This window comes from Hakea prostrata, chromosome 9, assembly GCF_041222555.1.
Source record: "Hakea prostrata isolate BN-2017 chromosome 9, UWA_Hpros_2, whole genome shotgun sequence".
NCBI classification, from domain to species: Eukaryota; Viridiplantae; Streptophyta; class Magnoliopsida; order Proteales; family Proteaceae; genus Hakea; species Hakea prostrata.
In genome coordinates this window covers 48470066-48542154 of record NC_142608.1, presented here as the reverse complement: position 1 = coordinate 48542154, position 72089 = coordinate 48470066, and the positions used below count along the sequence as shown (strand labels likewise).

The following is a 72089-nucleotide window of genomic DNA, read 5'->3' as shown; positions in this document are numbered from 1 at the left end:
ATCAATCAATACTCTATGCACTTCCCGCCGTGCAATCTCTACCTTGATGACTATAGCATCATCATGAGGTAAACAAACGTCTCTTTCGTCTTCTTCGCTAAAGGTGATAGAATCTTCACCATTCAGCTTCTTCCGCTCTGCGCCTCTCCGGCTCCAACAAATTTGGATTTGGTTTTTAAACTCCGGAATGATTCGGGCTCTGGACCCCCGAAGATGGTAAGAATCGGTGACCGAGTAGCAGCTTCAATCACCTCCTTGCCTTTTTTAGACTTCGGGGCCTCCCTCGATCGTTCCGAACTAACCGAACGATCCCTTTTAGGGGCAGCCGCACGTGGGCCCACGTGGCTCCTCCCTTCTCCTGCTAACAAAATTGGACAGATGTCCCCGAGATATCAATCTCTCAATATCCGCCTTGGGATGACGACGATTATTAGTGTAATGACCATAGTCCTTGTGGAATCGGCAATACTTTTCCCGATCCTGCTGCTCTCCGGGTTTCAAAAGAATTTTAGGCGGCCACTTCAAAATATTTTTTCTTTTGAGGATATTCAAAATATCGGCCGAGGAGCATTCAATGGAGTGTACTCACTTTTACCGGGGGATCTTTGGCGCCAAGGTTGGGATCTTCCAACCCGATCGCGAACATTTTTCTTTGGCTTACGCACGCTCAGGAGCCTTTTGTTCCTTATTGGAGACTTTATTATCTCCTTGGCGCGCATCTAGAATCTCCATGACTTCAGCTCGCTACGGCATCTCTGTACCAACTCGGCATAAGTCGTGGGTATATCCTGTAGTAATAACTCCGGGAGTTTCCGATTTGTGAGTCCTGTGAATAGAGCTGTTACGGCTACTTGTTCATCCAAGTTTTCTATCTCCATCGTCACTTTGTTGAATCTTTTCGAAACTCTCGATCGATTCGTTCTTTCCTTGTTTGACGATAAACAAGGTTTCTTCCGTTTTCTTGACCTGTATCCCACTCTGGAATCGCCCTATGAATTGGCGCGCCAATTCGTCAAAGTTTACGATCCTTCCCGAGGGGAGGTTAGAAAACCACTTTTGTGCCGCTCCGATTAGAGATGAACCGAAAACCACAGCATAAAATTTCATCGAAATTACCCGAAACCGCCATGGTCTCATTGGTAATAGCCGATGTGAGCTGTTGGATCTCCGGAGCCATCGAATGTTAAGAAGGTAGGCAAACGGAAGTTATGGGAAACCGATATCCCGCAATTGGCTCAGCAAAAGGAGTCTTCCGAATGACCGAGTAAATATCCTCGGTTATTCTTCCCTTAGCCAACTGCCCTAACTTCTCATTGATGTTGGCCAATTCTTGACCAATGCGGTCGGGTGATCTTCAGCAATACGATCACGACCTCGATTAACACGATCATCACGTGCTACTCGATCATCACGAACAGCCCGTCCTTCACGAACGTTTCTCTCGTCACGAATCGCTCGATCATCACGAACGGTTCTTCGACGGTGGGTGAGTGAGTTCTTACCCCCGTATCCAACCTTGTATTTGAATCGCTTGTACTCTCTTGCGATCTGTCGAACCGATCGCCTCGCCTTGGTTGATCATCAATCCTCCGAAGTCCTCGGTCTCCTTCACGGAAATTCTGATCAACATTCCGATCTTCAGCCATTCTTTGGTCACGTGGTATTTGGTCACGTGGCAATGCACGTCTCCCTGAATCGTGTTGATCGGGTTCTTGTGGTAAAACCACTCGTCCTGGTGAGCACGCGGAGTGCTTGGCTCACCTCCAAGAGTTGAATCTTTACCCGATCCAATTGATCTTGGATTGTATCGGGAGGGAAGATTACGTCCTCCCTGGCCATCATCCACCTCGATAGGATTTTGGCTTTCTGGGAATATCTGGATTATTCACCCCGGTATCCCGAACACCGGAATTGCGTTGTGCGGCGGCTGCTGCGGCTGCTGATCTAGTCACCATGGCTTTTTCAAGTCTTTCCCACGAGACGGCGCCAAATGATGCGTCCAAAATCTGCTCAGCCCTTGGATCTCCACGTGATGTCTGCAAAAACGAAAGCATCGGATGTGGCCCGACCGCTGGGTCGGGAGTCCACCTCCGAAGGCTAAGTCGGTTGATGAACTTAATCACAAACGGCTCTGCTAGAAGCACGAGCTAATGAATGAAGAAACGAAAAAGGTGATCTAGATAGCAGACGCCCGATAGTTTGGATCTATCGCTATGTATCCGAACCCGAGTCTCGGATAGTATTCTTTTTGATCGATTGATCCGTCCCTCACCTTGTATGGTAGTGAGGTTTATATAGAGTGTACCTTCGAATCTCCTTCGTTGGATGCACTCGAGCCTTCTTCGGGTAGTCGTTGGATCTTATCAATGAGATCCGTTGAGCGATAGACTTCTACTAGTTTGGGCTAGTAGAGGACTCCTGAGATAACCGTTAGGTTATGCGATAGTTATCCCTTTGATGATGATTATCCGCAGCCGTCGGTTTGAGTCTCTTTGTCATCGGGGTGATTACCCTAATCCATAAGTAAGATTAGGGCACGCTTGCAGCCGAATAATCTTTCTTCTTCAGCAAGCCATCTTCTGGATCCGGTTCGCTCGGGAGCGATTCGGTTTTCTCCGTCTCGACCGGGGTCGAGGGTCGGACCAGGTATGAACCCGGTCTGATCATAAACTCTCCATATCACTCATAATCCTTAAAATCTCTCCATATTTATTCCCTTTTCCATTCTAATTTATTTTCCCCACTCTCCTTTTTATTCACACGTGGCTGAGGGAAAACTTAGAAAAGCTAAAGGTAAGGAGTTTATTCCTAAATCTTCTCCACAATCAAGTATTCTCTTACTCTTTGTTCATTTTTATTCTCTCTCTTACTTGATTATTTTTTGTTATTCTTTTTATTTGATTTTTATATTGTGAACAAAAGATTTCTAATTTGTAACCAACTACCATGATTCATTTGGTTTGTATCTAGTTTTCTACAGTTGAAATCATGTGTTTCACCCCCCCCCCCACCTTAATGTTGATTTTGTAAGATTTTGAAAGAAAATTAATTAAAACTATAAAGTATTTTGTACGATATTAATTTGTTTGCTTCTTTTTTTTTTTTTTGAAAAAGAATTTATGCATTAATAGGGGATTTTTCATCTAAAATTATCATACAACAAAATCTTGGATAAGAACAAGGGAGGGGAATCAACATAGAAGAATCAGTCATGGGATTTAGCTATAGTTTTAGGGATAACATCTAACAAAATTAGCCTCACGAAGGATAAAATGAAAGTGACATTCTATGAAAGTAGAGGCAAGTTGAAGAATATTTGTTACAAAAGTAGTGACTTTCCAAGAAGAATGAGTCTGTGATGTGAGAAATGTCGCCAAGGCTTGGCTATTTGTTTATAGAATAAAGTGTGAAATTTGAAGCTATTGTGCACACTGTAGAGTCTTAGGATTGCAAGTGCCTCGATGACCATGGAATCCTGTGCACCGGTACCTTGTCCAAAAGAAAAAAAGAACTTGATAATCCTAATTTCGGGCTAAACCTCCTATACTTAAGAGGCGGAGACCAACATAAGAAGAGCTATCAACATTGATTTTAACCCATCTTGAATGGGGGGCTTCTCAGCAAATCAACATTAATATGTGTGGGCCCATGTTTGAACATGATAATATAATTCAAAGGTAGGGCCCTTAGTGGGTCCCACATGGGACTATACAATATGTATGTTGAAAAAGTATTAGTACTCCCCCGACGGGGAGGTGATCCAGACTTTCATTATTCGGCCCTCCAATGTTGAATCCTGGCTCTGCCTCTAATTTCGTATGTACTTTGAACCCCAATACATTACTCGCAATCGAAGTAAACATGCTAGTAATAAAACATTCTTAAAAAAGGTCTAAAGGATAAGCTACATAAGCAATAAATTGATTTTCTTCTCCAGCAACTAGCTCAATGTGGTAGCATCGTCCTTTGTAATGATCAAGGCTAGTAAGTCCATCAGTCCACACAGTTGTCCATATAGTAGTCGAAGATTCAGCAGCTACCGCTGCCCCCACTTCCTCAGACGGAACTCCAGGTTGAAAAGTTACCCGAAATGCTGCCAAGGTATATCCATTTAACCTCAACCCTTAGGTATAATTATTGTTGTTTAAATACTTATTTTTTGTATCTTGATAATTACTCAAATAAAAATATTTCAAAATCATATTGCTCTTCACCCTTCATTTTTCTTTTTTCTTTCTCTCTTTTTCTTTCTTTCCCCCTCTCCTCTTGAGAATCAAAATCATTTTGAAGGTAAAAGAGGGTGAATTTCCAAAATACAACAGATATTGGGTCATCACTTAGCTCTATTATTCTAATGGTGAGAATGTGATTGGCATATAATCTGAAACATATAAGGGTGTAAGTTTCAAAAAGGATCCAAACACACTCAAATTCAAATTTTAAAATCAAACCTAATGAAGTACAAACTCTAGCCTAGACTTAGTCAAACCATAAAAGAAGAGGAGAGTTTGTAGTGTACCTGAACTCCAACACTTGCACATTGGATGAGAATGAGACTCGCATTTATTTGAATTGTGAAAGGTTGTGGTAAATTATATATGCATAAACACTTCCACAATAAACTATGTGTGGGAAGAAGGCATCCTCTCTAAATCTACTATTTTGAATCTTGACTTTTTGCTTGGTAACATTCACCCATGACCACCGTTAACTAATTCTCAACCATAAGCGACCCCAATTCCTCTGTTGCAACCACCGATTCTTTTTCTTCTTAGGGTGCGTTTGGTAACGGTTCAAATAACAGTTTTTGGCATTCTTCCATTCACAGAATGTAGAGGAATGCCAAAAAACATTTAGTAAAATGAGTCTTTATTTCATTTTCAGGAAATGAACATGTCCAATTTTTGTGTTTAAGAAAACTTTTTGCAAAACAACTTTGACTTGTATCATCATTCTTGAAAACAAAAAGGACGTCTCAAAATTAAGTCAAAGAGGGACACTCGATCCAAATTTCACTCACAGACAACTTAAAACTCCTTCCCGCCTTCATAAGAATTTTTATTTTTTTATTATTATTTAAAAAGTTTCCATCATCTCCAGCGTTCTCAGCAAAAATTTTACTGAACGGTCAAAAACTCAAAATTGTGCTCAAACCGCTATTCTTTGATAAAAATGCTAGAAAACGATTCTAAAAAAAAAACTTTGTTTTTAGAAAAGAACGTTACCAAACACACATTTAGTTTCTCTATCCAACATCATCTCCTTCATGTTGGTCAAGCTTGAAAAATCTAACTACATTCTGGACTTTCTCGGTTCCTTCATCTTCTTCATGCCCATGACCTAAATGGCTTTGTTGATGGTAGCAATAGTTCTCCATCCCCAAGACTTTCCGAACTTGAGATGCTGGTTGGGAGCTGTATGAGCGGTAACGTCCACGTACGGCGGAGTGTAGAGCCACAGCTACATCTGGATCTTTCTCAAATCACAACACCAAATTCAATATATTTAACATGAAGATAGCCAAGATCAAATAATCCTCTTTTGGAATATCTCCTCTCTACCCCATAAGCCTTGACACAAGTCGTAGGAGTAGCGACTTCTTTTTCTACGTGGACAACATTAGAAAAGACATATACCTCTCAATTTCAGGTAAGGGTTATGTAGCTTAACTATCAACTATCAAATCTAGAAAGGAAGCTCATCCATGGCCAATTTACCTACAATGTGTGAATTCCCTTGTAGACCAAATCGGCATAGCAACACACCTTGTTGCTAAAGCCAATGTCATCCTGTCCATTCTCAAATGCCTTGGAGCAGAATATGATGCCTTCACCTCTTCAATCACAGCTCGAATTGACCTAATTCCATTCAGTGAATTTATTGGCCTTCTCTTAAGTCAAGAGATCCTCCAAAGTCAGAGAAATGCACATCTGCAAATTCCCACGATCGAAACCAATGTTGCTACTAAAATGCAGCAAAGTTCTCATACTGGAGGTCATAATTATTACTTAGGTTGTTGACGTGGATGAAAAATGTAAAATAGGAACCTCAAATCCAATTGGTTTGTTTCCTATACTAGTAATTATATGTCAAATACGTAATCAAACCAATCACTCTATTGCTACATGCTATATTTGATATAACAACCTTGCACCTCCTAGCTTCAACACAAGTGCAACAAATGCTGAAGCCTTCCCACTCCAACAATATCTTTTGATGCCAATTAGTATCCAAACTTTATTTTAACACACCATATCATTTATAATTTAGCTAATTTGCAACTGATTACACCTTACAATTGTAACAACCCCCTTAATTCTAACCCGGGATTCATATTGCAGGTCTGAGTACCCAAAGTTTTAGCTGAAATAAGTTGTGGACTATCCGGATCAAGACCCATGATCCGTATCTTGAGCCCATGGATCTGGATTCTGCCGATGAAGAACCTGGCCTACTGTGAACCCGAAAGAGATCAAATGGAAACCCTGATAGATTGAAAAAGTGGATGTAGTTGGAGTCAAGTTGAGTTTGAAGATGTTTGGAATCAAAGTAAGAACACCCCTCACATGTTGATTAGGTTTTGGTCAGGGTTGGGGATCAACCGGATGAGCAAAGCATCCAAGTACTGAAAAGTACTAAGTGGTGGTTGTTTAAGGCTGTTGATTGACCCGACCAATAGCCCCAAGCAACCGGCCAGGTCTGGTCACGGGAATAAAGCCCTATTTTGCTCCAGACCTCTATAAATAATAGCCAACCACGTCTTATTTTCGTATTATTATGTTCATGGAGGTTGTTGTGGATGGTTAAGAAGTATAGTGCACATTTTCCAAGGTGGAAGGATGCTTGATTTGTGAGGAAGATTCGATTCTTTGTCCGTTTAGCAAGTCAATCGGAGGTAAGTTGATCTCACACGTTCTATACCTATTCATGTTCTCTTAAATGGTGTTAATCGGTCCTCCTTAATTCTGTGGGTAGTTATTTGTGATAATTCTATCATTCCATCAGTGATCTTGATTGGATCATGTCTGAAAATGGATCCTTACGTCCGAATAAAAGATTGATCTGATTGAAGGAGATGATGTGATTACTAAACCATTAAATTTTTAGGATTTTGGATTGTGCTAGTATTGTTAGCTTCTTATAGACAAAATTTGGATTTAGATCACCCCAAAATCGGATTGAAATTGGGAGATCAAAAGCCAGAATTTAGTACTTGGGTTGTTGTCTAAAATAGGGGCAGCCATTCAAGGCGGTTGATTGGCCCAACCAACAGCCATAAGCAACCAGCTGGGGGTCACGAAGCCAGTCAAGTTGAATGTTGCTCTATTTGACTTTTGTTCTTAATATGACTTTGTCACCCTAAGTTAGGTGATCTTTGAAGCTCTCTGGAATTGTTGTGGGTGAGGTCTAACTGCACTTGAGTAATCTTTTACACTTGTACAAGTAAGGTCACATCTTTGCATGTATGTAGTGATATGATCCATGATGAATTGTTTGTTACTTTGCATGCATCATTGTTCTTATAACTTGTTGTACCTTTATGCTTCAATGATTCATGGTTAGCTATATGTTGTGAATAATGGTTTAATGTACTTCAATTACTATATGATGTTGAATGACTGATTATGTGATAAAGAGTGATGATGTGTTGTAACTATAATGGAGGGTATCTTGATGGGTATCCATTGCTTGGGATATCAGGGGTTGTGGTATGAGACACTGCTTCCTGATGCCCTCAACACTATCATGGTTGCTAGATGACATACCTAGGAAGTCAAGAATGCATAATTAGGTATTCGTACATGCTACTACCCTTTCGATAGGAGAATTGAAGCCGAATGACTCGTGATAGCAGTGACATGACTCTATTTCATCCTACAGCGGTAGCCAGTCCGTGCAGAGACTTAGTGGTCCATTGTGATCATGCATTGGTAGGGTTGTATATGTTAGTGTTAGGCTCATGGACATCCAAAGAGTGGCCAAGAGTTGTGAGGGGACATGAAAGCATATCGCCCCAACAATATGTGAATGATCAGAGGGTTAGGAAATGAAATCCAATAGAGGTAGCAAGTCCGTGAGGATTCTCATTCCTAGGTAGGAAAGGATACTGAAATATGAGTAGGTTGGTGCCATAGGGGGATGTATCTGGACTACATGTAGTATGTTACTGTATGACTTTGCATTGGATTAATCCAACATGCACCAACACTCATAACAATGGTCGTGGTGAGAGAGTGTGGACCTAAACCCCAGTAATGGTTGATTGACAAGGACTGAACCCCTTGCCCGAGATCCCAATAAAGGAAACCAACCGTGAGGAATTAGAGTGACTAGACCCACCCAGAGGAGGGCTGGTGTTATATTTTAAAGCATGTCCACCATATTAGAGACTTGCATAGTTAGATCTTAGCTACACATACATTGCATACTATTCTTTAATTATATGGTTTATCATGATATGATGATGATCTATGTTATATGAGATGTGTTTCCTTACTGAGTTCGTCAGAACTCATTCCTTTTTGTGAAATGTGTTGTACTATACATATGGGTATTTTGGACCAAGAGAAGTTTTGCATGACTGGAGCAACTTCGTAAAAGAAACTGTGGAGACGCCAATGGGAAGTGGCGATGTATTACACGAAACCACCTGCAGGTGCGTGGAATGTGCTTATGGTGCCGATTGATGGCAGGAGGGTCCAGGTGGCTCATCAATTTGACAATATGATGGAGGGTTGGATGACCCCTTTTATTGAAAGACTAGAAGAGAAGACTGCCTCCAATGAGAGATCCCAGAGAAATAACCAGACTTGGTTTATTTTGCTTCCGCTGAAACTCTATCATTTTTTAAACATAATTATTTTATTCTTTTTCTCCTTTGAGTATTTGGACTCATGTAATTCCCTTTATTTAATATTTAGATTACTTTTGTTCTTGATAATTGTTGTGTGTTAATTTTCATTGATGGGTAAACCGTGGATCTTATGACTATGGATCGCACAACGGGTTGTCGGGCCAGACTGATACCGGCGGGTGGGGTGTGACAATAATGGGGTTGATCGGTTCTATGCTGGTAATGGGACATGTTTGGAAGTCAAGCATGTTGGAGAAACTACTATCCCTTCCAATCAAATTGCTTCTAAATGATTTGTTGCATGTTTTTAAGATCCTTAAAATTTACTAATGACAGTATGTTATTGTGGAATTTAACTCACTTGTTTTATGTGAAGGATCCTCAAATAGGGAAGGTAGTACTTCAAGGAAACATTGATAAAAGAATATATTCTCTCAACAATGCTCCCATCCCTCCCTCCGTCTAAGCGAAAGAGCATCCAAAGATCTGTGGCATGACAAACTTGGACATCTTTCCATCAAAAGTTTGAATTTTATACTCCTTGGTTCGCATCTCCTTAGATCTACCTCTTGTTTATCTTCAATTTACATTGCTTATCAGATGGCCTATTCTCATAAACTACCTTTTGCATTAAATTCATCTAGATCACTATGTCCTTTTCAAATAATTCATTCAGACATATGGGGTCATTTTCACTCACCCTCATTCATTTGTATCTTCATCATATTTCTTTTATAGATGATTTTAATAGAATGTTTGGGTTTTTCCAGTTTTTTTTTAGAAAGTTTATTTACATATGGTGAACAATTTTGTTAGGTTTTTCATTAAAATCTATATTATCTATATATTAAGTTTCAAATTAGTTTTTGCATTTCTTTTATTTAATTGTTTTGTTTGTGTGTGGGACCCTTGAGGTAAGGGTGGTAATGAGGCACCATGAGTAAAGGAGGCCCTTCATGACCTTGGTTAAAGGAGGCCCTTCATGACTTTGGTTATGAGGCTCTTCATGACATTGGTCATGGGTCTTAAAGGTCTTGATCATGGTGATGAGGTGGGCTAACTTGAATGGTGGAATTACTCAAATTCTAACTCTTGACCTTTATTTCTCATTTCAACTTCATGACCATTCATGGCCATTACCATGAGTGGGGGTTAAGGTCTTTGAATGGGTTAAAGCCTATTCATCCCAAAGAAGTGAATATGAGAGTTACTTCCCCAAGTAGTGGGGAGGTTAGGTCAAGGGGGTTTATTCACATTAGTGGAGGAGGGACAAACCATTGATTCTCCATTAGTGGAGAATTGATTCTCCCCTTGAGGGGAGGTGTGGTTTGGGCCTATATAAACCCAACCCTTCCTTGCATATTGTGTGCTATTGTGACTCTCTTCACTCACATTATTTGTTTTACAAAGTTCATTTCTTTTTTGAGTTGTCTAAGTGTTGTGCTCTAGCTTTTGGCTCCTTTAAGGGACTAGAAGAACTACCTCATCTTCTAGTTGGAGGTTGCTTTATCTTGGAGGTGGTGGTGCGAAGAACCCTTGGTAGTAGGGTGCATCAATTACCTTGTTTACTTGGTAGATAAGGATCCTCTTAATTATAAAGAGGCTATCACATCATTAGATGCCATCTTTTGGAAGGAGGCAATCAAGAGTGAACTTGATTCAATCTTGGCGAATAATACTTGGGAATTGGTAGATTTACCAATTGGCTCTAAAACTTTGGAGACCAAGTGGATATTTCGAAAGAAGTTAAAAAGTGATGGGTCCCTTGATCGTTTCAAGGCTAGACTTGTTGTCAAGGGATTTAGGCAAAAACCAAACATCGATTATTTTGACACATTTGCCCCTGTGTCAAGAATTGCCTCAATAAGAGTTATGTTGGCAATTGCGTCAATACATAACTTGGTCATCCATCAAATGGATGTAAAAACTGCTTTTCTAAATGGTGATTTAGAAGAGGAAATTTACATAAAACAACCAGAAGGTCGTATTGTAAAAGGACAAGAGCAAAATGTTTGCAAGCTTAGAAAATCCTTATATGGATTGAAGCAAGCGCCTAAGCAATGGCATGAAAAATTAGACAAGGCTCTAATTTCAAATGGCTTTATCATCAACAATGCCGAAAGGTGCTTATATAGCAAGTTTCACGGTGGTAAAGGCGTATTTATTCTATTATACGTAGATGATATGTTGATAATGGGGACGAGCTTGGCAGATAGTGAATCAAACTAAGCATATTTTGATGTCTAATTTTGACACAAAAGACTTAGGGGAAGCTGATATGATTCTTGGGATCAAGATCATCAAGCAAGGGAATTGTATTTCACTATCTCAATCTCGTTATGTGGAAAACATACTTACAAAGTATGGCTACCATGAACTTTCAGCAGTCAAAACACCTTTTGAGGTGGGATGTCATTTGAAAAGGAACTTGGGTGAACCAGTGAACCAGAAAAGGTATGCACAAATCATTGGTTCGGTTTCATATCTCATGAATTGTACACGTCCGGATATTGCTCTTGCGGTAGGAAAGTTGAGTCAACATACTCAAAATCCAAGTAAAGAGCATTGGAGTGCAATTGATAGATTACTAAGGTACCTAAAAGGTACTATAGACTATAGTTTACACTATAGTGGTAAGCCAACAGTTTTAGAAGGGTATTGCGATGCTAATTGGATTTCGGATACAAACGAATCCTTAGCCACTAGTGGGTATGTGTTTACACTAGCAGGTGGTGCAATCTCTTGGAAGTCCACAAAGCAATCATGTGGAACAGGTTCTACCATGGAAGCTCGAGTTCATAGCTTTAGAGAAGGCGAGAACGATGTGTCGAATGGCTTCGAAGTTTAATGGCGGATATACCATTGTGGGAAAAACCGACGCCATCGGTATCACTACATTGTGATAACCAAGCGGCTATTCACTTAGCCAAGAATAAGGTGTACAATGGTAAAAGGAGGCATATACGCCTTAGACACAATCTTGTGCGACAAGACATAGATGAAGGAATGATAGCTATCGATTATGTGAAGTCGAAAAGGAATCAAGTGGACATGTTCACAAAGGCTATGTCTCATCAAAAACTTGTGTATTGCATCTACAGGGAATGGGGTTAATGCCTAATCCTCGGGTCACATGATGGATACCCTACCTATGTAAAGAGGCTAAATACCTGAATTAGGTTCAAGGGGTACAAACGAAGTCATGGGAAGACCAGTTCAGTACTACTATTTATAATTATTCCATTCTAGGGTGTAGATGAAGGTAATAGTACTACCACAGGGTAAGGTTGAGCGAAGCTCTTAATTAGTCTAATCCCAAGGAATGTGGGGATGTGTTAGTTGTGGTGCACATCAGAGACTAACCTAAGTGGATGTAGGTGGTTTGGCCGCCACTAATGAGAACTTATAGGCGAGTGCTCTAAACATTCATGAATCCAAGATAAGGGACATGGCCGGTTCAAAAGTCCAATATGTAGTGTAAAAGGTAGCTCCAAAAGTCGACCTTTATGACATGGATGATGGAGCGGTCAGCTACACTAATGAGGAAAGGTTCAAGGAGTCTGACTCTACCCGTACTTTGTAGCGCGACTCATTAGACCTAGTGTAGGTTCAAGTCCGAAAGACACCTACAACGATGTGTCCTTTAGTGTCTAATAAAGTCACAACACGAGTCCTTTTTTGCAATTTTGAAACTTGTGGGGGATTGTTAGGTTTTTTATTAAAATCTATATTATCTATATATTAAGTTTCAAATTAGTTTTTGCATTTCTTTTATTTAATTGTTTTGTTTGTGTGTGGGACCCTTGAGGTAAGGGTGGTAATGAGGCACCATGAGGTAAGGGTGGTAATGAGGCACCATGAGTAAAGGAGGCCCTTCATGACCTTGGTTAAAGGAGGCCCTTCATGACTTTGGTTATGAGGCTCTTCATGACATTGGTCATGGGTCTTAAAGGTCTTGATCATGGTGATGAGGTGGGCTAACTTGAATGGTGGAATTACTCAAATTCTAACTCTTGACCTTTATTTCTCATTTCAACTTCATGACCATTCATGGCCATTACCATGAGTGGGGGTTAAGGTCTTTGAATGGGTTAAAGCCTATTCATTCCAAAGAAGTGAATATGAGAGTTACTTCCCCAAGTAGTGGGGAGGTTAGGTCAAGGGGGTTTATTCACATTAGTGGAGGAGGGACAAACCATTGATTCTCCATTAGTGAAGAATTGATTCTCCATTAGTGGAGAATTGATTCTCCCCTTGAGGGGAGGTGTGGTTTGGGCCTATATAAACCCAACCCTTCCTTGCATATTGTGTGCTATTGTGACTCTCTTCACTCACATTATTTGTTTTACAAAGTTCATTTCTTTTTTGAGTTGTCTAAGTGTTGTGCTCTAGCTTTTGGCTCCTTTAAGGGACTAGAAGAACTACCTCATCTTCTAGTTGGAGGTTGCTTTATCTTGGAGGTGGTGGTGCGAAGAACCCTTGGTAGTAGGGTGCATCAATTACCTTAAAGACAGCATCAAGGTGTGACTCAACCTCATCAATCAGTGGTTCGTTCGGTTGCTACTTCAAGCTCTCCGGATTTGCTAAAGACGATCTTCATCTCTCAATTGTATTGCGATTTCATCTTTGTATGTTTGAAGAATTTGTAATACGATTACTCCAACAAATTTTTATGCAAAAGTTTAAATTTTTTTAATGTGATGGACAAGAGTACAAAGAAATTGATGTATTTTTTCAAGCTAAAAGTATTTTACATCAATATTCATTTCCACACACATCTAAACAAAATGGGAGGGTGGAGAGAAAGCACCCGCATATGGTTGAATAGGTCTTCTTTTACTTTCATGAGCTGTGATCCAATAAAAACTTTAGCTAGAGGTCTATGAGATGGCAACATATATCATTAACTAGCTCGCTACACTAGTTCTAAAAACAGAAACCCATTTTTGTTTCAAAAGGAACCATATTATATATTCCTCAAAACTTTTGGATGTGCACATTACCCAAGGCTTCATCTCTACAGCAAGCACAAAATGCAGTACGGGTCTACTCATGTATTGTCTTAGGGTGGATCAAGTTCAGTATTGTGCATTTAATGTGTACCACTGAGCTGCGTATGGCCACGATCTCCTTGAGTGGTCAAGGTCGAAATCTTGACCTTTCTTTTTTTCTTTTAATTTTTTTATTAGTGTTATAGGTAGGTATGGCTAAAAAAGTTTATTTTTAAAAAAATGCAATTCGGATGATCAAGATTTCACCCTCGACCATCCATTCCATCTGGACCTTATGCAACCCAGTGCTGCACAACACTGAAGCTCCATTCGTCTTAGGCTACAACAACTTTAATATAGGCTACAAGTCCTTTGATTCTACCTTAGGTCTTACCTACCTCTCTCCAGGCATGTTACCTCTGATGAAATAAATTTTCCCTTTTCCTTCTCAAAACAAAACCAAATGAGCCCTTCACCACCTTCCCAATTTGTTTGCATTACTTTTAAAAATTTATGCGACTCATGTATTTCAAATTCACCACCTCCACCATCTTTTGAGTGTAATAATAACACCCCACCTCTACCAAACCCTAATTCCCCACCCAATCCAATTCTCATCATCTCCCCACCTTTGGAGAACTAACCCATTGAGTCAAACCCACCAAAAGCCTGAACCATCAAACCCTCTATCCCAAACCCAACATCAGCAGTTTCCCACCAAATGATAACTAAAGCATAGGTTGGGATAGTAAAGCCTCTAACCAAATTAAACCTAATGGCCACCAAAACTCCTAGATCTATGAAACTTGAGCCTACTTCTTACACTAATATAGACCCAAGCCATGAGTGATGAATTTAATGCCTATTGAGAAATGGAACTTGGAATTTGGTTCCTTATCATCAAATTATGAACTTAGTTGGCAAAAAATGGATTTACAAGATCAAAAGAATTCATGATGGTTCCATATCTAGATACAAAGCCAAATAGTAGCCAAAGAGTTCCACCAAAGAGAGGGACTTCATTATTTTGATTGACCCACAACCTTCAGAATTGTGCTTTCAATAGCATTCTCCAAAGTTTGGTTTGTCCAAAAATTAGATGCTCAAATTGCCTTTTTAAATAGTCATCAGCAGGAGCAAGTATTGCCTAGCCACAAGGCTTCACTGCTCCAACTCTCCATCATCATGTATGCCGACTCAAAAAGACCTTATATGGTTTGAAACAAGCCCCTTGGAACTTTCTGGTGACCATTGGGTTCAAGTCTTCACTATCTAACATTACTCTTTGTTCAAATCCATCAAAATTAGGTTATTTATGTACTGATTTACGTGAATGACATCAATATAACTGACAAGTCTCACTCTAGTCCAAGATCAGATTACCACATTGGCCACAGAATTTGCGAATAAGGATCTGGGTCCTTTAAACTACTTTTTAACACCAGAAGTACAACATACAAGTGAAGGTCTCCACCTAGCATGTACCAAGTATACAAGAGGTCTATTGTAGTGGTCTAACATGATTGATGCCAACCAATGCCAACACCACCATTCAAAGGATCTAAGATTACCTCAAAGGGTGAACTATTTGATGATCCACCAAGTAAGAAAGTATTCTACAGCCTCAAACTTGACCTTCACACGGTTAGACATTGCCTATTGATTGTGAAATAAAATAACTGCAAGCGCACGGTATCGTGTAGCTAACAGGTCGATCTCAGGAAGATATGCCACTTAAAATTTAACCTCTTAATGGTAATGCGAGAATGCAATGATTCAAAGATTTGAACTAATTAGTTAAACTAAATGAGCACTCCTAATCCATATATCTAATGCAATCGAATTGAGACGAAAAATAAAACAAACACAACCAACTCATAAATAAAAGATAGGTTAAAAAATGCGAACAATAAAAATAAAAAGGAAGTGATCCGAGTGTCAGCTCTAAAATGCGAACAATAAAAATAAAAGGGAAGTGATCCAAGTGTCAGCTCTGGATCAAGGGAAGGGGAGTATAATTATAATGATTTTGACCGTGGACCTTTTGCCGTGGCTTACAGTTCATCGATAGGAGGAAAGAATACTAAAGAGAAAAAAAAACAAATGCAGATAAATAACAATCAATAAAAAGAAATGAAAACCTTAACCAAAGAGAGGCATGATTGTAGGCATATTTGATCAAGGACCCAGGAGAAGGGAGAACAATAAATAAATGTTGAAAGTAAATCCTAAATTAAGAATATAGAGGGATACATAGAAGCGAGAATGGAGGGGAGGAGAAAAGATTATTGAAGAATATTATTTACTTGCATCTTTGAATCTCCAAAAAAAACTTGACAAATGATTCGAATCTCAACCAACCCTAACAACCAAATCTATAATAATATAGATCTGCAATTGCTAGACCTAGAAAAAAAAACGAATCCTCAAACTTGAAACTTGAACTTGAACTTGAAATTGCATTGATAAAAATAAAGGAAATACACTTGCATAAAATAAAGTACACAACTTCAATCTTCCTTGCAAAACATTAAAACCTAAACATTCAATCTAGAATTAGAACCCACAAATTAATCAAAGAACTAAAGAAAACCTAGAGCAAGCTAAAGAGAATGGAAATTGCAAGACTAAAATAAACTAAAGAGAATAATAAAGTGTCAACTAGACCTTCGAAGGAGAATAATTTACAAAGAAGGAAATAAAATACTACTAATAATAAGAGTAAAATAGAAAAAGAAAAAGAAATAAAGAAAGAGCAAAATTCGTTAGAAATAGAGAGAGAGAGAGAGAGAGAGAGAGAGTAAGTGAAGAATTTAAATTAAAAAAAAAAAATTTGAGTTTGAAGTTAACGTGGAGAACAAGAAAAATTTGAGTTTGAAGTTAACGTGGAGAACAAGTGGAAAAAGGAAAGAAAAGTGGATAAAGGAAATAAGGGAAAAAATATTTTTTTTAGAAAAATGATTTTAGGTTAATTAAGGAAAAAGAATAAAATAAAATAGTGAAAAGAATAGAAAGTTGGAAGAGAAAGAGAGAAAACTAATTAGAGAAATAAATAAAATCTTAAAAAAAAAATCTTCTAGAAAATAAAAAATTATAATCTTTGACTACTTGTGGTCCCATACATTCTTTCAATTGCAATAAAGAAAAATAAAATAAAAACCTTAATTTAATTTATAAGATATTCTGGAGTTGGCCCATATTTGCATCTTTAGCGTATCATGCTCCAAATCAGGCCCACTTTCGCACTTGAGAATTTGAACGGATCTCTTGACGTGTAAAAATCGCATGTTTCATACCCAAAACTTCAGATATTCGCTCAAGTCCTAAAAATTCATAAAATATGCAAAACAACATAAAACTCAAGGTAGCTACACTCTAAGTGTGTAAAATGCATGCTTTATGCCCTAAGATTTCACACATAAATGTGTTCATCACCTATTTTGTAGGCAAGGTGTGCCAGTACATGCATAAACCAACTATGGACCATTGGATTGAGGTCAAAAGACTACTCTGTTATTTGAAGGATACATTAGGTCATGGCTTGTTAATTTGGCCCACTACTTCACCCCATCTCATATTGTATAGTGATGTTGATTGGACTGGTTGCCAAAGGATCGCAGCTCAACTAGCGATTACTGTGCTTATTAAAGCCCAAATTTAATATTCTAGGGTTTGAAGAAGCAACAAACGGTTGCATGCTCATCCACATAATCTAAGTATGATCTAAGTACAAAGGAGTTGCAAATGCTTCCGTTGAATTAATCTAGAGCACAACTATCTAGGGTTGACTATCCCACTTCCCACCCTCCATTGTGATAACATTTGAGCAACCTATCTTGCTACCAATCCACCATTTCATGCTCACACAAAGCACATTGTGATTGACTATCACTTCGTGAGAGAACAAGTTATGGAAAACAAACTTCAAATTTGGTTTGTGAACAATCATGATCAACTGGCGGACATTCTCACTAAAGGTTTATACGCACTACAATTTCAATCACTGCATGACAAGGTGACCAACATTTCACTAGCAGCCTGGAGGAATTCAAATTTTCAACCTAACAAAATACAAATTATATCATAGACTGGTCAAACTACAAGAATAGGAGTTTATATTGTACGTGTATTCCAAGAATAGGGATGAGTCCTTATTTAAATAGTGTATGTATTACCTTCTCAAGGTTGGACAAGTTTCCCTGATGAAGGCCGTTATATCTCCATTGATTACGCTCCCTTATTGTCTATCCCGCTTAATCATCCTTGTAGTTGACCTTCTATCTAGGGAGTTATTGCTATTTAGGTCCAGCGTAAGTGACGCTCTTCCTGAGTTAGTCGGTGAAGATCCTGACTGAGTATCTGGTTTAGCCCCATTCGGGTCTAAAGTTGGTCGGGTACAAAACCTCCTGAATCACCCAAAAAAAGAAAGAAAGAGAAATTCAAATGACACTTTCACTTGCAAAAAGGTGTAACAAAACACAAACTCAAATTCAAATTTTAAACTCAAACCCAACAAAATATAAATTATTATCATAGACTTAATCAAACCATAAAAGAATTGGGAAGTTTGTATTGTACTGAAGTCCACTTGCGTGTTGAATGAGATCCTGAACATTTGAATTTTGAAAGGTTACTGTAAATTATATTATAAATAAAACACCTCCACAGTAACTGTAAACCACGCGTGTAAGAATTCATATTCTGTACATCTTCATCAGAATCTTGAACTCTCGTTGATCCCAAACATGCAAAACAAATAAAATAATAATAAATAAATAAGAACTAAAAAAATTAAAGAGAGAAATTATCAGAAAATGAGAATATTTGTGTGGAAGTATCCAGGTGTCACTGGGATATAGACCATTCAAACTCATTGAAGCTTATATCCTTATGATTCGGCACCGGATTCTTAAGACAACTCTAAATTCCCATCCATTTTACGTAAGAATCTCATGTTAGTTGTACATATACTAATCCCCTTGGACGGAATCAATGCAAAATCAGTTTTTTTCTTATCTTCTATGTTTTTGTCAACTGTTTGTATCTGCAGATTTGAAGTTCTCAAGGTAAATCAGAATAAGATTTTTAATTGACTGTTTTATTTTTATTTGTTTTTTATATATGTTTTTGGGTAAGAGATTGCCATTGTGGGTGGTAGAGAAAAGAGCAGAATCTATATATTTCAGAAAGGCAATAACAGAGATGGGTATTTCTGATTTTGTTTGATTTTCTAAGTTGAGTTTTTAAATCAGTTATGTACGTAGATGCATGCATGCATGGTTCCAAACAACATCACTCTCAAATCAAGTTTGAGGATTTGAGGATGTATGAAATTTAGTAAAAGGGAATTTTATAATTCTTTCATTTGTTTGTTCTAAGTTTTCTTGGATTGGATCTGATCTCGGAAACAGGAAATGTATCAAGGTGATTGAAAAGGAAGAACAGGCAAGAAGATAGCCCCTAACCAATAGCATAAACTGTGTTTGAGAAAAGGCCAAAACACAAGTGAAGATCAAAAAAATATCCAACAATTCTCACATTCTGATTATTGTTTTCCATCTTCAATATTAAAAATGGTGGAATCTGAGAGTGGAACATTGAGAAGGAGAGGATGCTGTTTTGCAAAAGCTGATTTCTTACCTGAGGAGTCTTTCCAGAGTTGGGGAAATTATGCCAAAGCATTGGGACAGACAGGAATGCGCTTGAAAGATAGAGCATTCAGTCGATCTAGTGAAGAAATCGAGCTCAATGAGGTGAGAGCTCAGAGCCAGCATGAAATGAAGAAGACCCTCACTTGGTGGGATCTCACATGGTTGGGAATAGGTGCTGTCATTGGCACTGGTATTTTTGTTCTAACTGGTCAAGAAGCCAAACTTGATGCTGGTCCTGCTGTTATTCTCTCATATACTTTCTCAGGTTTCTCAGCCATGTTATCTGTCTTTTGTTACACAGAATTTGCAGTTGAGATCCCTGCAGCAGGTACAAATCAAAACATATATGCAAACTCTATACCTTGCCTTAGTGACAATTTTATATAAGTTCCACTCTATGTTTCAAGGTGGGTCATTTGCATACTTGAGGGTGGAGATGGGGGATTTTGTGGCCTTCATTGCAGCTGGAAACATCATTTTTGAGTATGTGGTAAGTGGTGCAGCTGTGGCTCGTTCATGGAGTTCTTATTTTGCAACTCTTCTCAACCACAATGCTAATGACTTCCGCATCATTGCCCACAACCTCCCAGAAGATTTCAATCATCTTGACCCCATTGCTGTCTGCATCATTGCTGCTATAGGCTTTGCAGCAGTACTCAGTACAAAAAACTCTTCACGTTTCAATTACATTGCTTCAATAGTACATGTTGGCATCATTTTGTTCATCATTGTTGCTGGGCTTACCCATGCCAATGTCAAGAACATAAGAGACTTTGCACCTTATGGAGCCCATGGCGTATTTAAGGCTTCAGCAGTTCTCTTTTTCGCATATATTGGGTTTGATGCTGTTTCGACCTTGGCAGAGGAGACTAAGAACCCTGGTCGGGATATCCCAATTGGTCTTGTTGGATCCATGACAATTATCACCATTACTTACTGTTTGATGGCAGCCACACTTAGCCTAATGCAGAAGTATGACCAGATTGACCCTGATGCTCCATTCTCTATAGCCTTCAAGGATGCAGGAATGAACTGGGCTAAGTATATTGTGGCATTAGGGGCCTTGAAGGGAATGACCAGTGTTCTACTTGTGAGTGCAATGGGTCAAGCAAGGTATCTTACTCACATTTCCAGGACACATATGGCACCCCCTTGTTTGGGTTATGTCAATGAGAAGTTCGGGACACCCGTCAATGCCACAATTGCAATGCTTCTTGCTACTGCTGTCATTGCTCTCTTTACTGACCTTAATATCCTTGCCAACCTCCTTTCTATCTCAACACTCTTCATCTTCATGCTTGTTGCAATCGCGCTCCTTATCCGGCGGTACTATGTCACTGGGGTTACCTCATCAAAACACCAAAACTTGTTGATCTTGTTAATTCTTGTTATTCTTGCATCATCTATTGCAGCTGGATTTTGCTGGGCACTGGAAGTGGCAAGTTGGATACCATTTGTGATAATTGCAATTGTGTGGTTCCTCGCTACCCTTGGGATAAGGCTGTTTGTTCCACAAGCTCGTAATCCAAGGCTATGGGGTGTTCCCCTAGTACCATGGTTGCCTTCGGCATCAGTTCTTGTCAACATCTTCCTTTTAGGCTCCATTGATGGTGCATCATATATGCGGTTTTCAATTTGGACTCTAGGGCTCTTAGTGTACTATGTCTTATTTGGCCTTCATGCTTCATATGATGCAGCAAAGGAGTCCAGTGAGAAGAGGGCATATGCTGATAAAGAGATGGGAAGGATTGAAGAAGGACCTTCGACCAATTCTCAAATGGAGGGAAATTGAATGCATATGGTTAACTTGGTGAAAAAAAGAAGTTGCAGTCTTACTCTTTGTTTTTGTGTCCAGCTTTTCTTTTTCTCCAGGTTAAGATAACAAATCTCATTGCTCAATTTGGGTAAATAATGTCATGTCACATGTGCATATAATGACACTTTTGTTGTATTCTTTGTGATTATTCATTATTACATACTCATGCCATTTTCTCTATATATGTCCTTGCACCAATCTCTTGCCCTTACACACAATTAAACCCACTCAAAAAGAGTATGAAATGAAATTAGAAGGTGAAAGATGTTCATTATGAATTTTAGGCAACAGATCGCGGTCTGGTGTACGATGTACTTCACTACAGGGACCGACGAGAAAATATAGCAGCATCAACATAGATACAACTTTTGATTTCATGGGGGAGAAATAAGTAGTACTTTTGTGCACTCACTGAGAGAGCTCCACAATCAAGTAGTGTTCTTTTTCTCTGAAGAGTTATATTTGAAGATACATTACAATGGAAGAACATTAAAGAACAAATGATCAATCAATACATATTTTTCATGCCAAACATATGAAGAAACAAAAAGAGCAAATCCAAACTGGTCTTGGTATACGCATTTCTTATATAAGTAGCGTGGTCTGAAACCTTCAAATAAAACACAAGACCACTGATTTTGTAAGCTTAATGGTGAGGTTTTGGAAGAAGATACAGAGGATGTTTTTTAAATAATGCGATCTCAAAAGCTTCAGTCATGTCCAAGTCTTCTCTTTTGGCATTCCCTGGTAACTCCCACTCAAAATGGTACAAGAGTTTGGCAAGAATTAACTCAGAGAATGCTGATGCAAATGAGATTGCTGGGCAACACCTTCGCCCTATGCCGAAAGGAATGTATTTGAAGTCCTGACCTTTGAAATCAACAAGGTTGGTGGTATATCTCTCTGGAATGAACTCCTCTGGGTTATCCCATAATTTGGGGTCTCTCTGTATATCCCATACATTAATAAAAACTCTTGTCTTAGAAGGGATATGGTAACCTTTGATATTGGTTTCTGTATTAGTTTCTCTCGGAATCAACAAGGGGACAGGAGGATGTAATCTTAGGGATTCCTTAATGATGGACTTCAAGTAGTCCATTTGAGAAATATCATCTTCTTCAACCCTGGATTTCTTTCCCACCACTCTTCTTACCTCTTCATGGGCTTTCTTCATCATTCTGGGGTTCCTAATAAGCTCTGCCATTGCCCATTCAACAGTCACTGCTGTTGTATCAGTTCCAGCAACAAACATATCCTATTCAAAAGAGAGAAAAATAATGAGAACTTCCACAGGATGAGGAGGTGTTGCTGTTCCAGACTCATTCCTCCTTCATCGAAAACAAAAAAAAAAAGGAAACTAAGATATGGATAGATTGATACCAGAAGGATTGCTTTGATGTTGTTGTGAGTGAGGGGAATGCTGAATGTGGAATCCTTCTGAGCTTGGAGCAAAAGATCTACAAAGTCTTCTTGATTTAATTGCTTATTATCATCCTTTTGTCCAGTGAGGTGTTCTTGAATCACTTGATTAAGGAAGGCATCTAAGCTTTCAAAAGTTCTGTTTATTTTTCTCTCCAAGCCAGTGAATCTATCAATCCATCCCAACAATGGGAAGACATCCCGGACACAAAATGTTCCAAAGGTTGCTAGCAAATCCCTCGTCAGTTTCCATACTTTGCTTTCATTATTGGCTTCTTCTTGGTATTTTCCACCCAAAACAACTCTTGAAACCAGGTTATTGGATTTAATGAGCAGCAACTCATTAATATTAACTGGGTTTCCTGTTTGACATGAATGGTTTACCTTCTCAATCATGATTCCAACTTCCTCTTCTCTAGCAAACTTGAATGATCTTACCCTCTTACCACTCAAGAGCTCAAGAACACAAAACTTCCTCACCTGTCTCCAATACTCACCATAGGGAGCAAGTCCCATGTCTGTCCAACCATAGTAAAGTTTCTCACCAGCCGCCATTTGGCTCCTACTTGAAAATGCCACATCATGAGACTTTGTGATCTCTTCAACAATCTCAGCCGAGGAAACTACAAGAGTGGGGGAAGAACCCAACTGCATAAGCATGAGAGGTCCATACTTGTGAGAAAGATCTCTAAGAGAGCGGTGAGGGAGTTTCCCTAACTGGTGAAGGTTTCCAATTAAAGGAAGCTTTGGAGGAGATGGTGGCAGATCGGATTTCTTGGCTGGTTTAGTGATGAGCTTAAAAATAAACAAGAAAGGAATGAAGAGAAGAAGAAGTGGAAGGAGCTGTAGTCCTTGCAGTTCTTCGAAACACATGAACTTCAATGGTTGTATAGCCATTGGTGGTGATGTACAAGGAAACCCAACTTATGCATCAAACAATAATGAAAGCCAATACGACTCACAAAGGCATTAAGAAGAAAAATGGTTCCTGTAAGGCTGTCAGATTAAGAAGATAAGATCAAGACTTCTTGACCTTGAAACTGGAGTAATTATATTGTAAAATAATAATAAAAAATGCAATATTTCAGAGCATGATAAGATCATGGTGCCAAATGGTCCAAACTTAAATAAATGCCATTTTATTATATTATTAACATATCTGAACATGTCTCTTTCAATGGCTGACATTTAAGATTTTGATGGTTTGGGTTTCATGAAACCATAGACCAAAGAGGTGATGATTCAGCTCCTCCTTAAAGCTCATATGTGTATGGATATGTGTATGGGTTCAGTAAACATAAAAGTGATGAGCTCTCTCAACACTTCATGAGACAAAGAGTGTAACTATCTTTGTACTTGTAGGTGACATCAGTTAAACGAGCAAGGTCGACAAACGTATCAGAAGCGACATCAGGAAACAGGTTTGGTTTCATGCATTCTTGATTTATATCTTTCCATGCATTCTCCACTTTTTTGTATCTCTCTTCATGTACCTCTTCCTCTGAGACACTGCAGAACAAGCATGCCCTCTCGCTTGCTATGTTTGTCCATTCTAGCTTATGCTGTTGATATGCTTTCTACTTTGGCCATTTCATTTTTATGAGTAACTAATACTATTCAATGTTCTGGAATTTTAAATATCCATACAATAACTGAGGAGCCTTGTTTGTAATCCAGGCCTAAAGTCCTAAAAAACTCCTTTGCATTAAGCATACAATCAAGGCCTTAGTACTAAAAGGGTATTTCTATGTCAAAACCTTGCAGGTGATGCAGCTCTTTGCAAATTACAGAAGTTGACACCAGCAAACTGTGAGGAAAGCTGTCTTCCATGTTTCAGAATCCTGGAAGAAGAATTGAAGATTCCTCATAGTAAGATTGATTACTTGCCCTTATTGCTGTTTTCATGATATAAATATTTTTCTATACAATACCAGAATATCTGTGTTGATAAAATGGTAGGGGAAACTCTGAGTGTTCCAGCTTCTGTGGCTCATGCCAAGGTTCTTGCTCCTCACCATAAACGGACCATCAGAGCCGTTGTTGCTGCTGGGCTGTTAGCCAAGGTTTAAAGTATCCCACGATACCATGCCATACTAGCCAATACGTATCCATATTTGACCCAACAGATACAATACATCTCGATATGTCTCTCCATTGAATTACACTAAAATACATTAGCTAGAACGATATAATACTCGATACAGAACGATACGTCTTTTAAAATCACATGACCGATATGATACTTGATATCAATACTTTAAACCTTACTATTAGCCCTTACTACTAGAGCACGCCTGAATGGAAATGGTAAGCTAGCATTTGACCATAACTAATGCCTTGAACCATTTTAATTACTTCACAATGACCACACAAATGATACTGACCTACAATCTTGAGACAATGGGTTCAAGTGAACTTGAAAAGCACAAGAAACTCAGGGATTGATTAGATTAAAAGTAAGATTATCCTTTAAGAATTGAAGAAAATTTCTTGGAGTAACCATTGTAGCCAGAAAAAAATTGTAATGGAAGCATTCTTACTGTTCTCGGTGAGGAAGCATGACCCTAACACACGCATAGAAGCCAATGAGAGCTTGTGGAGAAGCATTAGTGAGCGGTCATTTTCACCATCTAATGTGGATCGGTTGGTTGTTTTTTCTTCCCTCTTATCTGAGAGCAGCAGGCAACAAACTTCCCCCCACAAGGCATCTCCTAATACAAAGACTAACACTCCTCTACCAAATCAAATATGAAGTGTCAAAGAGAGAAATCACTACATGGTTTTCACCAGGAGACCTAAAAGAGGCTTTATGCACCTGTTCTCTAATCGCAAATGGCTTGCACTAAGGATAGAACCGAGTCTCGACACACAATGCAATTTTGATTGGCATTATGACCTAGTTAAGAGCCTAATCATCTGTACTTCAAAGACCTGTTGCTTTGTCATAGGTCTTCCATGAACAACTACTACTAAGCCTGGGGCCTGAAGATCAATGGGACAATAACATGGTACAACTACAAGGAGAAAATTTCAAACTCAGGATCGGATACCAGTACGGCTGCACCAACCCAGAACAAGCCTCAGAATTGTGAGGTGTTGACAGCATCAGATGGACATATATCAGCCAATCCACCTGATCCGGTCCTGATACAGACAAGGATGCATAAATGTTGAATGAGATTGTTGCTGTCAAAAAAGCCTTCTATAGGTGAGTTACCAAGGCACAAGCTTACTTAGCAAATCAATCATGACATCTTTATTCCATTCCATTTGAAAAACCATCAAACTCAACTGCTTTGACAGGGTTGCTGGAACTGGGAGTGAATCAGGCCTATCTGAAAAGACATTACACTTATGTTATATAATCAATCCCATTACAACAAATGACAGATTTAGCAACACTAGGACATCATAGCCACATTACATATCATAATCACTTACAATGGTGATGCAAAAACCATGTCACTTTTAATCATTTAGAGGTAAGAAATTTCTTGGTGATATCTGATTTCAGTTTGCATCCAGATGAAACTGCTTTGTGGATTAAACCATCAATTTCTTCCTCCTTTTTCTCATATACATAGAAAGCTATGAAAGCAAATGGCACTCCTGCATTGCATTTTAAGTCATAATCCATAATCAGTTAATAAATCTAAAACTGAACGTGAATTCCTACACCAAGACAAATATACAGTTGCCTCAAGATTGAAGCTGGCGTGTTATGCTGTATGCATGAAAATATGGTCAAGTAAATTCAGATACAATCCTAGGGTAAGAACATGTATGAAATCAAGATCTCTGGTGGCTATCTTTCTGGAAGTCATAAAATGATTTGATGCCCAAAACTATTAGAGTTACAGGGGCAGAGCAGGATTTAACATCGGGAAGGGCCAAGTACCCATATCTCACATAGAAGTATAGAACACAATGAACTTTCTAACCATTATCTTTAACCTTGAAATTTTTCTCCAATCAGGGGCCCAAGTGCTGATATTTCAGACATGGAAAGAGGATCAGAGGAAATTTTCAAAAAAAAAAAAATTTGGGGGTCGGGGGGGGGGCAAGTGCTGATATTTCATACGTGAAAAGAGGATTGTAGGGGAAATTTCAAAAATTGAAAAGGAAAAAAGGGAATTTGAAAGGGAGCTTTGATCACTCTAATATGTAGCTCTGTCCATGAGGTTTTACTCTAATAGAACTTGGATTGAACCATTGCAGACTTTTTTTTTTTTTTTTTTTTTTTTTTTTTTTTGGGGGGGGGGGGGGAGAGGGAATTACCAGGTGGTGTTGTTTATATTCGTAACCTTTTAGTTCCCCCAAACCCACCCAAGAAAAGAAAAAAAACCCTACTCACAACTGTATAGGTTTATACAGATCTTAATTTTAATAGGATACAAGATCAACTATTTCCCCACAAAAGAGCAGTGTGTTAGATCAGGAAAACCCTAAAAGAAAGATGATCATGCTAGAAGATATCCTGGACATGAACTAACTTATAGGTAGAAGGTCCTGACCATTCCATCAACATCAGTTAAGGCATGTCAGACAGTTCCTTTCATTCATCCTAACGCAATTTTACTACAGAATGCATAAAACAACATATTTTACAGGATAGTAAAGGGAAGCAAAGTTATAACAGATCAGATTCAGACCTATGACAAATACTCTTTGAAGGGATGTGGCTCCAAGGAAGCTGAGCATCAATAAAGAAAAAACAACCTGTATATTTCATCAAACAAAAAATCAATAAACTGTGCACTTACAGATCAATGAATAAATATGGATTAAAATTTGTACACCACAAAACATTGACACTGCCGTGACAAAAAAAATTTCATTCAGAAGCAAGAATCAAGCCTTGCTTTCAAGCTGCAGCTGACAGAACAGAAGAACCACAGTGCTGTACCACATTAGCAATATGCTGCCTCCACAGTAAGAAAAAGAAAAGGTTTCTGTACGTGGAACTATCTCAAGAAATCATTAATTTTTTTCACAGTTTGCAAAAAATTATAGTGTAAGGGCACCTGTTTGATGGGTCCCATAAAACCTTGGATGCCAGAAGATAAGAACAAGTATATGATTATCATCACATGACTGCCCATATTATTTAGTAAAACTGAAATGATCAAAAAGGATAATCTAAATGTGTCTCGTTACCTAGCCACAAGAACGGACTATGCTACAATGAAAATGGCCATCTTTGTATGCTCGTCTTAGGATTTCATTGCTCGCCTTTTGAGATTATGGCATGCAAGCCTACCCGCCTCACCAATTTCAATAGCTATTTTCATTCTATTACATCTCATAGTCACAGCCTATTGTCTTTGGCATGATTTTTTATTTTTATTTTTACCCCAAAGAAATAGAAATGGTAGCGTTTGGTAAAATTCATATAGCCCATTTCTATTTAAAAAGGTCGAAAAAAATCAAAAGTCAAGAACAGGTCTCAACCTGTTTTTAATTTTTCTATGAAAATCACTTTCATTGATTTTTTGTCGTGGCTCTTAAAATACATGACACTATTAGTTATAAGCTAAGTTAAAACAGTAATTTACATTCATTTATAAAACTTTGTATCTGCTCATGTTTGATTAGTTGTAGCAAACATAATATGAACTTGCTCAGCTACCTGAAGTTTAGGGACTAGAGAACACGAAGTTCAGTAGACTTGTTTGATTAAACAAACACCAAACTGTTTGGTAAGAGATTTTCGGTTTCAGTTTTTTCTGATTGTTAGAGACAGTTAAGCCTCGGGTAAGGTTGAAGTTGGATTTGTAGTTTGGCAGAGATGAGGCTTCCTCCCCAATTGATCTTTGCATCCCAGCTGCAATTTTTCAAAGCAGATCAGGTCACCAGCTTGAATAAATGTCCATGGGGTATTCCTTTAGGCTGTAATGTCTGTTTATCTCTCTCCATACCGAATGATTCTTACTTTTGCAAGTTGTGATATATGGAAGGATGTTGATTTCTCACATATATGTTCGATGTATTTCCTCTTAGAGATTATATTTTAAATGGGTAGTGAATACAGATGGATTTTGTTACCATCTGTTTCTAGCAACTCCTTTGTTCCATTCAAATTAATACCTGCAAAATTTTCACTGATATTTTTACCCAGGTTTTATCCAAATGTTCTTATTGTTAAACCATTCCAATTTACCACTCTAATCATTAACTCGGTATTATTTCATTGTGGGTTATTTTTTATCAATGTAAATGAGGCTGTACAGGAAAATGAGTGGGTGTTTAGATTTATGTGGGATATAAAAGGATAGGTTTAAATTGCATGTCAGTACTTCTGCCATAATTGCTGGTTGCAGAGGCTCAATTTCTGTATCAGAACCAAGATCAATTCATTCTTCTTTTAATTTCAGTAAGTAAACCTTAGGTCTCTGTGCTAGCAAGGTTCATTGTAACATTTTCTCTAGCAACCAGCCTTCCAGAGTCGAGCATGGCTTTTCCATGGTTGGTTCTGCAACATTCGAGTAGCTCGTTTGGCTTCAAGGTTTGGTAATGGTGAGAGAAACTCTATTTCACTTGCTGCACTCACAAGCAAAACAGCTCGCCAAGATCAAATTTCAAACAGGTCAGTTGTCTACTACATTTATCAGAAAACAAGTTACATTGGATTGGCTTTTTGAAAAAGCAGAGAGGGGAGAGTTCGACGATAAAGATGATGATGCTGATAGTGATGATGACAAGGTCATGAACATTGAAATTTGATCGCTAGTACACAACAACATTGGGAAGCGCATCGAAGACAAATTGCAAACCAGATCAAGCAAGCCTATGAGGATTGATGATCAGTGTACATGCTTTATGCATTAACTACTTTCTTACTATTACTCGGTATGATATGTTTGATGGACCGATATAGTTCATCAATTTTGTAAATATATAGCAGCTCTGAAGAATGTAATAAATGCAAAGCACCTGAAATGAGAAGGCATGGATGGAACAAGTGTACCTTAACGAATAGCATCCAGTCCTTTCCTCTGCAAAGAGATACTAGAGCATCAACTGCAGAATTCCAAACGGAACCTAATACCAACGCAGAATGGTGTGCTGCTTCTTCAGGAAGGTGAAAACTGGATGCAGGGATCTTCTCAATGGTGTAACCAAATCTGAACCAACAAGACTTGTGTTTTTAGCAGAAGGCAGTACATACAATCGAGTTCCATTTATGAAACATTATGCTTACCTTGTTAGTTGTTACCCTATTATCTAGAACCATCTGAATTGGTTCAGAATCCCCAAAGAACAGACCAAATAAATAATCCTAAACTTTTAATAACTCCATCCTATTCCAAATCAATAAAAGAATAAAAATAATTTTTGGGTGGTTGGGATCATCTGATTGATGAGATTTTTCAAGTTATCATTGCCTATCGATGGCATCATTCGGATTAATAAACTGAATCACTTGTAGAAGTTATTGGTAATGAAGCAAGAACCAAGAACTCATAGTTCAGCAGCAAAAATAAAAATGTAAACATGGAGAGCAGGCATACATTTTTGCTGGTAGAAGGCCATGAAGAAACAAGAATAGTGATGCCACCATGAGAAGCTTTGAGACTGCAGTGATGATGGTATATCCAGATGCAATGAAGTAATAATAGAAGGCAGTCAAGACTAGTACTGCTGTAAAAGACTGCTTTATATCTTTCCAGAGAAGCGTGTGGGCAACTGCAAGATGCAAGTGACTGACATTAAAATTTACGGTACCAATAAATTTCAATAGAAGATTGACAGCACTCAATAGCCCCAAGTTTCCTTCTCTTTAATCTTGAGTTCTGTTCAAGTTTTATTCAATTATAATTTCTTGCATTGTGCAAATCATTTCAGTAAAGAGTACAAATTTTGCAGTTCTCTCACTTCTGTCCCAAGTTCATCTCACACCACTGAACCATTGACTCCTTGCACACTAAGTGAAAATGTTGACTGTATGTCAATTGTCAATTGGTGGGTCCTATTTTCACACCTATGTCCCAAGTATACGCCATTGATTTACCTAGGAACAAGGTTTAAAATTTTATGTTTAAGGCCTAAAGATCTTTTACTTGTTGACAACCAACTCAGACTACCAAACTAGTCTAATCTGGGGTCATGATCCAATGGAAGCATAAAGTAGCTGGAGCATGTTATACACTGAAATAAACAGACAAAAAGAAATTGTAATTTGCAAGTATAGTCCTGAGTTGATCCTGGAGACCATGTAAAAGTTTAAAAGGATAATAAGACCTAAGTATTTCATACCCTTTCCACTTCCAAGATATACAAAAGCTTTAGATGGCCCATGTCTTCTAGACTGATAATCAGCTCTCAAGTGTGGATATGATTCAATTGTCCTCTTCAGACCCTCCTGCAGGTTTATGGGGAAGAAAAAGAAAACACACATAAACAATCAAAGTAAACCCACATTACCCAATTAAGAACCTTGCCAGCTAGATTCCTGCTTATGGACCAATGACCAACCAGACAGTGCACTCCATCAAATAGATTTTCATATTCGAAACTCACTCTTGCATGCATCACAAGATCAAAGAACAAATTTCGGTCGAAACCTGGATTTCGACCCACAAAAAGGCCGAAATTTCAGTTGAAACATGACTTTTTCTGAAGTTTCAAACTTCAGTTTTGAGCCTTATATGGACTCAAAATGATCTGGATTCTTGCCTCCTATCGATTTCAAGCATAATAAACACAATGGAAATACTAGTTTACCAAAAAAACATTGAAAAGTTAACATTTCAGTATATAGTATATATGAGAAGAATCAAGAATATTACTAAGTACAAGTCTGCTAATACATGTCTCCCTCTTCCCTATGCACCCCATACCGAACACAATACATGCCCCATGATGTACGGTCCATATAGTTGTTGACGTAATCGACAACTGCAGCTCTATATGTGGCCTCATCCACGTGCCTAAAATGTCCTAATGGTGGGAAGTTGGGAATCTCCGAATAATGAACTGATTCAACTGTTGATGGAAGGGCTAGTGGTGGCTGTGGTATAGAGTGGAAGTTCTGCTCAACAAACAAAGAACTACCCGAGTTGTCGGCAAGGGCAGGGGCACCATAAGCTCCAAAATGATAATAAGGTCCCAGAAGCCGACTCCAATAGGGGAGAGTGGGAGGAACACCATAAGCTCCATGACCATATGGTTCCATTGGTGGCTGACTTTGAGTCTGAAAGTCGGGAGGGACACTATAAGGTCCATAACCATAAGGTCTATAAGTCAACCCAGCAAAATTGACACTCTCCATAGCAGTATTGTATGACTAGGACTCTGTAGGCCTATACCATTCGGATCATGTAGGTGGAGTCTCTGGAATCATTTGTGCTCATCAATCTTATAGAGCCCACCAATCTCTCCGCATCAACCGGACGGTAAGACCCATATGATGGCGTGTCTTTCATTCCATATCTGTGTTGTTTCCCCTTCCCCTTCCTCGAATATGTCGACGAAACATTTTTGCCTTAAGATCTAGCTCCGACATGGTCTAAATCCTATGTCGCAAGGTGAACTGACTCTCATCTGTAAATCTTGGTGGTCGTCCTCCCCCTCCCTAACTCTCATGTACTGGTGGTGGTGGTGGTGGTGGACTATTGCTAGGATCAACATATTCCTAATCATAAGGTCCAACATCCTCATCATCCCCTCCATCATCATCAACATCATTATCGTCATCATTGTCGTCAGGGGATCATCTTCAATGTCAGATCAAGCAATCAAATCCTCACTCTGGATGGATGCACTAGGGTGTGGCACAAAGGCACGGGTGGGTGCTGCATGTGCACTCCCCTCCTAGGCCAAGAAGTCATCCAAATCAGCCCCCATCTACTCTACAATGTCTACTGGGACAACCTCCCTACTCATCCAACAAGGGCTCTCCATTGTCCCTGATCCACTCAACTACTAGGTTATCATCCTCATTCATCTCAATTATGTCAACCAACTCGATCATGTTACTCTCTATCCATGCCATATCTAATATAATCCTCCTTCAGTCTCATATTATAGTGTAAATAGAAAAAGTCCTCTAGATGCTTCACACCCAATCTGTTGCACCTTTTTGAGTGGATGAGGCTGAAGGTGCTCCAACTTCGCTCACAACTAGTGGTAGAACATGCCCAGGAGAGCACTTTACATGCAATCGCACTCAAACAAGCTGAGTCACGGCCAAATTGCAACCGCCATTCAGCTGCAACAAGCATAGACTCCAAGTCATTTCAATACTTAAATAGTAACTAAAAGATAGAATATAAGTAATTAAACATATAATGAATTAACTAACCCCCAGGGGCAGATTCCCGTCCCGGTATGGCCATGGAACGACCGAAACTCCTAGTGGCATCCCTAAATGCCTTCATCTAATATATAGAGTAAAAAACAATAACTAGGTTAATACCTAATAACTTAGTATAATACTATGAATTGTGAATATCAAATCAAAATCTCAACTGCATAAGGATGATTGCCTATTTAGATGGATCCGATTCCAACCTCTCCACTACATGGTATCTATCAAATCTTGCGTCATCCTAAGCATGTCTTTGTAATGGTACTTGGGATTTAGATAATATGTGTAAGAAAAGGCAAAAATAAGAGGTATAATCAATAGTGTGATAATATAATGAAAATTAAATTGATTACTAGACTTAACAACTCATCAGCCTTATATAGTGGATGCTGCAGTTGCTTCTCCCATCTATGTCGAGGATTTTCTTCTTGCCCAGTTGGGTAGACCTCAGTAACTTGCTACTTCACCTTATCTACTGCAACATATGTGTGGTAGAGTAGGTCCTCTCTGTTAATCTACCATCCTCAACACATGCACCATAGGCTCAAGCATGTTCACCACTATCCTCATATTATTCCAGAAGATCTCGTTGAGTATGGTCAACTGTGCACTTCTTCCACCTATGGATGAAGAACCCTCCCAGTTAAAACAATGCTCTAATCCAAACATGCTCTTAAGGCCAATCTTCCTCTGTAGTACTATCTAATTGGTAGCAAATCCGACTATGTCTAGCCTCACTAAGTCATCCTAACACCTATCCCTCATCATCTTTAGTGCATAGGTGTGGTTATAGATGAAGGTGCTAACTTGTTGGGCTTGGTCTATGATCTTCTTCACAATCTTGACCTTCCCCATGTCCTTTAGCATTAGGTCAATGCAATGAGCAGCACATGGAGTCCAAAAAATCATATATTTGTCCAGATAAAAATGTCCAAATTAATAAAGATCTACTAAACCATCAAGGCATCAACATAAAGTCATAAAGTGTAAATGTAATGTAACATGTATTTAAAAATTAAAATTAGTACTAAAAGTATAAGCATGTTTTGATACTTGGGGTTCTCCATCATCTTCAACCTAGCTTTCTTGTAGTTGGAGCCATTATTAATCACAATTTGAATCACATTCTCCACTCTAACCTCCTTCACCGCTTGCTTCAATAATTTGTAGATGTATTTTGCACCCTTCTTCTCACTGGATGTGTCTACTGACTTGAGGAGCACTGTCCTCCCATCACAATTCAACATGAAAATTAATGATGAACTATCCAACGGGATCACTCTGACCATCAGCCATCCACAGTCACTCCATAATGAGCTCACATCGGCTTTAATTCATTAATGTACTCATTCAAGTCCTCTTTATGCTTAGGCAAATACACATTATATATCTCATGTGGGGTGGGCGCTAGTACACCACTCCCAACCCGGGCTATCTCCTCAATCATATCCCTCTAGTAGGGCTTTTGAGTTGTATGTGCTGGAATAGTATGGTACATAGCTCATTTAGAGAGAGTCATCCTCACTTTCTCCTTCATGCTCCCCCACAAGTGCTTCAACTTTCTTTGCTTTTGCTTTGGCCTCCTAAATAGGACCGGATCATTACAAAGAATCTCAAGATCCGGTTCTGTAGCATGTGCTGATGAAGCTCAACCTCGTGTTGGGGCCCACGGTATAGGAATCTCTTCCTTCACACTCTGATTTCTCCTTATAGGGACTTAGGAGTTGTGCGTGCCTCCCATAATTGTTGGCTTTCTAGAGGACCCACAAGTCATAATTGTTGCCTCCTCATGTCATCAATCCTCGTATGCTCCCTACTCATCATCATCACCCTCCTCATCTGCGGGAATCTTAGTCACGCTCATGTTCACTCTTCTAGCTCCTCTGGATCAAAATCCTGCTCTCCTAGCTCTGGAAGATCATCTAGGCATGCATCCTCGAACTCCTCCTTCTATATTCTATTCTCTTTCCTCTTTTGCTTTCCACCATCAAAGTATGAGGCTATTGCCTTCTTGATCTCTGAGGGCACCTTTTGGCATCCTATTACATCCCTACTTCCCCTAGCTAAATACACCTTCAATCTAGTGGCCCCACCTCCTCCTATCTATTTCTTGCAATAATTGCACTCAATCTTCTTCTTATCAACCATCAGTGGCTTCCCATGTGGTAAAGCTATGTATGACATCTTTTAGAGAGAGTGCTTAATAAAAAAGATACACACTAAGTATCTTAAAAAGCATTACAATAAGCTAAAAAAAATACATATATGCTACAATAAATAATCTCCTATTTTTAAATATATAACAAATTAATTAGTAGTTTTTTATATTTTAAAAATTTTTAATATTTTCAAATAATTAAAATTAATAATTAGCAACAACAAATTTGATTCAACAACATCACAACATAGATGAAGTGATGATGTCTCACATTCATCAATTTGAAGCTCATAAATGAGTGTATACATGCGTATTTTAGGAATATATACATTTTAGAAAATAATTTTAAATACAAAAAAACAAAAATAAAAATTAACAATATCCAAAAATTAATTTTAACCTCACATAATCATAGATCAACACTCTAGACTAAACATACTTTAGTTTGAAAGCAATCTAAGTTGATTTGAGACAAACAAAACAAAAATAAAAAATTGAGGACTTCATTAACTCAACTTGTTTGATTCTCAAAAACCCAACAATGGAGGAGCAAGAGTGAAGTTAGAATGCAAGGAGTTGCTAAAATCAGCTGAAATGAGGGTGGAGTCCAAAAGAAATGAGAAAAAATTGATTTAAGGCAGAAATATCGAGTGGCAAACACTCACAGACCTACAAAATTTTGTAGTTCCGCTCAAAAGGGATAGGATATATAACTTAGAGTGTAACGTTTCAAGCAGTACGAAATTTCATGTCGTATCGACCAAAATTTGGTACCGTTCTAGTTGAAACCTATGACTTTGACGAAATATTGAATGTTTCATTTCAATTTCCAAAAATGCAGTGATTTCAGTCAAAATTTTGACCGTTTCACTCAAAATTTATTCCATGCACAAGATAGACAAGAAAAGATCAGTATAGCCAACATAAAACTAGTTGTGGAATCAATGGCATATCACTAGAAGCAGGAAATGAAATCTCACAAAATCTCAGCAAGACTTCGAAAATCTTGGCACCTCTCCCAATAGACGAGATGGGGGTTGAAACCAAGTTGACCGAAGGTTCTACCTTGTGTTTCTTTGTTTAAAAAAAAAAAAAAACTACCAGATTTGGTCGAAATCTTGGTGGTTACGACCAAGGCTTCTACAGGAGTTATGGTTTTGACAAGTAACCCCGTAAGAGAGGGGCTTTGATCATTTTGAGCAAAATCTTCTTCAAATCAATTGTATTTGAAGATAAAAGCACCGGAAAACACATAGAAACAGTGGATTGAAGCTCCCAACACCAGGATTGAAGTAATTGATTCTTCTCAGAGTCCATGATGAAGGATTCCTGTGTGTCACATCAGAGCGCAATGCACGTTGAGTCCAACACAATGGGATTCAGCAAAGCAGACATAGAAACTTCCATTAGTCTATATAGAAAAATTTCCTTGGTATTGTATTTCCTATGAATCAAAGTTGTCATGTAAACTCTCATTCTAGCACAGTTTGCACGAGTTGTATTTGTCATTAGACTATTGATGATGTACATGCATATGTTTTAGTATATCTTAAAAAGGGCGAACCCAGTGCCAAAGGCTTCTGCACAAACAGTCTAGAGGCAGTTTTTCTACGCAATCTTACCCAAGGTTGTCAAGCGGCAAGGCGTCCAAAGCAACTGGGGCTCCGCCTGGGCGGCAATAAGGCAACCAAAGCGGTTGGTCAAAAATTTTCAATACTACTTTTTAATACAATTATTTTTTATAATAAGCTAAACAAACATTCCATAGTCACATTCATACAAAAGAGAAAGGATTCAAGAATCATAATTATGAAAAATTATCGAAAAAAAGAAGACAAACATAAGTTCATCTCATCATGCATCATAACAATGACTATGCACTAACAGGGCCAACACGATAAATTAATAGATCTCATTATTCCGATTTCCAAGTCATTGTCCATTTAATGATTCATTGATTTTCGATGTTGAGCATGGCCCATGCTTCATATTCTGTTGCCAACGAGCATGGGGTTCCAGGGAGGCCGCCCCTGCGGGGGTGTGGGGGTAGCACCCCGGAACTTGTAGAGGTCATGCCTAGGAGTTCCTTTGCAATTTGGGCCTCGATTCCGAAATGACTAAGCTATTAAATTTATATACGGCTTAGTAGAATAATTTTTGATTTTAAAAAGAAATTAAGATAAAAATATTATGTACAAAATGTCAAAATAGCGGCTGCTTTAGTGTCTAGGCAGCAATTAAGTGCACAAAGCTACAAAGCAGTAGCACTTGGGCAAAAAAGAGGGAAAAAAAACAGCACGTCAATTAAGCAGTTCAAAACAAGACTGCCTAGGCGAACGCTTTGACAACACTGGTCGTACCCCAACAATTTTTGTTGGGAGGTTGCTTTGATGCCTAGACCTCAGGGCTACAATTGTGGTCCAACAACCGTTGTGCCAAAGCCCACCCCTAGAGTTATGTATATCTTAATGTAGGTTTAATGTTTTACTTCATTATCAATTGAAATTGTGTATCATTTATATCAACTTATACTCAAGCATGTTTAGATGTAGAAATACATTCAGCTTCATCCATATACAACCAACCACAAGTGCGAATCCAAAAGACCATTTTGTTGTTTTTTGGTCAAACTAATTATGGATACATTTATAGATAAGGCTATCCAAGATGAACCAGACCCAAAAAATGCATAAAACCCACCAAAACCTAGTAGATTTATTACAAGTTTCGGCAAGATTACTGCTGAAGACTTGAGATATTCGTGGTCTCGACCACACTGAAACTTCGAGATGAAACAAGATCTTAAACATTGTTCAGAAGTACAAAATTGTACATCTAATGTGGATATTGTTCACCCAAATTGTTCAGCTTGCATCATGTTCAACTGAAACAAGAATATAAATAAATTTGCTTTCAATAAGGAAATCATAATCTTCATGCTAGTAAACTTTTGTCATGGAAGCTCTCCACAAAGAATGAATCTCCAGTATCTTGTAGACAAAAAATAAATAAACAAACAAATTGAAGAGAGCTACGTTCTCCACATTCCTGCACCAAGAATTCCATCCCACCACCCCCTAGATAACTGGAAGATATCAGCTTGGTCAAGGCCCAAATTGGGTGCATGATTGTGCACATAATCATTCAAACTCTCACATAAATCTCCAGTATTCTTTTGGCGAAAGCAAAGATGTCATATAGTAGGTTGCAGCCCACACTAGGGATCAATAAACCATTCCATCTTGTCCTTCAGAACTGCTGCCTTTGGTTGAGGCCCAATGATGTGAACACAGGGACCCCCATGCCAAAACCTCAAGTGTGGCCCGCAGGTCAAGAAGCCACCCTAACTTGGCCAAACCCCTATTTGGGTTATTTTGGGCATTTTGCCCCCTTTTTGAATTCTGGAATTATTTCTAGAATATCTCAGAATTTTATTTGAGTTCAAATACCTAAGTTAAGTTGAGTTTGGACTGGTTTAGGGAGTTTTATTTTGATTCAAAGTTGTTTGGTTGGGTCCTAGGTTAGGTTATCTTAAGTTAGCATGTGCTTATTTAAGTAAACTTAAAATCTGATTTAGCATATGTTTTTTAATTAGTAGATTCATAACAAGAGTCCTTGTAATGTAGTGGGACCCTAATCCAGAAAGGAAAACCCCACCTAAAGTCTGAGTATTTTAATTAATTAGATTCCAATCCAGAGTTCTAGTCAAGAGGTGGGATCCTTGTCTATTAAGGGAACACACCCAAGTAACAGTCTTTTGGAGGCTATAAATAGCCTGTCAGTTCATTGTAATTCTCAGTTTAGATTGCACAAAAATTTCAGTTTATGGAACACAGGGTCACAGTTCTCTTTGGAAGGGCCACGACAGATTTCAAAGAAGTTTCCAATCACAGCCAGCAGCTATTCTAGGTTTACAGCAGCCTTCACGTCTTCAACCAACAGTCATCACTCATTCCCAGCAGCCCCAAGTAAATACAGAACTTCCCCCCACCCCTCCCCAGCCTCTTCTCCCTCACACAAGACATCCCAGCCCTCCCATGTTCCTGCGCAACCTTCCCACCCCTTTTCCCTGCCTCCGCATCAAACCAGCAGCACCCCCAGCCCCACGACACCCCCAGTCCCTTCCCTAAACCACCCCAGGATTCTGTTGAACCCCGCCTCTGTTAACTCTATGAAACAGAATTAATTCTAGGGCTTTTATACTTGAGATACCTTGATTTAAGTGTGGTTTCTTTTATAATTAGTGAGAGTTCTTACTTAATGGTAGTTTAGAGAGTCTTAGTGTTTTAAGTCTAGCAAAGGCCTTTTATGTTATTTTTGCATGAATTTTCCTTGAATTAATGGATGGAATTGATCAACCCTAACTTTCTTGGCATTGTAGGAGAAGAGTTATATTGGATAAAGAATGGCATGAGTTATGGAGGAGGAACAAAGAACAAATCTTCTCAGTTTGATCTAAAAATGCTGCAGCAATGTTGCAACATCATTTTTTCAGATTGGATGATCAAAGCACACTTGGCATCATCAAATGAAATCACCAAAAAAATGATAGCTGATTGGATATTCCTTTTGTCATTACATAAAAGATCTCAGCCACTAATTTCAAGGAAAAGGGTTCTAATCCTACAGCCCCTATTAAGAAAAAATCACTTAAGGAAAGAAAGGGGGCAATTAAGAAAAGGGAGAGGCACCAAAAGAGGCGAGGACCAGAAAATGTGGGAAGGCGATTTCAGCCAAGAGGAGAAGCTGCTGGAGAGAGACCTAGAACATTGTGGAAGCATCTTCTAGCTCTCCATTGGGTTCTATTTTTCCTATTTCTTTATATCCCGGTTGAACTCCATTAATGGTTGTATTAATTTCTCTGTTTTTGAACTTCAATATGAATTAATTTCTTTGAGATGTTGGGATGATAGAGTACTCATTTCTGTGATTTGAGCTTGAATGTCTAGTTTGCTATTAGTTTGTTGTAACTTTGTTGTAGCATAGTTCGTTAACAAAGTGTTCAACATACATGCATTTTATTAAATTCATTTATTGACTGGCCACCTTTAAGTGAATGTTGTTGTTTCAATTTGTTGGAAAGTTTATTGAAGCTACACCTGTGTTGAACAATGTGTGTTAGCTTGAACCTCAGGCGGATTTAGTTAATCAGTAGGTAGGATAGGGATATTCACTCACCTCATATAACCACCATTAGAACCCAAGCGTAACTCGGCATCCTTAATTCAATTCTCATTAGGAATATGATGGTTTTAAACTAGGATGTTAATGCATAAATGGATCGGAAGATACCCATGAATAATTTCATTACAGGTTCTATGATATGCTATGCTATGCAATACAACTTTACTATAGCATTTATAGCCCAGATTCAAGAGAGGGGAAATTGATTCCCATCATCCATACCACTTATTGAAGTTATTTTTATTGTGTGCTCTCGATTTAGGATCTCTTGTTATTTTGACTATCTTTCCTTTAATTAGTTCGTTAATCCAAGAATTTTTGTCAATTTTGTTTAAATTAGTGTCCCTTTTACATCAAGATTCAAGATTCTTCATAGGAAGTTCATAGAACAAAATTCCGTCGAAACTTTCCCATTTTGGGAACCTCGAAACGAAAAACTAGGGGACCAAAAAAAATCCCAAGTTTCGATCTAAACAATCAAAATTTTGTCGAAACTTGTCAAAACCTTGTTCAACCCAGTTGGACCAGCTAGTTCATGAGAAGAAAAAAATTCCCAAATTTTGTGGGAAAAATGAGAAATTTCGTGGAAACTTGAGAAATTTCATGGAAACTTGAGAAATTTCATGGAAACCTAGAAAATTTCGTTGAAACCTGGGAAATTTCGTGGAAACCTAGGGACTTTTCTTGCAAATTTTGTAGCTTTCCCAAATTTTCAATTTTTTTGTTTCTTTCATGTTTCCCCAAATACCACGACAAATACCCCCTCCAACAGGACTTCCCAATCCAAATTGCATATTCCCTCAGACTGGTTATTTTAGGCATGTTGATGACCAAACTTATAAAGTTACAATTGTCAATTACCTTGACAACCATTGGCATAAAATGTCATGGGATGTTTATATTCTTTGGTTGGAGGAGAGGATATTATTGGCATAGTACTACTCAGCTCATAGGATGGATACACTATTGGCACTAAGTTGTACTTTCCTTTTATTGTTAGTTACTTTGTATTTGATGTTTTGAAGTTAGAAATTATACATTGAATGTTATGTACTTAAGTAGTTAAGTTTATAGTGTACTTCTCGGACAACTCTACATTGATGTTATGTACATTGAATGACATATCTACATTGACTCTTTTAGCAAAATACAACCAATGTGTTTTTTATACTCTAATTAGCTTAAATGCAGAGTCCCATCCTAAAATACTCCCTAAAACCTGTCGAAACTTCATGTTGAAACTTGCACGAAAAAGTCCTAAGTTTCCTCGAAACTTCCCAGTTTCCCACCTAGGTTTCCCATTTTCAGCTGGTCGAAACTTGAGTTTCCCTCGATTTTTTTTTCTATGGTAGGAACGATACTCTACTTACTCTTTATTACTTGATTGTGACATGTACACTTGCATAGCATTTTTAGATACAAGTAAACACAATCTCTCTTCTTGTGGCAAACAAAGAAAAGAAAAGAGAAAAGAAAAGAACAAGTTGAGAACTTATGATGGCATTAGAGATCTTCAGGTAATCTATGAGTGGCTCTATGATCTTGATCATTATTTTGGTTGGCATTATTATCAAAGAATGGCAAGATGGGGGATATGCTCGAGAACAGTGGAACTACAAAAGGAGACAAATGATGTATGAAGGTAATGAATAAATGAACCCACTATTTGGGAAGAGATGTCAGAAGCTTTGAGCCATCGATTTTTTCCACAAGGACATCCAGCTAGATGACACCAATAATAGGACTGGTACAGAAGAGAAAGAGACAAGGGCACTCAAATCAGCAAATTTAGGTATCAGAACCCTCTGTTTGAACTTTGAAGATAATGAAAGGTCCCATCATTACTACCCACCCACCCTAGAGGAGGACACTAGGTGGTCTTGCTACCTTCATGAGTACAACCAAGAGTTACAGCACCATCAAAGTACTGTCCTTAGGAGGGATCCACCCTCAAAATTTTCACAACCTCCTAGGACAGACCACGAGGGAACATGCCACACCAACTACAGCACCCCTAGCTTCTACAACAAAGATCATCTAGCCAGTAAGTGCCTTCAAAGAACAGAAGATACAGTCCCCCAAAGCCACCAGCCAACTCCTTACAAAGAAGTACAGCATCCACCTCTAAAAGCAGCCCTAGCAGAATTTTGCTGATGACGAAGGACACTTGGACAGCCAACAGGATCATGATGAATCAGAAACAAGTACAGTGACACTGCCCATGCTTTCTAAGGTAATTACAAAAGAGTCCCAAATGAGACCACAAGTCCCCAGTCGTGGAAAACCAAGTGGAGATCCTAGTCCTTGAAGACAAGACCTTAGCAGATACAAAGTATGCCCCAAGTACAGGGATATGGCCAATGCAACAACATCAGCAGAAGACATTCCTCAGAAACTGATTCTCTACTTGAAGATCACCATGCCCATGAAATTGAGTCGCTGCCCACAAATTTCAGATTAGCACAAGCCTCTACTCTACACTACTCTGAATCTACCCTTAACCTTAAAGGGTATCCTAAAGGAATCACATCAGCAACACCCTGCCTTGAGTTCAATATCTTCAGCATGCCTTCTTGGTTTACTAAGGAGGCTTCTAGTGATGTGAACACAAAGACCCCCTGACTAAAACCTCAAGTGGGGCCCCCAGGGTGGCTCCAAGAAACCACCCCAAGCTGGCCAAACCCCTTTTGGGGTGTATTTTGGGCATTTTGCCCCATATTTTTATTCATGAATTTTAGTTGACTCCAAATTAGTAAGTTAAGTTGAGTTTGGTTTAGTTTGAAGAGTTTTATTTTGAGTTGATTTTAATTGAGTCCCAAGTTATCTTAATCTTAATTCGCATGTGTTTTTTAAGTTAAGTTAAAATTTAATTAAGCATGTGTTTTAATAGATTCCAAATCTGGGGTTGAGGTCTTTAAGTAATTAGATTCATTTTGAGTGTTTTGGTCAAGAGTTGGAATCTTTATCCATTAGGGAATCCCAACCAAGTTAAGAGTCATTATTTAGAAGGCTATTAATAGCCCATCGTTCATTGTAATTGGCAGTTTTAATCATTAATAAAATTGATTGTGTTGAGGATCAGCGTCTCCTTCTTTGGTAGGCCCTGGTTGAGTGAAATTGTACAAGTTTCTTCACCTTCATCAATCCAGCATTCATCAAAGCAATCAAGGTCAAACACAGCATCCAAGTACAACAGCATTCCCCCCTCCCCTGCCTTTCCCCTTGTCCACAGCCCCTCCCCAATCTTCTCCTTGCTTGCACAAGCCTGGAAATTCCACCATACGTGTCCCTGCCCCCTCTCCTCTTGCCTAGACCTAGAAACCCACCTCAAACCCATCACATCTTCACCCTCTACCTTCCCCTTCTGTTACAGCCCAATCCCACCCCATCCCCTTGCATTGGCTTCCTTGCCTCCCCCCACCCCCCGTTAGATCCACCTCCCCAGCCATTGCACCTAACCCTAGAACCTAGTCCTAACATTAATTTCCCAATGACACCTAATTCCCTTAGACCAGAAAATTTCTGCACTTCATCTTCTTCCTTGGAAGAATTCTGCAGAATTTGAAACTTCTGAATTTCAACTCCCTTACAGTTCAGACCTTCCTCACATCCAAGAATACCTAAAACGTAGGTTTTGAGATTGCAGAACTGCCTCACAGTCAGTTCTGAACTGCAAAGACAGTAAGACACCCCCCCCCCCGGAAAAAAAAAAACTTCAACCGTAGCCGAACCTATCCTGACCCTAAATTTGACTGTTAGTTCAATTTCAGACCTGAAACATCTATTACAGTAGGGTTTTAGATCCTTAGAAGACCCTAAAACCGCCTGATACAGCCTTCCTATTTGCTGGAATTTCCTGGGCAAACCGAAATCTAGGGAAATTACATCAATTCCCCTAGCCCTAGATCCTGGTTTACATCAACTAGACTCAAAGATCACATCCATCAACATATCACTCTTCCTGAATTATGTCTGGGAGAAGTACTGGCAACATGTCAGACCAATCCGACATCCATGTGTGTAATAACAAAGGTTAATTTAGAAATACCAGAAGAGAACTCAACTGAAACATCAAAAATCATGGCAAAAACCCATTCATAGTGGACCATGCAAATGAGATAAGCCAATTAAATTGAAAGGTGACCCTATGATTATATGGGGGCTTCAGATGGCCAAATCCATTCAATGGCCAGCCCCGCAAAGTCCTCAGTCCACATGGCTGGAAAGAGACAAATTTATACTTTATATAAAAGGGCCCCTTCGCCATTGGCATTCAAGGGGTTAAACTCCACAATATATTTCCCTTTCAATATGTCATTATATAAATTCATTCATGAGCATACAACAGCTTAAATGCAGTGATGAGAGTGAATAGAAGAACCTGAAGCGAGACAATAGGTGTATAGCCAAGTTGATCCTTAGCTTTTGAACAATTGAAAGTTCTGCTACGTGAGAGAAGTCTAATTCTAGAAGGCGTCAGCTGTGGAACTCGCATTCCATATGATGCAAACATCTTGTATGTCTGCTCCACTAAATATGCAATCGGCATCATGACAGAGGCAGGGATTTTAATTCTAGGTCTGCATTACATTAAACACAAGAACCGTAGTTTAGCAAGTTTCATCACTCAATAATATTTAATGCAGTGGAAATTAGTAGCAAACAGAACTAAAAACTTCTTACATGAAAATAAAAGTGTAGATTTTTATTTTGAAACAATTGTAGCCTGCTCATGAAGTTTGTGACGAAAAAGTGAAAATTCAAGGACTAGAAAACACCATTCATTGAGTTTTGGGGTGAATATGCTCTGTGTGGGCTAGTATTACATTAGGATCCATCCAAATTATAGTTTAATACAGAATGAACACATACAAAATCCATGGATGTAGAGCATGCCAGAGGCAGCATCAAAAGTAAATACTCTTCAATAACTCACATATAAAATGCTAATTGAGAAACCTTAAATAATTTTGTAGAAAAAACACACCTACTACTTCTGATGCATCAATTACCAATGGGTACAACATGGATTATCCATCCAATGTACAGAGATATACTGGGTTGGAATTTGGAAATAGATGCATCACCAGATCAGGGTCCAGCCATGTGGCACTAATCATCTCACATACAAGAGGAATTTGAATTGCTAGAATCAAAAATTCGAGCCAAGCAAGGAGAGAGAAGTGGCTAGGGGAAAAAAATTAATCTCGCCGAGATCCCAGTCATATCTCAGATATCTTGGTCATATCTCGGATATCTCGATAATATCTTGGTTACCTTGGTCATATGTTGAATATATCTGGGTTAAATCAACTCAGATATTTCAGTGAGACTCCTGTATATCTCAGGATTTTATTGTCATCTTGTGCCTCCCAATCATTTGGCTTTGATTTTAACAAAACTTGGAGAGATCCCGCCAGTAACTCTTGCCCAAACTCGCTTTATTAGGGAGCAAGTAAGGCATTGAGATGAAGATCTTGAAACATACCTAAAATAACATGCATGAAAGTACGGAAGTGCAAGTGAGGCATTAACATAGCAGTAGCGAGACAATAGTAGGAGAACACCGTTTCAACTAAGAAAGCCTTGAATCCACAAGGAAAAGAGAAATTTGAGAGCTCAAAACAGAATTTCTGATTGATTTCCTTCAAAGATTACAACTCAATTTATAGACTCTCTTAAACTCTTGATTTGATTTTCCAACTAACTTAACCCTTGGTAATTAATTTTCTAACCAATTTGACTCTAGGAAAATGAAAAGTAACTAGGTACCAACTAATTTGACTCTAGGAAATCAAAAAGTTCAATAACTCCACATAGAAAATCTAGGATGAACCCTTTTCAAGGTAGACTCCACACAATCCAAGTTCACTGGTTCTAGTAGCTCATTCAATGTCACTTCCATGTTCAATTAACCCATTTCTCCATACGCATTCGAATGTAGGATGGTCCTAGATCGGGCACCCAGATGTAATCCACCAGAGGTTGTCCCACATGGTGGTTTCGTCCGGATGCTCTGCATGATTCATGAACACTTCAGATTCACTGGACTCCAACCAGAGAAGGCATGTTTATTTTATTACCAGGGTGTATGCTTCTTTTCCTTTTTTTTTTCTTTTTCTTTTTCTTTTTTGGGTGGAGAGAGGGAGGTAGAAACAGGATGTATACTCATATAACAATAGGGCATGGAGCCGATTATTATGAAGCAAAGAGACATTAATATTTACTGCATTCAAAATATCAGATGGCATGGAAAAATATGCTAAGGTATTGTTGAACTTAAAATTAGCTATGAAGGAGACCAAAGAAATAGAAGTGAAGTGGACGTTTTAGGGGGCACATTAAGAATGGCATGGTGGAATTGAGACATATTGTAGTAGTAAACACAATCAGTGCTTTCATGCCTCAATGCTCAAGTGGAATCAAATGAATGTAGTATGCTTCAATTTTGGACACTCACAGATGGATTACTGCGACATTTTAGTCAAGAAGATTAAGTTTATTACAAGGATTTGTCTGAATGGTCATGTTGTCATAGAGGCTATGAAAGCACTCATGGAGACTATGGAAATGGAAAGGATGAGGCGGGAACCTAACTTATAGACTTTGAAATAGCTTACGATTTATCCATTGGGAACAACTTTGAAAAGCGACCAATCTTTTACCTGCAAAGGTGGGTATCATACCAGCCAACTAGACTTGATCTCAAATCTCAAATCTCAACAAGAAGGTGAAACAAATTGTTTTGTAAGGACGCAAGTTTATACCTAGGGAGAATCTAACAGTTCAAATATTCAACCATAGATGGGTAAAACAACGACAACAACAACAAGCCTTATCCCAACTAAATGGGCCAGCTACATGGACCCTTGCCTTCCAATCAGTTCTATTTGAGGTCATACTAGATACAAGGCCTAACCCATGCATATCCTTTCTCAGCACTTCTCCTAAGGTTGGTCTGCCCCTAGCTTTTCTAGTTCCTTCAATCTTGATGAAATCACTTCTCCTTACAGAGGCATTTAGAGTTCCTCTACTCCTCCGTCCCAGATTCCATCGCCGCGGACATCTGGTTCACCGGTACTAACAAAAAGTCCCCTTTTCTCTTTGGTGGTTCAACGGACGGTCACCCCTCCAACAAGAAAAGGTATAAATATTGAAACTTCTCTGCCATTTGGATCGGAGAATTTATGGAGGAAATCAGGTTTTAAATTTCCAAAAACCACACGATTATATAGCCAAAGGGAATACGCCGCGCCTAAAATCATCCCAAGCGCTGCTAATGTGGCTACTAAGCTATTTCTTTGGAAAGCTCCTACTGAGATGGGAAATTCCCCGATAAAGCTACTAGTACCAAGTGAACTCATATTGGCCGAAGTGGAAGAGAAGGAAATGGTAGAGAGATTCGGCATGGTGCTCACTGAACCTCCGTAATATCTAGCAAGTCGAGTCTTATGTCGGTCATATAGAACACCAACACATAGAAAAAGGGTTGGAGGAACTGGTCCATGACTTGACATTGGTGGAATGCTACCTCCAATTCCCTGTATGTTCGATAGAGCCAAAGATTCCCCCCACTGATCGGAGTACACCGATTACCCCCCGAACCGTACAAGATAGTTACCACCTATCATACGGCTTTCTAACTTCACTTCTTTTTCTGGTCATTCCGCTAAATGTGTCTATGCCACATCAATCGAGTTTCTTGTAGCTTATCATTTATTGGACCTACTCCTAAACTAGCTCTAATATCCTTACCTTATCCATCCTAGTTTTTCCACTCATCCATCTTAGAATCCTAAATTTCTGCTATACTTAGTTTATCTATGTTTTATGGTATGATGGGATCTCGCTTTTCGCTTTTTGCCAATGGCAAGACAAGCTTTGAGCCAAGTCCAGAAAAGTACCAAATCTCGACTAAGATCTCAATCCAACCACCCTTTTAAATCCCAAAACTCAAATGAGATAGGTCAAGATCTCGACCTATCTCACCTCACATCTCGCCGACGGCTTCCCAAGTTCATTTTTTGTCGGATTGTCCCGGGATTTTGACATGCAACACTCCTTAGCAAGGTTTAGCACGTCCATATCAAGAAAAGAAGATTAACCAAGGCCCTTTAAAGGTTCTTCAACCAATAGAGGACATAGCCGTGGTCACGATCCTAGTGGAGCTGGGCCTTGATTCATTTGATCTCACCTTTTATTGTTATGAACTTATGATAGTTGTATTTTCAAGAGTCAAGAATGTGATGTTCTAATGTACTCATATGGATGGAATTTTGTTGGTATTCAAGATATTTGATCATTAAGACTATCTTATCACGTGTTTTTCATTTATATGTCCTAATGGTTCTATATTTCATGTTTTATAATCTTGCATGTCACTTCCAGCAATATTTCGGTTTCAAACTTAGGGTTGACTAAGAAATCATACTTAGGTTATTTTCTCACAAATCTAAGGCCACCAATGTGTTTAAAAGGCCTAAAATAGGCTAAAACCAACTTTGCGCCCAACATGACCCTTGAGACCCCTCAAAGATTGGCCTTGAGTTCACTTGAGTTGGCTGGCCTAGGAAAAATTACTAGATCTCAAGCGAGATCTTGCTTTTTCTCAAGGGCGAGATTGCCCTCAGGAGCAAGATTTGGTACCATGCTATGTTCAACCATAGATTGGTGGTCCTAGATATGTATCCCCACCTTGCAGTTCCATCAAATGTGGGACCTCTACACTCACAAGTTTTTTTTTTTTTTTTTTGGGGGGGGGGGGGGGGGGGATGAAAAGAGATTCTTTAATTCATTTTTTACAAATAAAGTGGTCAAATAAGGAAAGTGGGACATTGAAGGCGACATCATTTCACCATAGAAAGAGTTTGTTATGGTGGGCTTCACAGTGAGAATAGTGAGGGGGATTTCATAGGGAAAGGGAGAAGGGATCACACACTCCACTCCTTAAAATAAAAATCTCAAACTTCTATTGTTAATCATTCTAGCAACTACTAGATTAAAGCAAATATATATGGGGGAAATAACAAGAGTCCTGCTAAAACTATACCACATTAGAGCTACAGTATGAGAACTCGCGAGATCTCAAGATATCTTGCTTTTTTGGAAAAGTGAGACGAGTTGCTAAGAAAACAAGAAGGTAAGAAATCTTGGCGAGTCAAAATCTTGATCTAGGTCAAACCGAAGTCATGAACCAAACTCAGGTATGAAAGGCCCCTATCTCGACTCAATCTCACCAAGACAAAAGGAGTTTTGCCAGTTTCTTTCCTTTGCTTTCTGCCACTTCACTTATTTTGACAGAATTTTTTCCCAATTCTTAATTGGAGCGGCTATAGGAGTGAATCACTAGCACTTTACAAATGTAGCGATGAGTATAAAAAGCCATGTTAGGGGTTCACTTCAGTGTAGTGGTTTCCAACTTGGTGTCCAAAGAGGAACTCACGCTTACATTATTTTTATTCATAAATCTGAGGGCACTATTGTGTTCAGGAGGCATTCAATAGGCTGGACAGCAAGTTTTAGCCCCAAATGACAGTGACTACCCCTCAAGTCGGAGCATCAAGTTGAGTTGGGAAAGAAAAGAAAAAAAAAAAAGTCCAACTCGGTGAGATCTCACCCAGATCTTGAGTCAACTTCTTGAACTATGAATAGAACTGAATTGAGAGTAGCTCCCATACTTGAGAAGCTAAGGAAGAGTTCGTCGAGGACTTAAGCTGGCAGGATCATGTTCAACAGATACCTTGAGAATTGAGATGCACCATTACAAACAAAAAGCCTAACCAATCCTCAACCTATTAGATAACCTAAACTAATTAGGAAATTGAAATAATAAAGAGAATAGGCTTAAAATAGGACTCTAACTGAAGTAATGAAATAAATTTTGTTTTACTATATTCTACCATGTTTTAGGCCTATTAAGTGGGGCAATTACAAAGTAAATCCATGGAATCAAAGGTCAAATACATAGATTATCCAATCCTAGACTGTTCCTAAGCAAAGAAGCCCTATTTTAATGAATCTGCATCACATTGTATGCTCAATATAAAGAATAGACATGTGAAATATGTCTACATATTATATTTTTTAATTTTTGTTTTTCTTTTGTAAGACTACTAATTACCAAACTATTATAAACTAATAAGTGGCCAGTTTAATAGAATGATAGAATCAACAGCAAAAAACCAACTTGAATAAAAGTTGCTTAAATTTGTTAGTTACCAAAGTGATGACTGTTAAAATTAGTCTTTGTGGTAGGGGCATTCTGGTCTAGTTATTTGTTTTTAGGCTGTATCTCTTTGATTGGCAGACTAAACCACCTGCCACTTACTAAGGGTAGTGTGATCTTTTGTCATATTTGAATAATTATAAATACTTACAGCCTCCTGCAATTAGAGTCAACAAATCTAATTGCAGCGCTTCTTCTCCCTAACCTGTGATCTCTCTTCTTCCTTCTTTTCTCTTCTTTCTTATAACACTTGTTCATTGTTTATTTCAAGATTCTGCTTTCTAACATTTAAAAATTTTAGTATAACCTCCAGTTCTTTACCCCCAACTTAATCAATTGGGAGCATTAGTAAATTCACTTCTTATCATCAGGTAGCACTCGGTTCAAATTCTCATACTTTAAAATACATTGAAGAAATTTGTGATTTGAAGATTTCAAACCCCAAGTTCACCAGACATCATCACCTCTATTCAAGGAACACTTACACAGATACACCTTGTGGCCAGGATTTTGTAAAGAAGAGAGCAATAAACTGGCAGATGCAGTTGATTCGGCTGAAGGGCAGAGCAAAATGCATATTGGGCTGGTGGGCCTGTCAAAGGCACAAGCAATGCTCTTGGTTTCTTCCCAAAGCCGCTAACCAGATTTCCGATGCCGGCTCTTACAACCAAACACGATTACACAAACCAACTGCAAACCAAGCTTCGAACATTGGGCAATATATTTCCTTCCCACCACACAGTTGACTGTTTAACCTCAACTAACCCCATCCCCCCCCCCCCCCCCCCCAAAAGAAAAAAAGGCATACACAAAATTACATCATCTGTCCCTCTCCCCAGGCTAAAGCACATTATTTGTTGAAGCTCTATAAGACTATTATTTCTTTTCATGAACTTTATGCCTTGTATGGTAGATAATTTTGAGGAAAGTAAACATCATGCCATTCTCACCATCTTTTTTATAGATAAGATTCCGACACATTCAGTGGGTCAATGTCATAAACATTTCCACATTCATCTCATAAGTCAAGTTTCAACTCTAAAGCATGTTATATGGATTAAAATGATGCCCAAAATTTTGTCGGAGCCTGGAATTACATATGATTGCCTTTTTTATCTCCTTGGCAGAGATGCAACTAACTCAATGCAACGACTCTCAATCCACGTAAGAGATGAGACCTGAGAGGTACTAATAAAGTTATAAGTACATAAATTAAGGCACTTACTGATGAACCAATATTAATTTCGACCATACAGCATTTTTCCAAGGAAAAGAAGAACAACATCAATAAGACATGGAATAGCCTTCACTAAATTAACCCGTTCAACAAGAACTTCAACAAAATAACAACAGAAAGCCTGTCCTGAAAACAAAAAACATGAAATCTATATAAAATGTCTTGAGAATACCTTTCATAGCCAAGACCTTCAAGAATAAGTGACACAAACTCCCAAAATTTTATTGGCTCCATATTGGTCACAAAATATGCCTGCAGGAAAACATCATGTTGTAATGAGTTTATCTTTAATCCAGAGACAGTTTTGGAGCTAGAACACAAACATTAAAATTTAAGTTTCTACCAATGTAATCAGAACATACAAGGATCTTGTTAGATCAACCCAAGGAAAATCAATGAACAGTCTGGAGGTATATTTATGCAAGTGCAGGGGCTGGATCCACCACCCATCTGTATTTCCAGGGAGATCGGTTACACTGACCAAAAAGTAATAAATGAAAGAAAAAAAAATGGTTGGCAATGGAAGAAATATCAGGCTTGACATGAGGTATTCGATGTGTTAAACATGCAATGGTGGGTTTCACCCCTTGCATGCTTTGTATAGCCTCCGGCCAATTATAGGAAATCTATCCTCCAATAAAAAGCTTCTATCCTCTTTTGTTATATAGTAGGGTTTGGTGCTAGGAGACACCCCAACCCATGTCAACATGCATCTAAATACATATCTTGACAAACGACATTATACCTGCCCTGAAGCTTTTTTTGCGACATCTTCATTTGCAAGAGCTTTCTCAGCACAAATATGTGCATGGGCCACGTTTTCCACATAAGTGAAATCATACATATTGTTGCCATCCCCAATAATGAACTGACAAAAATTAAAAAGAAAAATAAATAAGCAATAGATATTAAGCAAGACCATCAGCCGTAAGATGAAAATAAAGCAAAATTAAAGCAAACAAAGAAAGATCTCAGGATTGAAAGTATCTAAATCAACCAACTCACACATCATGACCTCGCTACCTTATGAATTGTACCAGTTTCTAACAGTCAAAAAGTCTGATCTATATCTTATTAAAGTCATACAGATTGGACAATAACTATTTGATCTACTCTTTTTGTACGTCTTCTCAAAATCATTGAGATGAAAGGTGACAAAACTAAATTCAAAGCATCCTAAAGTTCATTTTTAAAAAGAGAAGTTCATGTCAGAAGTGAAGTTGACAAGGATGATGTGCATCAAAGGCCCAAAAGATAATTTCCTCAAATGTGTTTTCTATATTTTTAACCATAAATACTCATGAGGTCCATTCTTTTCAACAGTAGTGCAAATATTGAGGAAATTCTACCATTAGCTATGATAGACTTAATTTAATAGGTTCCACATTGCAAACCATATCACGAAGAATTAAAGGACATAAAGTAAGATAGAAAAGGAAAATTAAATGTAGAGACTCAAGTATATGTTACTAGCCACCAGCATGGTTCAAGAACTCTGTTGAACCCAACAGTTTCGTCCGATATATCTGTCTCCCAAAACTGAGAGGAAACTTGGTACAATCAGGTTAACTGGTTTCAATCCATTGGTACAATCAGGTTAACTGGTTTCAATCCATAGTACAAAATTTTGTTTCTGTTGTCTTGACCTGTCCAAGATGAAATCGGGGCCTAAACAAAATTGAGTCTGTTGACTGAATTTCGATGAAATGTTGTCCTTAGCAAAATCTCTGTGAAATTCCAAGGGGTTGTATGTAATTTGTAATTTGTAATTTGTAAATTATAATTGAGATTTGACTACTAAATATTTGTTCATTCATTTTAATGAAAGTTCCAATATTCTTTTGTATATCCATGTTTACATTTGTGAAAAAATATGATCCAATTCCGTCTGCATACAGCAGGGCATTTGCAAATCCAGAACACCACTTTGTGTTAGGTTTCAGTCAAAATAGCATTTTCATTGTGTTTATCAACCTCAAATTGGGTTGACATAGAAATCAGACCCAAAAACCACCTAATAACCTACCCAAACAATCAACCAAAACATGGTATGCCGAAATTTTGGTGAAATCTCAAGGTCTTGGCAGTCTCGACACCGAGACAAGACGAAATTCTAAACATCGGTTTCAACAATATTTCGCAGATTTTGGTAGTTTCAACACATTGTGACTAGTTCCAAACAATTTTACATCACATGACATGTCAAGTTTTACCTAGAAAATACCTTGTTCAACCTGGTTTCAATCAAGACCAGGGAAATCTTGGTTCCCTGACTGGTAAACCAACTTTGCTTCAAAGGTTTAGAACCACAAAATGCAACATGCCAGAATCCACACAACTGGATTTTACAAACAATTCCACCCATGATTACTTGAGTACGTCTTAAGATAGAAAAGGTAAGTAGATTGATTAGCCAAAACATGAGCTGTATTAATAGGTCTTCAAAATGACTACTTTCATCAACTTCTTTGTTCATATGCTAATTACATACTGACATCCATCTTCTTTTGCCACAAATAGAATAAAACATGGAAGAAAGAAGCTTCACATAGATAAACTCAATGAAAATGAGGATGTTAAGATGGATGAGTAGCAAAACAAGGAATGATAAAAGTAGGAGTGTTCATATTGAAGCAGATTTAGGAGTAACTCTACCACATGATAAGCCATGAGAAACTCGTCTTGAGGTTATAGGCATGTTCAAAGCCTTCAAATGCTCCAGTACTGAGGAGTGATCTGATTCACATTTAAGGAACTAAAAGAGCCTGAGGCAGACTCAAAATTATTCCAGAAGAAGTGGTGAGGAAAGACATGCATTGCTTAGACCTTCTATCAAATGTCACCTTGAATAGAGCTGGTCAGATGGCTAGGATCCATCCAGGCAAACCCATTTTGGGGGGGATAAGGCTGAGTCATTGTAGACATAAGAAACTCAATGTTTTTCTGGCCAAGAAAAAAGTAGCTAAAAGAATGAAATAAAACAACAATGAGAAAGCAATTGTATACTAACATGACCCAAAAAACAGCTGTAATGGGAAATACCAGCAGAAACATAGGAAAACCCACTAATTGTATGTACATACATAAAATGACAGTAGTGCTTGACATGTTGGTCAAGTGCTCACTTGCTAAACTATTGGTCATGCAGCTGAATTCTAAGAAGTAGCCTCTTTGAAATAGCATCTAAGGCTGCCTACAATTCACCAACATCCAAACCCAGCTAAATGTGGCAGCCATGTGCACTGGGTATGACTTTTTACACAAAACATGGGTGACTTGTGCAAATCCAAGATAATCGTTTCATCAATTTGAAGACCATTGAAAACTCTCTGTTGGACATATGGCACTGACACAGTCAGTGAGACACACAAGGAGAACTAGTGACAGACAAGTGATAGTGTAACATACAGTACAGTCAGCATGATGTAGTCCTAAACTGATAGATGATCAACTAGGAGCCAATTCTTCCTAGATTTTGATCAGAAAGAGCTTATGGGACACAGTAGGTGGGTTTTGTACGTTCGGCTAGGCATATAGGTATGGTTTTGTGATACAGGGTAAAAGGAGACTTCTATGGTTGAAGTGAGGATGACCTTTTATGCAACAATGCCTATTAATATCATATGGGAGGGCTACAATAGGTTTCAAGGCAAAAGAGAGATTTCTTGAAAAATGGGGTGGAACTGAGAATCTCTAAGTAATGTGGATGGGAGGCTTCTAGGTGCCAGAATAAGATGAAACTTGAGTACAAGAAATGCTTGGTCATCGCAATGCTACATGGATGCAGGCAATTCGTTAAAACCATGCTAAAATTGCAATGAAGTTACTCATGGATTGACTACAAGAAACATCGGTGAGCCATCTGCCATTAAAATGCTACTCAACATCACATTAGGACCTAGGTATGTCTCTTCATGCTGAAGTTATCTGAACTGAACAGTGAGGGGTATCAAAAATTTCGACCAATTTGGTACCCTCCCTCATCACCCCTAAAAAAACATCCCACGCAATCTTTTACCACATGCAATTTGCTGAACTTTATGAAAGGAACAGAACTACCATACTTTTCAGATAACATAAGGCTCCTTTAGACAAATTGTCAGTTGGGAAAAAAGATCTCTGAGGTATATATTATGATTTCTGACAACGTATACGAGGACAAGGGGAACAATCTTTACATGATGTTGTCAAAAGTACAAGGGTCTATTCCTTTGGTTGCGAAGTCAATATACAAAACCATTACCTTGCCAAAACAAACAGAAAAAGATAATAAAAGAAAACATAATGGAATAGATACATAAAGACCCAAATGTTTTGTCAACCATTTTTTTGGAATCTCAGGAGAATTTCAATTAGAACCCGTAAAACCCTACAAATGAATTCCGGCAAAGAACAACAATTTTATGCTGCTAATTTGGCAAATAAACAAACCTTGGTTTAGCAGGTTAGTAGAGATTTAACAGCAGCAGAAAAGATGATAGGTTTTTACTATTTTTGACAAAAATTTCAGAAATTTCAATAGTTTCAACCAATAAATACCAAGTTTGACCAATTCTACCATTTCAAACATCTTTTTTCAGCACTTTCAAGTAGTTTTGAAAAGTTTCTGTAGTTCTGACCAGTTTAGACCAAATTTCAGTTTCTGGCAGGTTGAAACCTTGATTGACACTGAAAACATTTTCATTGCTATGGAGATATACTATAGGAAAACAAAAGAATGTCCTAATTACTATGATCTTAATCATCCAAGTGCTAGATTCTTTTGCAACTAGTTACATGATTCACATAGCCATTGGCCACACAGGAAGGACAAAAGGGTCAGATGGTTTTTGTGACCTGGTTAAGTTCAACATCTTGAAGTTCTGTGTCAATGGTGTTTTTATCAATCAATCCATATGCAGCAATTTGTAAACCCATGGCATACATAACTGATCATCATAAAATATCAATGTTGTGCTTTGAAAAGTTGACAGCAACGCTAGAAAATTTCTACTATGACCTTTAAACAAGAAACTTTGCAGGGGAAGCACAAACATAATCAATCAGTGGGAAGATGAAAAAATGCTTTGCTACCTTAGATTTCCCAGCCCTTGCAGCAGCAACTAGAGATGGAACCAACAGCTTATCACCAGGACCAAAAAGGCTACTAGGCCTTATGCAGCAGGTTAAAAGCCCATTTGTACCATTTGATTTGATAACTAGTGCTTCCCCTTCAGCTTTAGTTGCTGAATAAGAATCATTATGCTGATGAAAGCAACAAGGAGAAAGAGTCAACCTTACCGTAGAAAACAGAGCGCACATGCAGCTGCTTAAAGAGCTTAGAAGTTTCTTTTATAAATGGGTATTGGAAGTATGACAAAACTACACATAAATTCAACAGCCATACCCGGGGGCGACAGGGAGGACTTAGTGCCAGTTTGCAATACTGGTGTGTATAATTTTAGAAGAGGAGATAAGAAGCCACTTCAAGAAGATCAAATTAGAAATAGGGGGAAAATGAAGATAGCTACATCTGGATCTTAGAAAAGGAAAAAGGTAATGAGGCACAGATGCATAATGCTGTTATAGTAAGCATATACAAGTCCTGGTCACTTAGGGTGCAAAGCCTGCCAACTTCATGTGAGGTATCGACCTGAAAATATCCTTTGGGGACATCCAAATGAAGTAGCTGATGTAAACACCAATTTGAAATATCCTCCGGGAACATCCAAATCAAGGCCATCTATATGACACATAACACTGTCATATTAAGCATAAGCATATACAAGTCTTGGTCACTTTGGGTGCAAAGCCTCTCCAACTCTATATATCAACCAGAAAATATCCTTTGGCATCATCCAAATTTAGTAGGTGATGTAAACACCAATTTAAAATATCGTTTGGGAGCATCCAAACCAAGGCCATCTATATGATGTATCTTTTGTTGATGTAAACAACAATTCACTACTAGATTTCATTCTCCTAGATCGTAAACAAAAGATCTAAAAAGTTATAGTACAGCCATTTGGCAAATGAACTGTGGCCTACTAGTAAGTAGTAACTTTGGCTCCCTTAATGGTGGTTCCTAACTGTCATAGACACATTTCGAGAGGCACAAGGCAAGGACCATTTTATTTCAAGTCACAATGAATTATTTCAATTATAACTCATGGGGAGGGCCTTGGTACAATGGTCGATGAACCACATATGTAGCCTGAGGTCAAGGCATCTAAACAGCCTATCAGCAAAAATTGCTGGGTAAGCAGCATAGGAAAATCGCCCCCACAACTCTGCTTGCGTGAAAGCCTTTAGCACCAGATTAACCCTTTTCCTTTAGAAGATCACATGTAAATGGTTTAGTAAGTTGAGACTCAAAACAACTTAGCATGATAATCCAAGTATATAAGGCAGATAGATTGACACACACCTTAGGCGGATAAGGTAACGACTCGTCCCCATTGAATATTCCATGGACCCCATCAAAGACAACACTTGGAGAGCTCGTATAAATGAGTCTCTTTACTTTGCACTCAATACAAGCATCAATAACATTTTTAGTTCCTGTAAAAAAGAGTAAAATTACACATAACAAACGTCAGATGATTCACATAACCAGAAATTTGACAAATTTCCAAACTATAAGATAGTGTCAACTTTTAGTTCATCCTTCACGGTGCCTTACCTATTACATTGACAGAATGATGAAGCTGGTGATTGTTGACTGATGAATCTGGGGCAGCCATGTGGAAGACAACCTCCACACCTTCACATACTGCAAAGTAGAAAAATAAAGGGAAAATATAATAAGAAAATAGCAGTGTTTTATGTTCTCATTCAATAAAAAAAGAAGTGTGTCAAGCATCTATCCGTGAAACTGCCATGATTCTTTTTCTTTTCAATTCACTCCTTACAGAAGTACACCCCTTTCAGAACAGATGAAAGAACATATTCTTCACAATATTAACCTTTAGATCGATAACCCAACAAACTAATAACACTAAACGGAGTTCTCCAGAATTTAACCAGTACTGAACTGTTCTCAAGCCACCTTGTGCATTTTTAATACACCACCCAGATAACCACTCTAAGTTAATAAATCCCACCATAATTCATCTTTTTTACCCATTAAAATACATGAAAATGGAGATAACGAAATCAGACCATGAATTTTAGAAAGACAAATGGGAGAGAAAGTATAAAACCTTTAATCACTTGGGCTTTGTCTCTAAGATCCGCAGACACGTATTCAGCACTTCCAGATCGAAGCGCTTCCCCAAGAATTCCCTGCTCTTCATGGGGTTCGAGCTGAATGGACGGGCCCAAGTCTGCAATGCGAACTATCCATTTTCCTGACCGTATGAGCATTCCCACCAAATGTCGCGCAGCAAAACCCCTTCCACCCGTAACAACACATCGCTTCTCTTCTGTCCCCATTCTCTCCGAAGCCCTGTTATTAGTATTGGAATTTCAGCTTTCAGATTTCATATAAGAGTGAAGGTACAAACTAAGCGTCTCAAATATGATCTTTTTTTCAACAGTAAGTGGAGAATAACAGAGTACAAATAAGATAGAACAAAGCGAAAGACATTCTAAAATACGGTTCTCTTTCAAATTTGAGTTCCAAATCCGAACCTCTTGGCTCCGAAACCAGAGAAAATGAAAAGAATCAAATGACAAATGGGGATCTCACTTCTTTCCTACACAAAAATTATTCCAGAAATAAGAAAAATGATTGTGCATCTACGGAGATTTACAGGCGTCAGATCTGAATCGAAAGGCTGAACAAGCTTTCTTCTGTTGTTTATTATTTAATCATTTATTAATATTAGTATTATCATATTCCCAAAAACAGTATTAATGTTTTCATTATTTTTGTTAGCAAATGGCACCGGGATGGAAGCATTAAAACACTAATACCCCCACTTTATGTTTAAAAAGTATAAAGACCTCAAAATTGGATTTTCATTAGATATATTTGTCCAATTTGTCACTGACAACCTTTTCAGCACCGTTTATTATATGGATATTTTTTAAAATAAACAATGATTTAACCGTTTTCAATTATTAATTTAACAAATACATCCAATGAAAATCTAATTTTGGAGTCTCTGTATTTTTTAAACATAAAGTGGGATGTGAGTGCTTTAAAGCCTCCCTTTTGGGGTACTAGTGCAATTTGCTATTTATTTTATAAATTTGTTTCTTCTTCTTTTTTTTTTTTTTTTTTTTTTAGTTTGGTAAATGAAGATCCATTGATGATATGAAGACATGGTGTCACTTGTGCAAGAGTCGACAAACCAAAGAGTGAAAATTTACCACGATGTGTTGTGTTGGACAGCAGCCAGTCATCAACCACGGATAGCATGGAAAGGGCAAAATTAACCAAACATTACAGCCACATCGTTCTTAGAGGATGGGGAGGCGTCCTGCACATCTGGATGATTATACTCATTAGTAGACCAGGCACATGGGCCTACTATGCCAATTCCCTTTATGTTTACTCTTTCTGTTTTGATTTGCTTTGCTCTCTTGTGATTTTCCCTAACTACCATTTGGTTATATAAAAGGAATTTGGAAAGTAAAATGAAAGAGTTGCTCCTATTGATTCTCCATTGTGGCGAGCTATCTACAAAGTTGAAAGTAAAATGAAAGAGCACTTGCAAAATAACCATTGGAGATGGTAAGAACACTTATTTATGGAGGGACAACTGGTTAGACATAGAAGGTACTTTGGAAGTCCATGCAACATCTCTAGTACCCAATCAGTGGCAATGGGAAGTCGTTAATCAATACTTGAAAGGTAATGGCATGGAATGGACAACAAAAATTGAGGGATGCCTCCTTGCAGAAATATGCAACAAACTAAAGGATATCCCCCTCCCCTCTAGTGACAATGGATCGAATGTCATGTCTTGGATCCCATCCCCTGAAGGTATTTTTTCGATATGCTCTGCATATGAGACATTAATAAAGAATGAACCAGTTGTAGATATAGGCATCTTCGACGAAAAATTCTAGAATACATCTTGGAAACTTCATCTCCCAACCCGATTTTGCAGCTTCTTCTGGCTATTTGTAAAGAATCGGTTGATAACTAATGCTAGAAAGCACCACTTGCAACTTCAGGATAATGATAAATGCAATATTTGCATGACAGAGGTGGAAGATGTTTTACCTGTATCCAAGGATTATTGCTTTGCAAGAAGCATTTGGGAACATATGGTTAAACCACGTAATCAACTATGGTTTTTTAGGTGTGAAAAAGAGAAATGGATCTTTGCCAATATCTGCAGGTTTGCTGCCAAATGGAGCAGAGATTGGCCTGAGCGATTTGTGTGTACCCTACAATTTTCGTGGGGATGGAAAAATCGGGATACCTATGAAGTATATTTCTCCAAACCAAGGAATGGTGTGCTCATTATCGAGGAACTTTATCGTGCCATTAAGGAAGCTTAGACAACATGCCGAAGCCCTGTTCTTAAACCAAGTAAAGAGTTGGAAGTTTTATGGTGGAGATGCCCCAGAAGAGGATGGTTTAAGTGTAACACAAATTGTCACATTATGCCCAAATAAACCCAGCCTATACCCTATCTTGGGTTATCCGGGGAGTGATCCACAGCCCAAAAGATCAAGTTTAGGAACGATCATATCCATTTAGCACAATAACATAATCAAAAGCAAGAACAAATCATAATGTTCAAGTAATTTATAATAAAAGTCAAGAAAAGATCTCAGAAGTATCACTAAGAATATCATAGTGCGGAATAATAAGATACCAAATCAAAAGACAACTGTAGAGTATAGCGGAAATATACCCTACAAACACATGCGGAAGGTAGATCGAAATCTAAGTAAAGCTCTAAGCTAATACAAGTAAAGTAAAAGATAAGTCTAGAAGAAACACGAGAAATCCAATCCACATCTTCAGTCAGCTCTTCTTCTTCTTCAGTCTTCATCTTCTTCACCCTGTGCTTCCTTGTACATAACGTCATAGTATTCCAAACCTGTAGAGAAGTCTAACAAAAGATATGGTACAAAAGGAGTGAGTTTCGAAAGAAACCCAGTAAGGCAAGTTAACTCATAACAACATAAATAACATGTGGCAGAACATAACAAGATGCAATGCAATATGAAACAGATAATGTATGTATGCATCTAAACTCTATGTATGTTGGTCTCTATTGGCAGAAATGCTTTAAGTTGTAACACCATACTTCTTTGGGTAGGTCACACGTACGGCTCCGGTTGGTAGTGGGTCTTTCATCCCTCGGGACAATCCATGGCTAGGGGTTAAGTCACCGCTCTCTCACATCACCATTTGGTCTAAGTACTAGCGCATGTCAAGGTAAAGCCTAGCCCAATGCAAGTCATCTACTCAGTTACATCAACTCAGGTCCAGATACTTCCATTCCTCGCCCCAGGCGATCCTTTCCGGTATCCTTTCCACTAGAGTTGTAATAGTCCCGGACTATGAACTCATCAACCCTATTGGTTATCCACATATGGTAAATGGGAAGCTCTCACGTCCCCTCACGGGTTGGTTACCGGTCTTGAGCGCTTGTGAGCCCAAGTCTAGCCATATGCAACCCTCCAATAAATGGCCCCCACAATATGATTCCCGTCCTCTCACGGGTTGGTTACCGGTCTTGAGCGCCCGAATGATTCGGGAAAGCATCGATGGGCATCTTCGGAGAACATCCCATACTATTCCCTCCGATGTCCAAGGACAAAAGTGTCAAAAGGACACCTCCCAAACCATACCTAGTCAAAAGCATTCTAAGATTAGTCATGACATACTCAATCAACACTTCATCATATGAAAGAGAACATAAAAGCATAAGCTAATCATTAAACAATATAGTAATAAGCAATTCATATAAGCTTAAATAATAAAAAGAAAACATAAGTGAAGTGCTACTATACTTACAGTAGTACATCAGAAGTATAAAATATAAGAACAGTAAACAAACTCATAGTTTCATAAAGTAGAAACCAAAGAGTGTGCGATCTATGTTATTATGAAATAACTGTCCTTACCTTGATTATCGCCGAAGATAATCCAAAGATCAAAGAGAGAGGCTCCAAACTTAGCAAATAAACCCCTAACAATCATAGGTATAACATTAGGAAAGATGCCTACAAGATCAGAGAGCAAACGAATCAAACTGAGCGAAAATTGAAACTACTGCCTTCATTGGTCGAGTGCCTTGGTCTATTGACCCAGTCGACCAAGCAGTCGACCAATCGAGTCAGTACGGAATTTCAGAATTTAGATTGGTCATAACTTCTTCGTTTGAAGTCGGATTGATCCGAAATTCGAAGGGGAACTTCCTATAATGTATTAGAACTATATGGGAAGGTAAAAACATCAAGTCATGGTCAAAATATGGGTTCTTGATTTGACCCAAGAAACTAGGGTTTCAACCTTTATGGCTCCCATGAAAATGTTATGATCACGGAATGAGAGGGAATGAATGCTTGGCCAATTATAACAAGAAAATCATAGAAATATCAAATTTAGATTAACATAAATATTACCCATGAGGTTTCCCTCGCATGGGAGGTTACCAAAGGTTTCCAGAAAGATCATACAAGGTCAGGGTTTCAAGAAATTAATCAGGCTAGGGTTAAGATCATGATGATGATCATAGATCTCAAAGAAACAAAGGAGATCACGAAAGGATGGTTGCAAGATTGCAGCATCTTCTTCCTGATCTCAATCAAGAACAAGATCGAAGAAAGAATAATTTAAAATTCAGAAGAGGTACTAACCTTGAATTGTCAGATCAGAGATGAGAGGCTTCATATTTGCAGAGGAGTCTTCGAAATCACTAGAGAGAGTTTCGGAGAGGTCTTTTCATGTTCAAAAAGTGTTTAGGAGGCAGCCGTATCTAAGAAACTCAAAGTAGGGTTTAAATAAAAGTGAAAAACCCTAAAATTGCATTTTCTCGGATTTAGCAAACCATTGGTCGAGTGCTTGGTCAACTAGCCCAGTCGACCAAGGAGTCGAACAAGCAGAACAACAAGGTTCAAATAGGGATTCGAGAGGGCTATACGTGGTCAAATTGAGTGAGGTTTTCTTCCACAAGTCAATAAAGAAGTCTAGTTTCCAAAAATACCTTCAGATCAAGCATGGGAGTTCATTAGGTCCCCCAACTAAGCTCACCTTCTTCGATGCTCAAGCAGGATTTGCCAGACATAGTTCAGCAACTTCGGATAGGGATTTGGAGGGTTATATGGGGTCAAATTGAGTGGGATTTTCTCCTACAAGTCCATCAAGAAGTCTATTTTTGGGAAATACCTTTGGATTGAGCAAAATGGTTAATTAAGTATTTCAACTAATTCACACCTCTTCGGTGCGCAGATTCAAAATTAACACTGACAATGCTCCCAAGTGAAGGGCATCATCGTCAATGTCCATGGGCTTGGGCTCCAACACCAAATCATCAACCAAAAGGGTCTACAAGTCTCTTATTCCCCCACTTCGGGTCTTCGGACCTACAAACATAACAAATTCCGAGCCGGGTCAAGGTTAGGATAAGGCCGGACATTACAGATCTACCCTAAGGGAAAGGTCTGGCATTACTTCCTAAGGCTTTCAAAGATAATAACACTGAAATCAAGGTCCAACTTTAAGGTGTAACATTTAAACTAACCTTTCTTTACCCAAAACAGATAGGGTGTCCTGGCTAGGTTTGGGCTGGATTTTACACAAATGCTTCTGTGAATGTGAAGGAGTGTTACGCTTAATTAGCTAGGGTGATTCGGGATCAAGCAGGCTTGTTCAGAGGAGGATTTGCGATCAAGATTCCTCCATGCGTAGTAAAGGCAGAAATGCACACAATCAAAGACGGGGAGAAGGTAGCGTTGGATATGGGACATGGCCACTCCAAATAGAATCAGACTCACTAAAGGCCATAAGGCTGCTGGACCCAAGAGTTAACGAGCAAAGATCGATGGGAAGATTAATTGCTTAAATTCGTAGCCTATATGCTTCTCGAGGCCATGTCAAACTCGGTTATGTACGGCATCAAAATAGCAGGGCTGCTGTGTGAAGCCCAGCCCTATCCTAACCCTAACCTTGACCCGGATCCTTTGATGTTTGTAGTTCCGAAGACCCAGAGTGGTGGAAGAAGAGACTTGTGGGCCCTCGTAGTTGAAGACTTGGTGTATGATTTAGAGCCCATGGACATTGACAGTGATGCCCCTTACTTGGATGCATTGTCAATGTTCAGTGAGAAACTACACCTAGAAGAGGGAAAGTTTAGTTGAAGTACTTGATGCGCTTTCGATCTTGTTTTGAAGGTATTTCTCTAATCTAGACTTGTTAATTGACTTGTAGGAGAAAACCCAACTCAATTCGGAACAATCTAACCCTTCATTTCCCTGGATCAAGCATGTTGTCCATGCTTGGTCGACCAAAGGATTCCCAAATCAGAGAAAAATATGCTTTTTGAATATTCTCTTCTCTACTTAAGGGAGCCTCATGTTTTGAACCCTATTTCACATTCTAAGCTTGCTAAGAACAAGGGGAGAGCTTCCCAAAGCATTTCCTTGGTAGTGGTGAAGGTTATTCCATTCAAATCATTGCCAATCATTGTCTCTTGTCTCCCTTTGCATCTACAAGGTATGATTCCTCATTCTCACTCTCTATTCTACTCTTTTCTTTTCTTTTCTTGCTCTTGTAACCTTGAGGTTGATGCTGCAACCTTGCAACCATCACTTCAAGTGTTCACTATCACTTAATCCATGATCTTATTCTATTCCTAACTATGCTATGCTCTCATTTTTTTTTATTGCATATGCATTGCTATGATTCTTTTCTTAACTTCATGTATTCTTGTCCTAAACTGAGGTATGAAGTATGCTAAGTCTATGTTCTATGCTAGCATATGATCCTAATCCATTTCTTATCAATTCCCCTAGCTAATTCCTTCATTTCCATTGCAATTTCATTTTATTGTATATTCAGCATGGAAATGTATGATTCCTTCATTTCCATGCGGATTCCTATGACTTGTATTTAGATTATGCTAATTACTTGTTAGATAGTGTTCTTATACTGTTACAATGAATCCCTCCAAGTTTCGGATCAATCCGAGCCCCGGAAGATCGATTTCGGGCAAAAAATCACTATTCAGCCCCGACACTATTCACTTGGTTGACTGGGTCAGTCGACCAAGTCAATCAACCATCAGTTGCTGAATTGAGTGCTTCGCCAATTTGATCCGTTTGACCTCCGATTTTCCCGATTTCTTTTATAATATTTCATTTATGTTCGTCTAGGGTCTTAATACCATCTTTGGATCATTCTTTTGTGACCTTTGGATTATCATCATCGCGACTTAAGGTAAAGATGGTTATACCCATATAACATAGACTATGTGATTGTTACATTGATGTTGGCAACTTAGAAGGCTTAGCTTATTGGTTGTATTTAGACATCATATGACTACTGTAGGTACCTTGTGACAGTAGTATCATGTTTACTTACTCTTGTTTATCATGTCTATTCATTATTGTTATTTACTTATACACTTGATCATGTGATGTTATGACGTATCTTTCAATACGATGATGTATCATGGATGTATGATATGATGAAACTGAGAATGTGACTGGGTAAGTATGATTTGGGATTAGGGAATGTCCTTTTGACATTTATGTCCTTGGACATCGGAGGGAATAGTATGGGATGTTCTCCGAAGATGCCCATCTACGCTTTTCTGGATTATTGGATGACATACATAGGACTTGTTTAGATGTGTTGGCTAGGACATCCCCGTTGTATCAAACCCGAATCGGAAGGGCATTGAGACCGAACGACCCGTGGTAGTAGTGTGGTTTGATGGTGCTCAAGACCGGTAACCAACCCGTGAGAGGACATAAATCACACTACGGATACCCAAAAGGGGCCATTCATTGGTAGGGTTGCAAATAGCTAGACTTGGGCTCACGGGTGCTCGAGACCGGTGAGTTATATCCGTGAGAGGACGTGAGAGCTTCCCATTTACTATTTGTGGATGACCAATAGGGTTGGTGAGTCCGGTGAGTAATATCCGTTGACTCTAGTGTGAAGGATACCTAAAAGGATCTTGGGATAGGAGGAATGGACGTATCTGGATCTGACATGATATGACTGAGTAGATGACTTGCATTGGGCTAGGCTTTACCTTGACATGCGCCACTACTTAGACCAATGGTGATGTAAGAGAGCTGGTGACTGAAACCGTAGCCATGGATTGTCCGAGAGGGATGCAGGACCCAATTCCCACCGGTGTTGAGTGATTGAGACTTACCTAAAGAAGTATGGTGCCATGACTTAAAGCATGTCTACTATAGAGACTAGCGTATGTAGAGTTAGAATCATACTTGCATCATGTGTTTCATATCATTTTGCATCATGTTATGTTTTGTATCATATAACTTATGTACTATGGAATAACTGTCTTGTTGAGTTCTTTTGGAACTCATTCCTTTCTGTGCAATTGTTTTGTTAGATTTCTCTGCAGGTATTGAAGAAGCTGATGGCTCTTACCTTGAGACGAACCAGGATCCCTCATACTACTCTGAAGGTCTTGGCCACTATGAAGGTTACGGTGAAGATATTGAAAGGTGGTTACCCTCCTTACCAAGATTAGCCCGACCTTAGTGTGGGAAAGGCCGAGTTTGGTCTCTTACGTGTACACCTATGAGGATATCTTGTATAAAACTGAGGAGACCTTAATTTAGACCTTTATACTTTAATGCTATTACTTTTGGAACATGGATCTGAAATTATAACTTTCACTGATTTACATTCCGCTGCCACTGAGGGAGTGAATTCCGCTCACTTCCTTCCTTTGGATTATATATCTGGTATCTTTTATTCCGCGCTCTGATTACCTGTTTTATCTTATTCATGATTCTTTTTTATTATATGCTTTTACCTTGATTATCATTGTTCATGATTGTGTTATCGCATATGTGGGAGGCATGGTTGCTCGATACTTGATCCTTGGGACTATGGATCACATACCCGGGTATGCCTGGTAGGGTACCGGCTGGGTGGATGTGACATGCTGATTGTCTATCTAAGAAGGGGCTAAAGTGAAGAGAGGGTCTGATCTTTTTCAATGATCCCCCACAAGAAATGACGGGCATCCTCAAAGAGGAATTTTTGAAGAGTGATGCTTTAGTTTGATTTTGTTTGGTTCTGTTTGCTCAGTCCTTGACCCCTTTTGTACCAAAAGAGAAAGGGAAAAAAAAAAAAGACATGACTGATACCCTAATGAGGTAGAGAATTATCAAGTTTCCCTAATTTAGTCTCAATCTCAAGTCTCTATCTCCTCTATTTTTTTCTAACTTCTGGCTAATCCTTCTCTACTCTTATTTTCTCTACTTAAAGGTCACAGCAAATTGGTCCAACTTGCCGGATTAAATGGCAGAGTACACTTGTGTGAGGCAGCTTGATGAGGCAGTAAAGAGTGAATAGCACCACAACAACACAAGGCAACAACTCACAAAGCTGCAAAAATCCATGGAGGATCAAAAGACGACGCTCTCAACAATTGCTATGGATCTATTGGCATTGGCAGGGAGGCTGGATCGCTTCATGCAATCACCTATTAATCCTTCACCACAAAATTTACCCCAACAGAGCACTCAGGCCATCTCAGCAACTTCAACCTCCGTGTTTCCAGATTTTGGTTCCATTCGAACTAGAAGTGTTAAATTGGAGTTTCCCAGGTTCAACGGCACCGATCCAGATGGATGGATCTTTCAAGCAAAGGGTTTTTTCCAATACCATTCAACAAGGGATGATCAAAGGTTATTGGTCTTATGTTTTCACATGGATCGAGTAGCATTCTACTAGTTTCGTTGGATGCAAAACGCCGGGCAAATTACTACTTGGGCAGCCTTTACCAAAGCTAGCGTTGATGTCATGGTTTGGACCATCATCATTCGACAAACCTCATAGGGCAATCGCCAAGTTAATGCAAACCTCTATGGTGAGTGAGTACCAAGCATGCTTTGAGGAGTTGGCCAACTGAGTTACGGGGTTACCTTCTGCATTTCTCATAAATTGCTTCTTATCAAGTCTAAAATCAGAGATACAGCATGAGATTCTTGCATCATGATTGACAAATATGGCTGATGCAGTTGGAATGGCAAGGCTCTTAGAGAGTAAATGGCAAAAGACCAGGTCGTTTTCCATCACATCAGCTCCTATTTCTTCTCGGCCTCCACTTTTGTCAACACCACCGGCTAAGCCCTTGGCACTACCTGCTCCACCATCTTCATCATTGCCAATCAAGAGGTTAACCCTTGCCGAAATGCAACAAAGACGAGAATGAAGTTTGTGCTTCAATTGCGATGAGCGATTCTCCCCAAGGCATTAGTGTAAGAGTAAGCAACTACTATTGTTGGAGACGGATGAAGGGGGTGATCCATCAACTGAAGAAGATCAACCGGCTGTTGACAAACTAGTAGCTCGAACAGCAGATGAAACCATCGACTGTTAACATTATCAAGTTGTCATACACTCCTTAACTAGAATCAATTCAACGACTACTATGCGCTTCACTTGATGCATCAACAACAAAGTTGTGCAAATAATAGTGGATGGGGGTAGCACGCATAATTTTGTGCAAGGTCAAGTGGCACAATGGATTGGATTGCCGATGGAACCAAAAGCGGCAATGAATGTCTTGGTGGGTGATGGAAGCAAGATGGTATGTGAGGGGCTGATTCGGAATCTTCATCTGAGGGTACAAAACCAATCTATTTACAATGATGTATATATTTTACCTATTTTTGGCCAAATGTTATTATAGGGGGTCCAGTGGTTGTCCACCTTAGGAACCATTATTTTTTATTATGGACATTTAACATTGCAATATAGAATGCATATATTTTTACCTATTTTTGGTTATAGGGGGTCCAGTGGTTGTCCACCTTAGGACCCATTCTTTTTTATTATGGACATTTAACATTGCAATATAGCAATATGGGCCAAGAGGTTAAGCTCCAAGGTGAAGCTACCCTTGGGCCAGCCCATCTAGATTTCCATGGGATTAAAGAGGCATCTAAAATCCAAACTTATATTGCAACTTACAAATTGGATGTGGATCTGGGTTTACTTGAGCACCCGAAATCAGTGACCCAGATTTGAAAACACTGTTAACCCAAAATTGCTAGCCCAGTATGCAATGGTGTTTCAAGAACCAATGGGCCTTCCTCCAAAACGAGAACTAGACCATGCAATATTTCTCCAACCCGGTTCACAACTCGTGAACATATGATCCTATTGCTACCCCTACTTTCAAAAGGGGGAGATTGAACGCCAAGTGGCAGCCATGTTGGCTAATGGTATAATTCACCCCAATGTGAGCCCATTTTCATTCCCGATATTACTTGTAAAGAAACATGATGGTACATGGAGATTGTATGTCGATTATAGGGAACTCAACTCCATCACCGTTAAAGACCAATTTCCCATTCCTATGGTGGATGAACTATTTGATGAACAATATGGGGCCCAATCTTTTCCAAAATTGCCCTTTGGTCTATATATCATCAAATATGGGTAGGGCAAGAAGACGTGTCCAAAACGGCCTTTCGAACGCATAACGGGCATTATGAATTTTTGGTGGTGGCCTTTGGGCTCACCAATGCCCCAAGTACTTCCCAAGATATGATGAACCAAGTATTCAAGGCCCATTTACACAAGTTTATATTGGTGTTTTTTGATGAACTATTAGTTTACAGCCCAACTTGGGTCCAACTCATGAAGCACCTCCAAGTGGTCTTGGACTTACTTTAGGCCCATTGTTTATTTGCTAAAATGAGACTATTTAGGTCATATAGTTTCGGGCCGTGGACTTGAGGTAGACCAGAATAAAATTAAAGTTGTACTTTCATGGCCCATTCCTAGATATATAAAGGAGGTTAGAGGCTTCCTTGGGCTCACTAGTATTATAGAAGATTTGTAAAGAACTATGGACAGGTTGCCACACCACTCACCAATTTGTTAAAGAAGGGAAATTACACATGGAATCATTAAGCAGAGGCAACCTTTTTGGAATTACAGCAAGGCCTCACTAGCGCTCTGGTTCTTGCTATACCAGATTTTGAGAAGCCCATCATGATTGAAGCCGATGCATGAGGCACCAAAGTAGGTGTTGTCTTGACACAAGAAGGTCATCTTCTAGTGTATTTCAGCAAGAAACTATCACCTAGGGCTCAGGCAATGTCGACTTATAACTAAGAAATGCTTCTCATTACAGCAATTGCTCATTGGCGTCAGTACCTTCTTGGACAGTGTTTCTTCATCCTTACTTATCAAAGAAGTCTGAAGGAGTTAACTTCCTAAGTCATTCAAACTCCAGATCGACAAGATTGGTTAGTGAAATTATTGGGTTATGATTTTGAAATAATCTATGAACCAGGGCGCAATAATCATGCAACAGATTCGCTTTCACGATTGCCAGAGCATGCAGTGTTCACCATCAGTGCAACGATTCCCTCATCGAAATTCCTTGTTGATATGCAGCAAGAAATAAAAAATTATGAAGAGATGTAGCATATTCGGCACAGCATCGATGACAACCCTCAGACATTTGCAGCATATCAATACCGTGATGGGTCGTTGCACTTGCACCATTGTTTAGTTCCTCCAAGCAATTCTCGATTTCGCCAATTCTTCCTTAGGAAATTTCATGATACTTCGGTGAGCGGCCATTCACGGCATCTATGCACCTTGAAAAGAGTCTTTGTGAATGTTGTCTAGACAAGAATTGAGGAAGGAGGTGAAACAATTTGTGAAGCAGTGTTCTATCTACCAACAATCCAAGGCTCTCCACTCGTCTCCAGTTGGGTTTCTACATCCACTACACATACCATAGATGATTTGGGAAGATGTGTTATTGGACTTCATCACTAGGTTCCCAAGTTCGAATGGTAAGGAAGCAATCCTTGTTGTCGTCAATAGATTATCTAAATATGGGCATTTTGTAGCCATCACACAAGGCATCACCAGTTATAAGTTAACTGAAATTTTTGTTGCTGAAATTGTGATGTTACATGGAGTACCAAAAATCATCGTCTCTGATCATGACCCAGTTTTTCTGAGCAATTTTTGGAAGGAATTGCATAAGTTGCAGGGCACTCTCTTGGCATTCAATATTGCATACCACCCTCAGTTCGATGGGCAAACTAAGGTTCTCAATAATTGTCTTGATCAATATTTGTGGAGCTTTGTGTTTGATAACCCAAAGAAGTGGGC

General features: G+C 38.7%; 2 protein-coding genes and 1 pseudogene across 5 annotated transcripts; 1 reads left to right on the top strand and 2 right to left on the bottom strand.

Annotated features, from left to right (window-relative positions):
- The first annotated feature begins 19418 nt into the window (after positions 1–19418).
- On the top strand, positions 19419–21657 carry LOC149005391 (cationic amino acid transporter 1 pseudogene; annotated as a pseudogene).
- Positions 21658–21733: 76 nt separating this feature from the next.
- On the bottom strand, positions 21734–23683 carry LOC149005390 (cytochrome P450 71A1-like). Its single transcript, XM_089168785.1, has 2 exons — positions 22693–23683; positions 21734–22567 (listed from the first exon to the last, which is right to left on the bottom strand). Exons 1-2 carry the CDS (start codon positions 23626–23628, stop codon positions 21959–21961), a joined length of 1545 nt encoding a protein of 514 aa, XP_089024911.1. The 5' UTR covers positions 23629–23683; the 3' UTR covers positions 21734–21958.
- A 1347-nt stretch (positions 23684–25030) lies between these two features.
- On the bottom strand, positions 25031–59558 carry LOC149005389 (3beta-hydroxysteroid-dehydrogenase/decarboxylase). 4 transcript variants are annotated; one of them, XR_016175680.1, is made up of 14 exons: positions 59456–59558; positions 59026–59270; positions 58506–58595; positions 58251–58384; positions 56918–57088; positions 52590–52712; positions 52017–52096; positions 44764–44962; positions 30988–31093; positions 30243–30417; positions 29699–29855; positions 27384–27450; positions 25965–26340; positions 25031–25875 (listed from the first exon to the last, which is right to left on the bottom strand). XR_016175680.1 is itself a non-coding variant. In XM_089169416.1 (14 exons), the coding sequence occupies exons 2-13, from the start codon at positions 59255–59257 to the stop codon at positions 26204–26206; spliced, it is 1671 nt and encodes a 556-aa protein (XP_089025542.1). In that variant the 5' UTR covers positions 59258–59270; positions 59456–59558; the 3' UTR covers positions 25031–26066; positions 26173–26203. The 4 variants fall into 4 exon arrangements, 3 of the variants coding, with proteins under 3 accessions (XP_089025542.1, XP_089025540.1, XP_089025541.1); XM_089169416.1 differs by having other exon boundaries at positions 25031–26066; positions 26173–26340; XM_089169414.1 differs by having other exon boundaries at positions 25031–26340.
- Positions 59559–72089: the final 12531 nt, after the last annotated feature.

What these genes read in the sequence shown, in the direction of transcription:
- LOC149005390 (XM_089168785.1), bottom strand. Translation starts at nt 23,628, where the DNA reads ATGGCTATACAACCATTGAAGTTCATGTGTTTCGAAGAACTGCAAGGA. An exon ending in ACATCAAAGCAATCCTTCTG is followed by an intron (nt 22,568 to 22,692) that starts GTATCAATCTAT and finishes TCTTTTGAATAG; the next exon opens with GATATGTTTGTTGCTGGAAC.
- LOC149005389 (XM_089169414.1), bottom strand. Translation starts at nt 59,257, where the DNA reads ATGGGGACAGAAGAGAAGCGATGTGTTGTTACGGGTGGAAGGGGTTTT. An exon ending in CACCTATTGTCTCGCTTCAG is followed by an intron (nt 31,094 to 44,763) that starts GTTCTTCTATTC and finishes ATAAACCTGCAG; the next exon opens with GAGGGTCTGAAGAGGACAAT. An exon ending in TCAAAGAGTATTTGTCATAG is followed by an intron (nt 26,341 to 27,383) that starts GTCTGAATCTGA and finishes AATGCAATGCAG; the next exon opens with GAGTGCCATTTGCTTTCATA.